This window comes from Calypte anna, chromosome 1 (assembly GCF_003957555.1).
Source record: "Calypte anna isolate BGI_N300 chromosome 1, bCalAnn1_v1.p, whole genome shotgun sequence".
Taxonomy (NCBI): Eukaryota; Metazoa; Chordata; class Aves; order Apodiformes; family Trochilidae; genus Calypte; species Calypte anna.
The window spans coordinates 177,267,937-177,339,834 of record NC_044244.1 but is presented as its reverse complement, the minus strand read 5'-3'; the positions used below and the strand labels follow the sequence as shown (position 1 = coordinate 177,339,834).

Here is a 71,898-nt window from a genome sequence, read left to right as displayed (position 1 = left end):
GTCACTTTGGTCACCATTCTTTGTCATTGTCTTTACAACTTCCTTTTATTTCAGAGAACAGAGACTTAATGATATTTCCTCATCATGGCCATCAGGACCTTTAAGTGTTTCCCCATAAGTTAATCCTCACCTGCATCTTTCTAGTTTATCTTTTTTGGTTTTTTGGTTTGTTTTTTTTTTTTTTTCTGGGTTTTTTTTTTTGGCATCTTTCACTTCTATTGTACTGAGAAATCTGACAATGCCTGCTACACTCTTTCATTTTCAGTTGGCACTCTTTAGGAGTGTTCTGCCTAGAGTTTCTCTATGTTAGGTTTTTTACTGTTTCCAAGGACTCTTCTTGTTTGGTTTGAATTTGCAAGTCTGAGGACTGATGACCTGAAAGACCATGTCACTTTTCCCTCCTTCACAAATAACCACAGCTGCTTTGGTTAAATTTTCCACTTAGTTCTTCTTCTCTCTTCTTGTCAGTGCTTGTTTTTTTTATTTAATAAAGACTTTCATCTGCTTCTTTATCTAGAAGGGATATTTCTTTCTTTATTTTGTTCTCCTTCTTTTGCACTGTTGTTGTATATCCAGACTTCAATTATACTTGCCAGGAAATCAAGAATTATTACTGAAGGTTTAAAGTGATTAGTGTCAGCTGAGAGGGACCTGACATCTTCCCATCTGTTTTTGAAGGAAATATAAACCCAAGAATATTCAATTACTTATCCATACAATAAAAAAAAAAAGTCTGTCGTAGAACAGAAAATAGAGCCCATGTCATACAGATATAATATCAGAACCACACATTTAGCTTTTCTTCCATTTCTTTCTCTAGTTGCTGCAATTACAGAAGAAAAATATCCAGGTCATAAATCATTTCACCCTTTAAAATGTTAATTGTTTAAATATTTAAGCCTTTAAAAAGTTTTTAATAGCTTTACAGAGTAGTTCCTCGAAGCTATTCCACATTCCAGAAAATAGCAATACATCATTCTATCCTTTTCTAATAGGTGTTTCCAGCTACTAATTAAAAAAGAGAACATAAATTATGTTGACAGATGGCAATGGCCATGGGTACAGTAGTAAAATGATTGCTATACAAATTGAAGTAGTTATTAACAAATCACAGGAAGGAAGGAAGGAAGGAAGGAAGGAAGGAAGGAAGGAAGGAAGGAAGGAAGGAAGGAAGGAAGGAAGGAAGGAAGGAAGGAAGGAAGGAAGGAAGGAAGGAAGGAAGGAAGGAAGGAAGGAAGGAAGGAAGGAAGGAAGGAAGGAAGGAAGGAAGGAAGGAAGGAAGGAAGGAAGGAAGGAAGGAAGGAAGGAAGGAAGGAAGGAAGGAAGGAAGGAAGGAAGGAAGGGAAAGGGAGAAAAGAAAAAAAGAAAAAGAAAGAGAAAAAGAAAAAAAAAAGAAAAAGAAAGAAAAAGAAAAGGAAAAAGAGAGAGAAAGAAAGATCTGACAGTTGGTAAATGCAGTAGTTACTTCATCTCTTCTTGAGGAGCAGTGGCAGGGAAGTTAAAGATGACAGTAATGTCAGGAGATAAGACTGCAATAGTAGGGGAAGATTGCAAACCACAGAGACACTGGTGGCAGGAGGGAAACTTAAGCTAATGAGGAAGAAACTTGAGATGTGTAAAAACTCCTCCAGCTCAGCCTAAGCTGCAACTGTAGAATTGCTCTTCCCATTCCTTCTATTAAAGGCAGTAATTTTTTCATCTTTAACAAAATAAGTCAAAATAATATAAACGTGAAAATGGAGTGTACAAGTTTATCAAGGGACCTTAGGGGGTTTTTCTTCCCCAGCTGGTTACACTGTACAAAGCCCCATCACACCCAAGGGCTGACCCTGCAGTCCCCAACCCTGTCTGGTGTCATTATGGGACACACTCTGGCCCACTCAGTGCAGAAGCTTCTCGGGTCGAGCTTCATCTGCAGCTGTCCCTAAAGACAGATAAGATCTTTTCTCCTGTAACATGAATGCAAAAGTACCACGTTTCTCTAACCTTCCTAAAAACCTTTTATTCATTTTGGGGTTTTGTTGTTTTGTTTTGTTTCTTTGCTTTTTGTTTTTTCTTCTCCTACACTGTTAATCTAAAGGGAGAAGAGAAGCATTTCCATTAGATGCAAAAAGTATGTTTGTGAGAGGAAGCTGGGAAAAACATTCTTCAAGGCTGCAGTATCTCATGCTGACCATTGCTGGCAGATTGACTCTAATATTTACTATTCTGTATGATGTCCCTACTCCCCTTCACTGGATAATGTAACTTACTGTTCAAGTCCTACCTGCCTATGACAATTTTGCCTTTCTGTATGCTCTGTAATGGATGTAAATTTATGTGGTATCCCTGTGAATACTTTAGAAACATTTTGCAAGTCCCTCTCTGCATTCCTTTTCCCATTTTTCCTTCCAGAGGAGCAATGTAATAGGTAGGTAGCAATATGCCATTATTTGGAATACAAGGTTATGGCTGATAGTTTTATTCTCTGAGCAAAAAAGCAAAGACATAATCTACTTTTGTGGCCTGATATGAGTGATTAATACTCTGCTTGTGCATACTGCAGGTCTTGTATCAAAGGCTTAGAAGAGTGACATAGGTTAAAAAGTTTGCACTGAGCTTCTTGTCTTAGCGTGGAAACACCTTTCCTTAACACTGGGGATGCTAAGAATTGACATTGTTAAAAGAAGTTAATGGAAGGTACAAATGTTCTGCCTTCTTTGGAACAACAGGACACAGTTACCTCTAGGTTGTCTGGTTTTAGATATCTATAGCTGAAGCAATTTTAAACACTATATCTTGCAGGGTCAGAATGCAAAGAAGGTAAGCCAAAAGGAAGTGGTGGCTGAAGTAAGAGGTAGGATATAGCCTCAGAATAAAAGGGATCAGCACAGCATATTTTTAGATGCTTGGGAATGGGGCCCAAAAAGAATAAAACTGTGCAATCAAGGACACTGCTTCCCCTTTCAATCACACACACTCTCTATATTGTATCTAATCGCCCAGTTATGGAGTCATTTCCTTAGGAGTTCTAAGGGAATCATGCTTGGATTCCAAAATGTGTAAGCACTGCATTAATTTGATACTATAGAAACTTCATCGGAAGTCCTTGACCAAAATATTTAGCACAAGTGTGGCATCATTCCTCCAGTCCCTTCACAGTTTTCCACCTGGCATGGTTTTCAATGATGTATATTAGCTTACAAAATAAAGAGAACAGACATTAAATTGCCCCTAAACTGAGAATGAAACCTTGCATGACTTCATTGTCACATTAAGGAATATGTTTCAAGACAAATAAAAGGAATCTTGACTAATTTTATTGTTTCTGGGAAGAGGTCTGTAGAAGAAAGGGTGGGTGGCTGAATAAGATGCCACAAAACATTCAGCATTTATGACAGCAAGGCAAGTGTGTTGACAAGTGAAGTGAAAACTCAGCGTGTTATCACTGAGTCACACACTGAGAAGCACATCTGTTGATGCAGAACATTACAAATATATATATATTAAAAAATAGTATAAAGCCAGCCCTTATAGAAGCAGCAGAATGTAAAATGCTTTTAAAAGCCATTACACATAAAGAATAAAATCAGGTAACACCCAGACGAGCTGGCACTCATTCTGTCATTAGGACAGATAGAAAAAAAAAACAAACAAAAATTCATTTAAAAGAAACCACTTGTGGGACAGTGCACAACAACCAGATAGCTGTTTATTTTCTATTAGTATTAATATCTGAAACTCTATCATGTTTGAAAAATCAGTGTAGTTTTGAATGGCTACCCTCTAGATGACTGACAATGTCAGATAGACATGTTACAACAATACAAGCACTGCAGTAATATATATAAATAATATAAAGAGATGTGATGACTGTTACATCACTTTAAAAAGTCACTATACCCTAGGGCACAATTAACAGGCAATAAATTCCTACGTGCTACTGAAGTTTAGAGATTAGTGTTTGCCAGTCAAAGCATGGAAACACATTTACACCTAATAAAATAAGGCTAATTAACTGTTTAAATAATAGGAAATGTCAGTCAGGGGTCCCAAGAGGTTGTCAACAATAACTAAACCCACCACCAAAAAATTAACATGTGCATTAAAAAAATATTAATCAGATACTAAGCACCTAAAAAGGCCTTAAATATTTGGCAAGCTATCCAAAAGAGAAGAAAATGTACTGAAGTGATGAAAAGAATAATTAATAGTAAAAATTACTGTAGTACAGTAGGGCATGTGTCACTGCACTTCTTTGCAGGTTGATTTAGGATATTCTTGTACGTACTCCACAGGAATACAGTGACATTTTGGAGCACATTACAGCTTATTAGGACATGTTTTGTCCTTGTCCATTTGTAGGATTGCAGGTGATATCAAAGGGTACGCCTGACCCCCAGGGCAGATGCTCTCCGTGGTGTGTCCCTCACTTCCCATCTCCCAGCTGTCCCACAGATGTTGGAAGATGCACAACTCCTCCCCTCCCATAGCCCTGCCTGTCCTTCCTAGGAACTGAGGGCACAGCAGGAGCTGTGGTTAGGTGGTTAGGACATTGTGCTCTAACATGCAGTCAGGTTGCAGCTATACATACTTCCAGATCCAAAAATTAGAAAAGCCCAAACCTGTCGCTGAAATATACTGATAAAAAAAAATGCTTTGGATTCAGTATGATATATGGTCTCTTAAAAGTCAGGCAACAGGAGGAAGGAGGAGGTGGACAATAGCAGAGGTGTGATGTACCACTGGGATGGACAAGTGACTTCCCTGTACTTGTGACTTGAGCCATTGCTTCTTTGTGTCGTTGCACAATTGTATCATTTTGGTGTCATTGGAGGTGACACCAAGCTAGGTGGGTGTGTCAATCTGCTGAGGGGTAGGGGCCTTTCAGCAGGACCCAGAGAGGTGAAACCAATGGGCCAAGGTTAATTGTGTGAGGTTTAACAAGGCCAAATGCCAGGTGTTAGCCCTGGGTCATAACAACCCCATGGTAAGCTACAGATCTGGGGTTGTGTGGTTAGAGAGCTATAAGCTGGAAAGAGACCTGGCGGCATTGGTTGATTGTTGACTTAATAAGAATCAGAGGTGGCCGAGAAGGCCAATGGCATCCTGGCTTGTATTAGGAACTCTGTGTCCAGCAGGAATAGGGAGGTGATCATGCCTCTGTACTCAGCTCTGGTGAGGCTGCATCTTGAATATGAAGGACATAGAAGTGCTGGAGCATGTCCAGGAAAGGGCAATGAGGCTCATGAAGGGCCTGGAGTACAAGTCCTGTGAGGAGAAGCAGAGGAAGCTGGGGTTGTTCAGTCTGGAGAAGAGGAGGCTGAGAGGAGACCTCATCACTCTTCTTCAACCACCTTAAGGGAGGTTGGAGTGAGAAGGGAGAGAGCCTCCTCCCCTTGATGATGTGTGACAGGACCAGAGGAAATGGATGTGAGCTATGACAGGGGAGGTTTAGGCTGGATATTAGGAAACATTTTTTCTCTGAAAGGGTTGTCAGACATTGCAATAGTATGCCAAGGCAGTGATGGAGTCACCACTGGTCCTTAGGGACATGGTTTAGTGGTGAACTTACAGTGTTGGTCAAAGCTTGAACTGGGTGATCTTGAAGTCTCTTTCAACAAAAGACATTCTGTGATTCTGTGTTTCTTCTGGAAAAGACCAGGATGGGGGCAAAGACAGGTCTTCCATACATTGATACATGACAGGAAGCTCAATTTCATAGTGGTCAAGGATCAAAAACTGGATCCTAGCTACTGCTAATGTTGGACTTTGTCCATCCTGATAGCTGATTAGTTTTTTAAAATACTAAAAAGGCTTTCCTGCTAGCTTTAACACCTTCCAAGTTCTCCTCCAGTCTTCTCTCTTTTAGCAGTCATTACCTATATAAAGATACTAATAGACTGTTTCTCATTGATTTAATGGTTAGGTCTTCTACTCAGCACTTACATGCTGACAACTTTAAGCTTCATCACTCAAAATTGAAACTACATTATGAAGACATGCTTTTTTGGTGAAGTGAACCCTCAGAGGAAAATTAGGTAGAAGAAACTGATTACTGCCTGGGATACTCGAGTTTGCAAAAATTCGACCGAGCACAACCCTTACCCAGAGCATTCTGAGACACTTGGAAAACATATATTAAATTAATACTTTGCATATAAGCAGTGACAAACTAAAGAATAAATCATCAAACACATTTTTGAAACCAGAAAAGCTTTGGACCCAAAATTCCAAGGCAAGTAGCATTCACTGAATTCAGGGATTTTTTTCCATTCCGGATTCTTCTTCCCCCTAGCAGGAGTCAGCCCAGAGGCAAATAACGGAAGTGATCTCTCATGGTTATGAATGAAAGCAGGACCTGCACATCCCTTGTGGTACATGTCTGCTGTTCTATCTTGTCTGCTCTGCATCTGTTCCTAGGCAGCGCTGAAGGCCCACCACATGCTGCATTAGGAAAAGCAGACTGGGGAAAGTGGTTTCCCTCCTCTGCTCAGCATTTATGAGATAAATCTGAACTATTGTGTCAAGTTTGGGGATCCTCAGTAGAAAGAGACAGACAAACCAGAGCAAAACCTGGAGAAAACCTACAAAAATGTTGAAGGGGATGGAGTACATGACATAGGAAGAGAAGGAGAGGGAACTGGGTTTATTCAGCTTGGACAACAAAACCCTAAGGGAGGATTTTTTGCTGTCTACAACTACTAAATGGGTGGTTACAGAACACAGATCCTTCTCAGAGAGGCAAGTTGCAGCTGGGGAGCTCCTATTAGATGTAAGGAAAAAAAAGCTTCCCAGTTGTCAGGTGGGAGAAGGGGTGGCTGCAGAACACTCATCCTCAGAGACAATCGGGTCCTTAAGCAACGTGGTGTAATTTCAGAACTGACCCCATTTTGAGTGGGAGAGAGGGTTTAGACCAGATGAGGTCCTAAGATCCCCTTCAAGCTAAACTGTTATATGATTTACAAGGTCATGACAGGAATACAATACAAGGAAACACCTAAACCACATGATGAAATCCAGTTTAGTTTCAGTGACATTTAAACATGTTTAAATTATTTCTGAAACTGAATCAAGTAAATATAGATGCATGAAGTAGACAGATTAAGTGCCCATACATAGCCTCAAAATTTCTTGAAGAGGGGAAGGATGTTCTGTCTAGCCTGCCAGATTGGAACCAAGGGGGCTGCTTGTCATTACCAATGCTTTTTTATAGACTGTTTTTGTGATTTTGGGCCAATAACTTAATTTCACTATAAAGCAGCTGCTGACTTATTAAGTAACAGGATAAATCTATTAATACTTAGATATTTGTGAGCCTTTCAAATAACACTAAAATAAAGTTCACAAGTGGATTCCAACAGGGCAAAGAAAAGGATACACATCCTTAAGTTCTGAGTCACACACCTCACTGTAGAACAAACTGTGCCATGAGGGTGTCAATGACAGCAGAGCTAAGGAGGCTTAGCCCTGGGATAGACATCTATCATGTAGACATCTGCATTTGGTTAGAAGAATCTCACTCAGGAAGATATGATGCAAAACTGCTTCCTCATGCCATAAGTCTTCAGATGTCACATTAATCAGAACTGAATAAGAAGTAGGACAGATGTTTCTTTTCTTCAGTCTCTCAATAGTTGCTCTTGGTGAGGGTCTTTTTTTCCCTTTGTGTTGCAAATAATACATTGATAAAACCACATTGTAATCTCTGTATTAAAAAAAAAAATTAGAATCTTATAATCATAAAGCTGCCCCAGTGACTTCCAAGAAATAAACTTCTGGATGAAAACCAAGTTGTTCAAATTAAACCTGAGTTAAGTATGAATGATGGTGGGGAAGAACATCTTTAGAACTGTTCTAAGACAAATACATTGACTGCTTACATCTTTGCTAGATCTTTAAACAGCACAAATCTATTCTACTCTTCAATTTGCACTGTGCTCTTTAAATGCCGAGATCACCACAAAAAGGACACGTGGCTTCTTCCATATGATGTTTAGCAGATGCTGTGTCCTTTGCTTACAACTGGTTGTCTATCTGCCTGTGCTTCCCACACATCCCAATTTGATTATTACTTCTCCTGGTGTGAGGCAGTAAGCGAAGCAATATATAAGTGAAGCAAATGTGAATGCCTACTACAAGCCTGACTTCAGTGAAAGAAAAAAAACCATCTTAGAGCAAAACTCTTCTCCAGCTGCTTTATCACAGATATAATGTTGTTGATCTGTCCCAAAACCAATGAATTTTCCAGCTATCATCTGCTGCTCTGTCATTTTTCCTAAACATGCTTCTCGAAAATCCCATTCCAGCTCCTTCTTCTGATGTCTTCTACTTTGACATTCTTCCTGGAACTGCAGCTTGCCTGACCTAATTTAATTAGAGTAAAGATGATGTACATATGTTCTTCAGCAGTATTACTTTCAGTTTCATAAGTGTGTCTCTTTATCCCCAAGGGCATCTTAGTCTATGGCCACTTATCTCACTCAGCTATGAGAGAAAAAGATTAAAGGCTGTAGGGCTGGCCTAAAACACTTCAAGTCTTGAGATTCTTTTTTATGCTTAGATTGTAAACATTTTTCAGTGGAAATTTTATTTTCATTATCTCTATGAACAGCACTTAGCAGAACATGATCCTTGTCCAGTGCAGGGATGCCTGCATATTTTACTCTTATGTGCATGTAATAGAGAAAACCTGCATCAGAAGGAATGACTTTTAGTTTAAGAAACCAGGAAAATCGAGGCATTTGAGAATAAGTAGAATCCAGGAGACAACATGACCAAACTCCATTGTTACTCCTGGCAGATCTTAATGACACGATGTAATTTAAAATGCTTAACCCCCATACTGATTGGGTCTAGGGAAAATAACAAGTTAGATTCAAGTAAGTAAGAACAGCAAACACATCACTCAACTTTTCATCACAATCTGGGCTCCTACAAGGTCTTGGGCAATCCCACTGCACCAGTGTGTGTGTGAATCATGTGGGCTTCCTCACACTGCTGCCTCTTTTCCTTCTCCTTGAGAACAATGCCATGAATGGGACTGGGAGGGCAGGGGAGCATCCAGCCCTGGAGCAGAGCTTTTCAGCCCACTCCAGCCAGAAGCCTGTCAGCATTTCCACTCTTTCACACGCGTTCCAGTTTCAGACAGGGATTACATCATTTAAACCACTTTTCTCACATTTAAAAAAGTCAAAATTAGTCAAAACAAAAACAGCAACCATGTGTGCTCAGGGATGTGAGCGGAGAAATAAGGATAAACAAATCTGCTGTCTTGCATATCCTACCAGCAGTTAGTCTCAGCATGATCCTTAAAAACAGTAGGGTGCCCATCCTCAGCTTTTATCAAATAACATTTATAGGACACCCCACATTCCCTACCAGTGGACCACAAAGAATCAACAGGGAGCTAATAGGCTGTCCTTTATTTTTGAAATGTTAGGGTCCAGCTTACTCAAAAAATACTATGATGTATTTTGTTTCCCTTTGATTTGTTTTATAGCATGGGAAAGAATGAATGAGAAGTGACCCATACTTATGAAAAATTACAGTTCATATCACAGGCACATTTGTGAAAACAACTGTGTGTAAGGACAAACACCCTTCAAAATCACAGTTCTGCATCTGCAAGGGCTCATGAAGTTTGCTGTAAAGTGTGTTTTAAGAGAATGTCAGTTTTTCAGTATAGGAAGAGGGAAGGCAGGCTCTAGTATGTCTAGACAGATGTGTTCAGGGGTGTTGTCCCTAGACAGCAGAGGATATACGGCCTTTAAAGAGGACAAAGATTGGCTTTGCTATAAAAGAACAAGCCACTTCCTGGAGAGGAAGATGTACTGATTTTTTAGGAAAATGCAGACACATTGTGAGCTCCAAGAAACAGAGATCTAGAGAGGAAGGAAGAGGTTGAGATGTGAGGACTAAACATTACCTACCTATAAACTTTGTAATTAAGGCTCACAGCCTGTTATAAATGAGTGTTCGTACAATCTTCACCTAGATGACAAGAAGCAAATCCTTTATTTTATGTCTTTATTGTTTTCCTCTTCTTCTTCTCTACTGCTTGAAGATAAAAAACCCCCAACTTGTAAAATACACCTGTAATATGGATTTCACTGCTAGTAAGGGGGGAAACCAAGGCAGAATAAATATTTGAACAGAAGCAAAAGGCACTTTGCTCAAGAAAAGACAAAGTACGAAACTATAGATATAACCTGACAATGAAAGGGGATTTCCCAATGAGGGCCCATGACTATGCTTAGATACTGACTCAAAGGTTCAAGGAAAAATTGGAGCTGTTATGTTCACATATTTCATATAGAAAATAAGAAATATTTAAAAAAAAATTTATAACATATTTTGCAAAGTCATCAAGATACATTTTGCTACAGAACTCTCAGAAAAGCAAGAAAAGCACATGAGGTAGACAACAGAAACCTGTTTTGTAGCCTTCATATTCCAGTAAGTACATAACATTCTCCCTTCAGCTATAGGACAGGTATATTCTCTAATAGTTCATTGTGAATAAGCACAGATATAGGTTCAAGGAGTTCTCTTCCATGATTCTCATTCTTGCTTTTAATTCATTAACAAATTTAATGAGTTGTTTCTTCCTCCATCATTTTCCAAACAATGGAATTATTTTAGCAATATTATGAAGACTAAGATACTATTACTCAGTAGCTCCTGGCTGTAAAATGCTAGTAAAGGAAGTGAAGGGTAGAACAGATGTAAAAGCCTTTGAACAGAGAAATAATCCTGAAATCTACGCTTCTTTTTCTTATCACTTAACATTCACCTCTTATTATGTTCAAATATGCCAGACAGTGGTTAATAATAGATAAGTGTATGTAGAATGAAAGCCAAACAGATCATTTCATGCTCCTTATCTCTGTAATCTTCATTCAGAGGAATTCTCTTCTTCTTCTGGGATCTGGGGCAACTTTTCTGGAAACTGCAGTGATAGCAAACTCAGTAAGTTATCAGTCTCCACAACATGTGTAAGTCCTGGCTGGAAACAGAGCAGTTGAAGATAACAACTATCAGCAGTTTTTTTTTTCCATAATATCTGTCATAAGGCTAAAGAAAACATGAGCTCATGGCACATTGGGTACAAAGTGAAAGATGAAAAACTTCACAAGGCTTTGAGGAATGCTGCCAGAAAGAAGTGTTGGGAAATGTAGCACTGAGGCAGAACAGTAGATTAATGCATCTGCCTCTCATTGCCAGACTATAAAGAAGCTTGCTGAGGTTATTAATGAATTAATTGCTGGTCTCCATTTAGTACACATTTGAGTATATATCTCATGTTTTAGGCTGGATCTGAGGACTGGGACAAGGAATAAATAAAACATTTGTCAGGTGGAGCTAAATACAGGTAATGTAAAAATGCTAAAGTACACCTGATATCTATACTATTTTCCTTCATTAAAAGAGTGGTAAAATGATGATCTGTAGAGCTTTGGAAACACACTGAATATTCTTTGTTTCAAGAATTTTGTGACTAACACAAACACAAGGTAATTGTTGCCTTTGCATGGTAGCTGTATGCAAGGCTCACTGATTTAGTCTTCCTTCATAAAACCAGGTATGAAATAACCAAGAATATAAGCATGTTCAAAGTTATCTCCTGCACTAAGGGAGAGAATGGTTGTAACATCTCACCACAGAATCACAGTGCTACTTCTCAGCATATAATGAAGATGAAGTTGTTTTTCTTGGACACAAGGCAGATCCACATGTCACCTTACCCCTGTGAAAAGAAAATTCTGACCCCCCTTAGTCAAACATTGTGCACTGAGAAGCTACAGGACAGTGCACCCTTTAGGGTATAATCCTTATTTACACTCCTTAGACAGAAATATCCCAGTGGAGAAGTTTCCAGACACTCTTCCTTCCTCTGTTTTTCAAAGGATTTTTTTCATCTCTTCAGGACAGTTAGCATACTACTCTGAAATATAAGCCAAAAGCTATAGCTTTTACTACAACCAGATATAGTAGGAATCTAAAGGTAAAATCAGATTTGGAAAAAAAATATTTTAAATATAAATATAGTAGTGAATGAAATCTAGTGTGGATCCAATCTCTATTAAGACCAAAGCCCCCCCAAATGAGTATTCTGCTTCAGTTTTCAGTCAAACTGAGAAGGTACAACATGGTAGCAGGGTTGAATGGTAATTCTGAAGACATCTGTGGAGCTGAAAAAATCTATTTCAGAGGTGGCAAAAACTGAATGATTAAATTTAATCATCCAGATAAACTTCACCAACCAGTATTTGCAGAACCAGCATAGCATTCCCAGGTCTTACAATAAATCTTACAACTTTTTATTGGTTCTCTCTATTGGCCAGTGTTACACCTAGGAGCTATATTTAAGAAAGAGAGGAGAAGGATTTTCTAGATAATAATAAAGTCATCTATCTGAAAGTAACAATATGCATAATTTTAGAATAAACTTTGAATGAGAAAATAATTATGAACTCAGTAACTGGAAAATAACAGAAAAATGGATTTTCTAAGATGAGGCTGTGTCAGAGCAATGGAATATTCCTTTATTATGTAAAGAAGGTTTTGAAAACAGTGAAGTAGACTTCTCATCTAGCATGATTTTAGTTTAGTATTTGGTACAAAGCCACAAGAAAAAAATATTAAGACAGAGAAGAACAGTGTTAATGGAGGAATTGAAGTTTGAAAAAAATATTACTCAGAGAGAACATTGCAGTGAAGTGTCTTGAAGTGGGACGATTCAGGATTTCCTTGGGGACTGCTTTTAGGATTAGTCCCATTTAATATTTCCATAACTCTTGGTCCCACAAGAAGCAGGAATATGCTAATTAAAGTTAATGGTAGCCCAGAAATCCAGGAGGTCTCAAACCAGAGGAATATCAGACTAACCACATACAGACTACTTTAGCATAATAAAACCATAGAAGAATAAGACAGATCAATTGAGTAGAGAAGAGATAAGAACAAAACTTTCTGCAGCAACGTAGAAGCTTGTCAGTTAAATCTATCTGGTGGAGAGAAAGTTTGAGAATAGCCTATGAAGCACCCGTGTGATGCAACTATGAAAAAAAAATGAAATGTGGACCCATATGAGAAGACCTCTGTTACTGTAGCTGTGTAGGCACCGACATGACCTTATCTGAAGCATCCTACCAAAATCTGAATTACTCGTGTTCAAGAAATGTAAAATTGAATCCTGTTCTGGGAGTGGTTATTACTGGGATTTTCACAGACTGGAGGCTTCATGTCTTCTTCATGGGGTAGGAGCCGTGTGAGATAAAAGCCAACAGTACAGACAGGCAGAAACTGTCTGTAAATGCTGTCTGCCCAGACATGCAGTCGTACCATGACCAGAGCGAAGAGATTCCAGCACAAACACCCAGCATAAGAACTGTCAAGGAAGAAGAAAGAGGAATGGGATCAAGTTATCTTGATGCAAGATTTTAAGAAGTTATGAAAATAATTATATAGCATGGTTCTTTGTAAGAGCAATGTACAGGGCTCAGTGAGCCAAGAGGAGCCCTTGAATCCAAATGTCGACCTCCCTTCCCCCTCCTTGTCTCCCTTGAGCCCGTATATTACTTTGATCTGCCCACTCTAATCTTTGCCACAAAGGTATTCACACAAATTTACTCTCAGAGGAGGATGTGACAGTCTCCCTTGAAATGTCCACTGTATATACTTCCCAAACCCTTTAAGGACTGTTTGCTCCTCTGAATAAATGGCTTGGGGTTTGTTTTTCCGGTAATATTTTACAACTTTAAAAAGTCCTTCTGAGGAAGAAACAGCACAAGTTTTTACAGTTCATTTGCATCTTCTTTGTTCCAGCCTAAATCTAATTATTTAGAATATATATATATATATATTATTTTTTTTTAACCTGGAAGCTCTCTATGAATCTAATTCACAATCTCCCTTTACAAAAATCAAGCAAATCAAGTCCACAGTTTCTTTTGAAACTAAAAATAGGGAATTTGATGGATGTTCTGAACTTAATTTGTTTCCTCTCTCCTTAGTTTTAGTTCAGTATGTTAAATAACCTCTATAACACTGTAATGGCATGTGCTTCAACAGCTTTGATCAAATAAACTTGTACAAGTTATCTGCTGCAACATTCTTAATTATTAAGTGCTGCCAGTGTTTGAACTCATAGACAGTTTCTGTCACCAGCATTTCCCAATGATGCTATATAAACTGAATAGGAAATCTTAGTGTAATACAGAGTTCCAGCAGCACCCTTTCAGCATTTTTCAGCAATAAACCTGAGGATAGGAACATGATTTAAACTTTAGTAAACATGATTTAAAATTTAGTAAAAGATATAACACAAAAAATAAATAATTCAAAAGCCATGAAATAGCTGTAGAGACTCAGAATTAGCAGGTGCAATACAAAGAGCAAACAAAGTTAAGCCCATTGTGTGAAAAACCTACAGTAAGGAAGTATGACCAAAAAAATCCTCCCAGGGAAATGTACAATCATAGCTTCCAGAAAAATGAACAAGAATAAAATTTGCAATACATTATTTTCTCCATAGAAACAATTAATTGGCTGCCAACACCCTTGACAATATAATAGTGTTGAATTTCATAGAAGCTTTTCCTGAAGAAACACTGTAATAGTTCTCCTGTACAAAAACAATGTTGCTGTTTTATTCCTGCCTTGAGTCGGTGAAATGTGCCAGGTGGGATCTGGTACCAGCATGAAACTGGAATTCAAGCAAGCTCTCTGCAGGTGTCAGGGGCTGTACACCAGCTGCTTCCAGTACAACCTCTCTTTACCTACATGCCAGCAAAGGAGAGTTTTTCTATTAGAAATGACTCATCAGATTGAAACGCAAACCCAAGCTTGGCCAAAATTCAGGATGCTCTAGACCCATTTCTGAGTTTGTTGGCTAAACCTCAGCACACTGGCTCACATGCTGAGGAGCTCACCCCATAATTGTCTTAGAAGCTTTGAGCCTTAACTCTTCCTAAGCCAGTCATCCCCAAGCCATCCATGTGGCTACTGGTTAGGTCAGAAACTTTCTCAGGCTGTTGTTTTTAAAATGACAGAAAAAGTACATGGAGAAAGTTTTCTCCTGGCAGTTTATATAAAATAAACATTATTTTTAGCAATACACAACTTTTTGCTGAAAATGTCAGTTTTCAATGCAAAATGCCAGCTTTTCAGTTTGGTGATTACTGACTCATTTATTGTCCTCAGCTGTAAGAGGAAATTAAGGTGAATTCTGATTTTTTGCTGCTTAAGGGAGATAGTTATGAGTCAGAGCAGTCTCAGGCTCTCCTCTAGCTGCTAGGCATTTTGGCAAACTCTTGGGTATTTTTTTTTTCCCTGCACAGTAGCAGGAATGGGAAGTAATGTTCCATTCAATTCTTTCAGCTGTGACTACTATTAATTATTTTCAAGGTTTCCCTAAGGAAGACACTCTCACAGGAAACGTGCTCTTAGTCTCACCTATATGTGCTTCTGGGAGGTGAATCACTCCAAGTTAAAGGGGAAGATAAAAATGGTTTTGCTGTGAATTCTCATGAGAGTCTTGGTTTCAGTGCCAGAAAACAAAAGAGCTTCTGGAGCAGTGAGATCCTGCCTGTATGAACACCAGATAGATTAAGCTTTGGATTCAGGGGGAAGGATTGGTTTAAGAATTTAATGGTCCCAAGGAGGTAATATAGTTATTTAGCTGTGAGTAGGGAAGTACTCCTAACCCATTCCCCCAGGTACAGCCCATGTAGCTTGAGCTGTTGCATGCACATTGCTTCTTATCTTTCGGCTCTGTTTTTTCATAATTCTCATAGTGTTGCGAGTGAAGTGAAAAAGTCCCCGAAATCAGCCACTAATATCTAACTCCCAGCTAGACTGAGGCAGCCGGCAAGCGAGGAGGAGGAGGAAGGCAGGTTCAGGGTGTTTGGCTACTGAGCAGCCCCTAGTGCCTCGCTCGCCGAGTTGCAGGCTCCGGTTTTTCTGGCTCCGCAGGAGACGGACGGAGAAGAGAAGCCCAAGTTTCTCGGAATCCGAACAACGGGTTACTACAAAGAAAGAGAGAGTACAGGTGCCAGTCTGAGACTAAAACAAGCACTGGCACGCTACAAGATAGGCCATCACTTCAAGACAACATGGACTTTTTTTAAATCCAAGGACATAACCTGGATTAAAAAAAAAAAAAAAACACAACAAACTTGTTTGATCTGCTGAAACAGGACGTGAAGACACTTCTAGAGATACACTATCTCCTCACTTAAAATTAACTGATGATGTACAACTCAAATAATGAAAGAAGGGATTGTTAGTGTTATTTCTGCACTGGATGCCACAGCACATTAATGACATTAACGTTTCATAGAGAGATAGCAATGCCCATTTTTTGGTCATTTGTCAGACTGGTTGCTGCAGTTGGATGATGAGGATGGGCAAGCTTTGACTCAAGCAAATCCTTCATGCTGTAGAGTTTGCTAGTAAACAAACAGGAAAAAGTAATCTGCTTTGGAAGTATGTGGGATTCTTTTTTATTATTATTATTTTCTCCCTGCAACACTAACTTTTTTTCTAAATACTTTCACCAGCTTCAGGAAAGGGTGGGTTAGAGTCAGGGGTTTCCTGAGCCTTTTCAGAACATGGTTTTAACGTAGCTGTGTGTTCAGAAGAGCCCCTAGAGAGTCTTGTTTTGGAACACTCTGACGCCTACACGTTATTATCTTTGCTACGTTTTGCAGTTTTATGTGAAATTTATTTTTAATCTTTAACAAAACATGCCCCTGTTTATCTTAAATTCAGAAAAGGTTTAATAATTTAAAACAAAATAACTTTTTAAATAATTAGATTTACAATGAATGCCAAAACATAAAAGCATAAAGCAAGTTAACAAGAAAGGACTTCTTAACGATCAAAGAAAATGTGTTTATTTGATTTTATTAAAAATAAATAAAAAGTACTTTCACTTTAACAGGTTGTAAGTAGCTGTTGACAGAAACCAGTGCAAGAGTTTCCCTGTCCCACAGGATAAAAGTTTTCTTCTGATAGAGCTTCACGTACTCAGAACAGATTGCCCAAGGATACGTCAAAGGAATCGTATATTGACAAGAGACAAAGATTCATCAGTATTAAAAAGCATGGATAAAGAGGCAGGTTTCCTTGGACAACATTCTTCTTTTGCTATTATTAAGTAGGACTGATGGTGTAAATCAATGGGCATTTCTGTATCTCCTGTCACTCTATGCTCTGGGAATGGAAAAGGTAAGAAGTACCATTTAATTTAGCGAAGAGACAGGATACATTGGCTCCAAAACAAAGCAGCAGAGTTCCCAGAAGGATGGTGGTCTCCATAGATCTCCTCTTCTAAGGGCAGAGGAGGGTGGGATGTGGCAGCTTTGCCCCAGGCAGCCATGACAAGTTTCCACTTCACTGAGGAAGCCTCTCCCTGAGGCCTCCCTGGGACACACACAGACCTCTCATGACACGATGCTGTGCTGGGATCCAGGAAAGAAAAAGCTAAATACTGGGAAAAGGAATTTGAGTCAGGGTGTCTAAAACTTTGTTTAATGAGGTTTTATGTTTGTTAACACCAATTTAACCGTAAAAAGAGCATTTCAAACATTGTGGTTTTTAAAAAACAAAACAAACTTTCCTCAGTTCTAGAACATAAAAGAACCCATGATCTAAAGATCACTTGAAACCTCAGAGAAGTCCTCCAGCTAAACCAAGGAGACCAGATTTGACATTCCACAAATGCTGAGGTAAAAAACATCCAGAAAATACCGAAAACATTCATGCATTTTGACCTTCTCTACACAAAATGATGAAAAAAATAATTCTTAAAAAAAAACCACCAACCTCCAGGTCATCTTTAAAAGCCATGTGTGAAAATCCCAAATTTACAGAGGTAATCACTTTAAAGGAGCAGTAGTTATTTTAACACTAATTTTAGAGTGTCCACACACTCTTTTAAGAATGTCCACATAGAAGAATGGTCTCTTTAGCAACCACAGTCACTGCATTCCACTTTCCACCCTGTTAGCGACTGCTTGGAACATGACTTCAGAGCCTCTTCAGACCCACATGCCAGCAGCACTCCCTGGCAGGGAGGCTCCAGCACACGGGGCCCTGTGTGTGGTGCAGGGGCTGCTGTGCCTGGGGCAGAGCCTGGGGGCTTCTGGGGGCAGCCTTGAAATCATCTGCACAGAGAGGTCAGCCAAACCTACTGCTTCTGAGCAGACCCCCAGCTCACCACACGCTCTCATTTCTGATCCAAGGCTTGATCAGGAGTTACAGCCGCTCGTGGGACTCCTACCAGCTTGCAGTGGGGCCACAGAGAGGAACGAGATGCTACTCCAATTGTCCACCCCATTGGGATGCTCACTGTAAGATCATTCAAACAAAGCTGGTTGTGAAAGAAATTGAGCCTTGCTCCAACTTAAACTACTTGGTAATTTGATGAGAAAACGTGTGTGTGGTGTGTGTTTATGTCTGGAAGTTTTCCCTAGCATGAAAGCCTGTCTTTAAAGGAAAAGCAGATCTTTCTTGCAATGTATGTTCTTTTATGTTATGCAGCCTGGACTGCGGGTTGCAGTGATGTCAAAAATGTACATGCAGTGATTGCATCCTGTCTGTGTCCTGCAAGAATGACTTTGAAAATTAGATGTTTCATCTCTACAGTCATATCCTGGTCAACAAAGTCAGTCAATAAATAAATACATTTAGTGACAAACCTAGCTTTTTCTGTAAGCTGCAGTCAAACAGGAACTCGATTTGTTTTTTGTATTCACATCTATTCTATAATAATGAATCCAGCTCCACAATATCCGAGTACCCATTATAAGATCAGAGAGACCTTTGTGGTACCCGTTTTCCTAAAAATTATTTGAAAACCCCAGTCCTCCATTCTCATTCTTTTGAAGTCTTTGCTTTAAGCCAAAGATCCGAATACAAAGGGCCAGAACTTCGGCTGAGAATGTTTTTTCTAGGTGGTGAATTGATTTTGCCCAAGAAAGAGGAAGACCAAATATAACGTATGAATTTTTCAGTGATTTTTTCCAAAGCTGAGGTTGCCATTAAAACGTAGAGAAAACTGACTTCTAAATACTGCTTTTTGTGCAATAATTGGTGTTTAGTTTTTATATATGGAGTTTGCAGCACCAGGGTAATTTGGGGAAAATTCTTAAAGGGTTGAATGAGGTCTCAGAAGAAATAAGTAAAATAGATAGACCAGGTGCTGACCTGGAGCTACGCATCAGAATTATGGAAAACTTCCTCGTGATTGTCAGAAAGTTATTCAAAGTTCTTTAAGTTCATGCTAGTACTAATTCTCTTACTATACTGTTATTGTGGTTATTAATACCTGTCTACTAACACATCATTCTCAAAACTCATTTCCATAGATTAACAGACCCACCCCTGGGGATCTCTGACAGAAGACCAAGTCCCTGAGGGCTGCTCACTGTCCCTGGTGGGGCTGTGTATGCTGACACCTCTCATTCCCACAGCACTGCCCAGGGAGGCTCCATGGCTGGCCCAGAGCCCAAGGATATATTTATCTCAGGATCACAGGACCATTCAAGTCAAGAAAGACCTGTGAGATCATCCAGTCCAAGCTTTAGTCTAACTCTGCTAACCTAGCTCTACCAGCCCACTGCTAAGCCATGTCCCTAAGCACCATACCTATGTGATAGGTATCCACATTCAGATATGGTGACTCAATCACTTCCCTGAGCAGACCATTCCAGTGCATGATAACCTTTTCTGTAAAGAAGTTTTTCCTGGCATCCAACCTAAACCTCCCCTAGGGCAACTTGAAACCTTTCCCCTCATCCTATTGCTAGTTACTCATGAGTAGAGGTTGGACCCTCCCTCGCTACAACCTCCTTTCAGGTAGCTGCAGAGTGTGACGAGGTCTGCCCTCAGACTCCTCCACTTCAGACTGAAATTATGGCTCCCTGTCACGGTTTCTCTGCCTCAGGTTGTCACTGCTGTGAAGCTGTTGGTGTCACCCAAGCCCTCTGCTGCCGGTGGCCTGTTGGGAAAGGGTCTGTTTGAGCAGGAGCAGCACCCTACACCCAACACCACAACATGACCACCCCAGACTATCAACTCCTGGGGACCAGGGTCATGTCAGAGCACCCAGGGTTTGATGACATGGGGGGACAACACGGTTCAGTCTACCAGCAGCAGAGCAGCCCTGTGGGCAGTGGAGCTGAGGCCATGGAAGGCAGAGGATCATGATCCTGTACTCAGCACTGGTGAGGCTGTACCTCGAGTTCTGTGTTCAGTTCTGGGACCCTCAGGACAAGATGGACACTGAGGTGCTGCTATGAGTTCAGAGAAGCTGGTGAAGGGCATGGAGAACAAGTCCCAAGAGGGAACTGGGAATGTTTAGTCTGGATATGAGGAGGCTGAGGGGAGATATTATTGCTCTCTACAACTGCTGTAGGAAGGCGAGTGCTGACCTCCCAAGATGAGGCTAGAGGAAATGGCCTGAAGCTGCTCAAGGGGAGGTCTAGGCTAGATTTGAGGAAGAATTGCTTTCCTGAGAGAGTAGTCAGGTCTGGAGCAGGCTGCCTAGGGAAGTGGTGGAGTCACCATCCCTGGGAGCATTTAAAACCCGTGCAGATGAGGTACTGCAGGACACGCTCTAGAGGGCACGGTGATACAGCTGTAGATAAATACATTTTATTTATTTGATTGGGGGGGGGGGGGGAATGTTGACAGTTAGACGCGGTGATCCTCTCGGTCTCCTCCAACCACGTCCGTTCCGTGACTGAGACTGCACCGGCACCACTTCCCCTCAGACCCCTCACGCCCCGCACGCCCCCCACAGCGGCCACGGCCCCGCCCACCCGCGCGAGGCTGCCTCGAGGCGTGGCGCGACTCCTTCCCTGCGTGTGACGCGGCGGGGCGGGGCGGAAGTGAGGAGGCGGAGGAGGCGGAAGTGGCTGCGGGAGTGAGGCAAGATGGTGAGTGCGGTGGTGGTGCGGGGAGAGAGAGGGGAAGGGAAGGAAAGGAAGCGGGGCCATCTCTCTGTGGGGGAGGTGCGGGGTGTGTGCGCCTGTCAGCCCCGCTACCCCCCGGGGCCTTTGGGATCCCCGGGGGGCGGCGGCGGCCGTTGGGCGGTGGGGCCGTGCTGAGTCATGGGGGTCCGGCGCGGCCATGGCGGGCACTGGTGCTGTCGGGCCGGGGGCGGCCCTCGACCCCAGCCCGGCCGCTCTCCGATAGGCCTTGTCACTGGCGCTCGGAGCCGGGAAGGCGCGGGTGCGGCTGAAGCCGTTCTGGAAAGGAGGGGGCACGGGGAGGCCAAGTGCCCCGGGGAGCCCCGGCTCCCCGCGCCTTCCTGCGCCGCAGCTGTGGCGGAGGGAGGCCGTGTCTCGGTCCTCTGTGGTGAGAAGCTGTGGGGTCACCACCCGAGGCGGACAGGGCATCGGCGTGACTGGAGGGCGTTACTTTTTGGGAGTTTTTAATGGTTTTCTCCTCGCGTCGTCTTTTACTCTGATTTTCCGTTTTATCAGATCTTCCCGGTATCTCTACTATTTCTTTCACTTGCAGCAGTCTCAGAAAGGTCTGTTCAGTGTTGAGTACATCAGTTGGGAGAGGCTTTATATGAATGCATTAACAGGTGTTTTAGGGTTTTCTAATAGTTGTTAGGTCATTGGTAATTATTAACACCTTAGCACAAAAGACCTTCACTGCCACTGAATTTTCTGTTGGGTCCAACAGTGCTGTTGGAGAAAACTCCTCCACTGAACGGCTTGTCACTGTCACCTTCCACAGATTATTGCTGTTACTTTCCAGAATTTATTATTATTGGTTGAGCAATTTGTGTGAACTACCCTAAAATCACTTCAGTAAAATCAGGCAGGTTATGGAGATGAAATTAATGGTCTGGGTAAAGATGCCTTTAGTTAGTAAGTCTGTGGAGCTGTGGTTTTCTGGGCTTCTGCTATAAGCAGAAGTTTTTCCTTTGCTCTTTCAGTTAACTGGAAAACTAGACAGCATGAATACACCTTGTCCTCTTTATGGCAGCCTTAAGCCATGGTTAAAATCAATCTGGGCTTATTTGGTTGTGTCTGGATCACAGGATGGTTTAGGTTGGAAAAGACCTTCAAGATCATCCAGTCCAACCTTTGACCAACACCATAATCTAACTACTAAATCATGTCCCTGAGGAGCAGGTCCAAATGCCTTTTAAATACCTCCAGGAGTGGTGACTCCACCACTGTTCTGGGCAGGCCATTCCAATGCCTCACAACCCTCTCAGTGAAAAAATGTTTTCTAACATCCAGCCTAAACTTCCCTTGGCACAGCTTACAGCCATTTCCTCTGGTCCGATCTATCACAGTCCACTAAGGAGAAGAGGCTGTTTCCCTCTTTGCTCCAGGACTTGCCTTTTGTAAACCCATGCTGGCTGGGCCTGATCACCTGGTTGTCTTGTATGTACCTTGTGATGGTACTCAAGATGCCCTGCTCCATAATCTTCCCTGACACCAAGGTCAAACTGACAGGTCTGTAGTTCCCCAGATCATCATTTTGGCCCTTCCTGTAGATGGGTGTTATATTTGCCAGTTTCCAGTCAACTGGAATATCCCCAGTTTGCCAGGACTGTTGATAAGTAATGGAGAGTGGCTTGGTGAGCACTTCTGCCAGCTCCTTCAGTACCCTCAGGTGGATCCCATCCAGTCCCATAGACTTGTGCACATCCCTGCAGCACAACAGGGCACTGATCGTTTCCTCCTGGACTATGGGGGCTTCATTCTGCTCCCCATCTTGGTCTCCCAGTTCAGGGCGCTGTACTCTCAGGGAGCAATTGGTGCTGACAAAGACTGAGGCAAAATGAGCACTCAGCACTTTGGCCTTTTCCTTGTCACAAGTTTCCCCTCACATGCCAAGTAGATGGGGAAGCTTTTCCCTAGCTCTTCTTTTGCTATTTACATATTTAGAGAAACTCTATTATCTTTACTGACACTGGCTGGATTTAATTCAAGCTGAGCTTTGGCCTCTCTAGTTTTCTCCCTACATATCTTCACAGCAACTTTGTAATCTTCCTGATTTGCCTGCCCGTCTTTCCACAGCCAATAGACTTTCATTGTATTGGAGTAAATGAAGGAATGCTCAGACATGTTCTGTCCTGTCAGCAGAGCATGACCTGCCTTTTTCCTTTCCATCCCTGCAGACCAGGGTGGGGATCAACAAGGGGTGATTGCAAGTTTCACTGTTTCAGCCAGACAAAAAAAATGTATTTTAAGTGCCTTTAGCTGTTAGTAGGCTCCCTGAAAGAATTCACTTACTGTGGTGTTTGTGTTTTCTGTGGTTTGGGTTTTTTGCTTCTTTTTCTTGGTCGCATTTTGGTTTGGGGTTTTTGTTTGGTTGGTTGGTTTTGGGGTTTTTTTGGTTTTTTTAACAGACTTTGAAGTCTAGGGATTGTACATGAGTAGCTTAAGGAGTTTTTGAGCCCTTTGTTTCATTTGCCTGGCTTCATGGCCCATGTAAACGGGATCTGATTCTGCTAAAGTAATCCTTGCTTTTTTTGTTGCAGAACTCCAGAGGTGCTGCTGCTTTTTTGAAGGATAGTATCCCACTTACAGATTTGTCAGCTTCAGGACCATTTGAAGGTTATGATCTCCTGCGTAGAGGGTGAGCTTTACTTTTCCTTGTTGAATTGTGTCACTCCCAATTCTGAACTTCAGATACAGAAAGAAAGTATTTGTTGGATGTGGACTTCTGAAAGAAGGTTCTTGGAAAGTGTATCACAAAATCTGTGCCCTAAAGTGCAAGTATTTAATCAGCTTGTCTTTCAAGTGTGAACTTTCTGTGAAATATCACTTCAAGAAGTAGGTAACATTAACAGGATTTTAGCTGTGTGGTACTGCTCTTTAGAGAAGAGATGACAAAGTATCAATAATTATGAAATGCACACTAGTTTTAATGTATGTGAGTGTGCCACAGCACCATAGGATATGATTAATTTCAGCATTGGTATAAAAATTAATATAATAAAAATAGTGATTTGGGGTTTTGCTATTTTATGTGAGTGCAAACCTATGTACATGTTGTGGATAATGAATACAAAATAAGTCACTGGAGTTGAAAATATGGGTAATACAACTGGAAGTTGGGAGGCAAAGTGTGTACAGTGTTCAGCTGCAAAAGCTTGGAACATATAAAATCAGATGTTATGTAGCTTGGGCATAATTATATTTATGATGTTTTCATTTATTAATAAATTTTTCTCTATTTGTGAAGGGTGTCAGGGACAGAAAACTGTCTTTCTGTTTTAACAAACATAAAGAAAAAGGGATGGTCTTTGCTGCTTCATTGTTAAGCTTTTTTTTCTTCTTTGGTAATTCAGTCTGTGCTAATTGTGTGTCTCTGTGGATCAATGTTTGTATCTGAGATCAGTTTTGGAATGAACTTTTAAACAATATTCCAGTTAATTTGAAGTTCAATTTTCTTACTTGTGTTTTTAGCTTTACAAGTGTGAAAAGTGAATTGATGCCCAGACACCCACTGGAGCTGTCAGAAAAAAATGTAAGTATAACATCAAATGTAGCCATCTTCTCTCTAATTGGTTAAGAAGTTTAAATTCACAATATGGTTACCTGGACCTCCTTGAGAAGTAACAAGGAATCAGTGGGATCTTGCCTTTAGCAGAATAGAGGTGCTCAACGATAGTAACATTTTATTTATACAAATAACATTGTTGTCAAATTTGTTTAACATTAAACTCCCACTTGTGACTCTCTCCACTTAAGATATGTAAGCAGGCTTCCAGTGGGGTAGGATTTACTTATTCAGGTTTAATCAAGTAAAAGTTAAGCTAGTTGTGTCAGCTGTCTCTCTAGTTGGGTGGGGGGCACAACCTTCACTTCTGGAAGGCTGATCCTCCCTTTTTGTCTATAAGTTTGCCATGTATCTTCATTTTCACCTGATCCTGCCTAGAAATTTTACACCTAATTTTGTCCTGAGTGTATACAGTCTCACCTGGCCCAGTCATTGCACTTGGACCACTTAAGAGTGTGGCCTCTGGACCATAGGTTGAAGTAAAAGGGAAACCAGATGGAGAACCTGGGCTGAGTAGCTGGTTGAACTGAATCTTGTCTCTGGTGCCTGCTTCATCGGCACAGAAAATTTAATTTAATGAGATGCTCTCAAGCAAAGGCAGTATTTGAATAGACTGTTCCAAATTTTTAAGCTAATCAGCATGACAAGATCTGAATATAATGTCCAATATTTTCTAATCCAAACCAGTTTTTTATAGCTGACTTCTGTAACTTGGTTTTTAACTTTCTTGCTGTATAAAACCTGTGCATCGTGAAAAGATTATGCTAGAGAGAAAGAAATGCACCAAAATAATTAAAATAGGCAACGTGATACCCTAAGAAGTACGTGAAACTTCTAAATTGTTTTTTCTACATATTATTTGGTTAGTTTTTCTGTAAGTTCATGGCTGACTTATCCAAGATTTATTTTCATGTACATTGAACAGGTAAAGACTTAACTTAGCCAGAGAGTTACTGTTATTTTTACTGCCATAAATGGTAGGTTATTCAGATACTATTAAGAGACAACAAACATTTCTATTACCCATATAAGGACCCCTACCTTTTAAAAATAAAATACAATAAATGAAAAATAATGTGATTGGGACTGTAAGTTTGGGATAAGGCATGTAAATTGTATTTTCTGCTAACTTTTGTAGAGCATTCAGTATAGGTTGTTTAAAACAAAATGCATGTTATGCCTTTGGCTTCTATTTTCCTGTTAGTGTTTGAGATCCATTTGCATGGATGGGATGATGTTCTTGTAAGCTTTTGTCATGTTGATTGAGTACAGGTTTTAAAATATAAAAAAAAGTATTTTTTGTTTTACTTTAGACTGTTGTATTGTGTGAACATTACAGGTATGTAGTCACCACTCTAAAAGCCAAATCTGAGACTGGATTACTCAAGCTTAAATTGAACATTAAGCATAAGTTACTTTTGTGGTTTCAGTGTCCATGAGCCAGCTCTTTTCCATTAAAATCATCCTGTACTAAATAGATTTTCTTTGTTTTACTGAAGAGTATTAGAGCAGTTGGTAAAATTATGAGCTTTCTTTTTATTTTGAGAGTCATATGGCCTATATATGGTGTTCTGTCTTCCTAACTGATCAGATAAGAAGTACTGTAAGTGTTTTCAAGTAGAGTCTTTGATGATTAACAGCAACATCAATTGTGGCTTTCAAGTTTGTGTTCTGCCTTTAAACCAGACTTAGGTTCCAATTCATGCTGACAAGATATAAAGTAGTGCAGAACTACACCACTTGGTGGTGTTACATGTCCTGACTGTCAAAAAAAGCAAAATAAAATTGCAATTGATTTGTAATAAAATCCAACAAGAAGCAGTATCAGTTTCATAACACAAATATTGCTGAATCACTACATTTTGTATTTTTACATATAAGTTTAACAAGCATGTTTAAATTAATTAGGATATCACAGATCTTTTCTGTGACTGTATTTGAAAATAACTTCTGTTAAAAAGTAAAATCAATGTTGTTTGTGGCAGTTCCAGTTAAATCAAGACAAAACAAACTTCGACACACTGAGAAATATTCAAGGACTCCACGCAACTTTAAAGCTGCAGATGGAATTCAGAGCAGTGAAACAGGTGAGCATTTTTATCGCATTGGTATAACTTTAATAACTTTAAAAATTTTATTAATATCAGAATGTCTTTTCATGGACTAGCTTCCTGTAATCCTTCATAGAAAAGCAGGAGGAATTGAGTATTAATTCTTGGGAAGGAATCTCTGCATTTGTAGGGCACAGAGACATTGGGATCTGAAGCCAGTGGTGATTTGGGAGTGGATATGGAGATAACATGAAACCTGGAGCAGGTAATTTGCTATGCTCATTGCTGTTCCATAGCATTCCTTGTAAGATCAGAGGAGGTCTGTAGGGAGTTCAGCTCAAAGGTTCTAACTCTTAGTTGAGAAGCTGAGTCTGTCTTGTTTTCCTTTTTGTCTCCTGGGATGGAGAATAACTGGAAGGAGGTTGGCTTTGTCTCACAGGAAACACAGAAAGCTCAATGGCCCTAGTAAACTTGCTTTGGCTTGCTGAAGGTTGTCAAGCTATTAAGAGTTTTTTTCTAAGTGAGTTCAAGCAATTTTAGACTCCCTTCCAGTGGATGAGGTGCTACTGGACCACAGTGAGCTGCATGAAACTTGACAGAAATGACTGATCCTGAAAATGTGGAAGCCAGACAGAGGATCTATGAAGATATCTTTTGATGTCAGCTTGCTATCTTGGGAGGAAAATCTTTTCTTTAACTGGTGTTAGCACATGGCAGAAAATGAGGCTGGTGAGGATAATCCCACTAATGTGTCTCCACAGGTATTCCTGGGGGATGGGTGAGGGAAATATGGTGATTTTTGACTCACAGCTTCATCTTAGATACACAGGTTCTCTTGTGGTTTAATCTCACATTTTAAAAATATTTATTGGAATAGTGCATGTGAACATCTGGTAATTGTACCAATAATGATTATGGAAATCTTGGACATAGTTTTTGTATGTAAAGGGATCTCTGCATGATAATTTTATGGTTGTAAAATACGTTCATGACATAACTATCACTCCTAATAGTGAATGCACTTCCAAGTACAGATCTGCCATTCTCAGAGTATTTAGCATCTGAATGCTGTGTGTACAACTTGAATTTTTTTTATAATACTGTGGATGAAGTGTACAGAAGAGAGCGTTGAAAGTAACTAGGTCTGTACTTGATGCTTCAGAATTGGTCTGAATGAAAGAAATAATTATTATTTAGATTAATTACAAGGAGGGCTATGTTTAGATGTGAAAATCAATATAGCCCTTTCACTTACTTTCTTGACTTGTGTCAAGAAACGCAGAAAACTTAAAGTGTGATTTCCAGTCAACATAAGTCAGTCATCCAAAACTGAGTTCCTGGTGTTGGTGTGTTTGTTGCAGTGAGCCTCCCCAGCTTTATGTGATAAGAAAGGAGAAAAAACCCACCCTGCTTTCTTTTTTTTTTTTTTTTTTTTAACTACTCTATTTGCTGCAGTAGCTAAAAATCTAGTGAGAGGCTGCTCTTTTCAAACCAGAGATAAACGATAGAAGATGATAGTGGGAGGCAGGTTTTGCTATCTATGTGTGCCAGTAGTTCTCTTCTTTCATTGTTGTTTGGAAACAAGAAGTGACTTGCCTGTCACTTTCTTCAGTCACTTTAGGCTGAGAAATCCAAATATAAATCCCCTCGATTTCAGACTTGCAGAAACTTGAATTAGTGTTGACTTTTTTACAGGTTCAGCGTCTCCCATTCCTTCACAGCTCAAATGTAGCACTGGATACTCTGAGGGGAAATGATGAATACATCGGGTTTGAGGATATCCTTAATGGTAAATACATTTTGGTTTGAATGTTATGGAAACATTTAAAGGTGAAAGTTTGGAACTATGAAGTTTCTTTGCCTCTAAGGAATAAGAGAATTAAATGCACAAAATACAAAGAAAAGCTAAATCCTTAATGGCAAAGGCACACTGGGGGAATAAAAAATAGATGTGGTTCAGCTGCTAGCTGTGTGGAAATTGCTCTGAAATACTGAGTAAGCCAGTATTTGCTTGTAGGCTGGGTTTCTAAAGAAGATGATTATGCATTTATGTTGTATGGCTGTTTCACCAGAAACCTTCTATGCTAGTGCAGATTTTGACAGGTAGAGGTTACAAAAATACAAAAGTTTTTGTAAGTTTTATAACTAAAAAGACAGGCTAGTGGAGAGATACTAAACTAATGAACCAGAGATGTGGCAGATGGAAGGCTACCTCATTTTAACTCAACAGTCTGCAGTTGTGGTGGACTACAGACTGACACCACGTGTGGTGTGGAAAGAATATACCTGGCAGAATAGATTTAAAAAAAAAATCTTTTAGCTGCTAGTTAAGGAGATGGAGGGTATTTTGGGATGAGATTGAAGGATGGAAAGAGACAGGGAGATAGGAAACTGAAAATAATGTAGGGGTAAATGAGAATCTAGAGATGAGGTAAATCTGGGATTATTTTCTGGGACAGATTTATAGGTAGCAAGGGAAGAAATCTTAAACCTTAGTCTGTTGTGGTTTAGGGGACAGAGGAAGGTCAAACAGAATTTACATTATTTTTATTTACCATTGTCCAAAACAATCAATTAAACATTTATAGAGTGCTGAGGAGTGAGCGGGCTGTAAGTGTTTTTGCTAAGACTCTTATCAGCTGGGGCTGGGTTACTTAATTTTGGTCTCTGGAGGAATCAAAGGCATTAGTACATCTTATTTATAAAAGGAAAACACTGATACACTCATGAAAAAAAGATGTATCCCTTCCAAAGTGCAATCACCACCTTTTTTGATAACATATATGTACAGTGGCTAATGTCAACTGTACTTTACAGAATGAAGGGTATCTTGGAGATACTTAGGGGCATAGAATTTCTGCAAAACTAGGCAGTTAGGTGGAGAAGAGAAACCACTGCTATGTCCCAATTAACAGAAGGGCTGGAGCACGGTCTGTTGTGCAGAGAAGTTGCACTGGAAAGAGATGTGGCACACCTATGAAGAAAAGCCTCAGTCAGACTGCTTGAGCTTTGTTAAGTACAAAATTCATCAGCCTTGAGACTCAGGCTACAGGAGACTGATCTTTGTAGAACTCTGTGGTTTTATTTGAAGTGTGTGTGTGCCATTATGAAGCACTGTTCCACTATAGATGTGTTATCTGATCACTGCTTGGGCTAGAGACTGAGTTACAGACTTGCATTGTGCAACACTGTCAAAAAAACAGCTCAGTAACTGTTGCTCTCAGCATTAGAACTGAAAAAAAAGGTCATGTTCATAGATACTGTGGGTCTTTGTAGCTTGGTAAAAGCCTCATACTGTCAACCTTTTTTTTTTTTTTTTTTCCCAGATCCTTCACAGAGTGAGGTTATGGGAGAACCCCACATTATGACGGAATACAAGCTTGGTTTATTGTAACAAAATGTACTCCACAAGAACTTCTGTGCTTATACTCCAGATCTAAATACATGATACTAAATTGACACTCGGTGTTAAACAGTCCTACAGTCATCATTTGCCTTCCGTGATGAAAAGGCACATTAAATGTTTAAAGTCTATGAATTGTTCTGTGCTTGTTGTCAATTATATAAATGTCCTGTAATTAGGTAGTTTAAATGATGTCTCCACATACACTGCTCAGGACAATAGCTTCTTAACTATGGAAATGCTATATATGTATACAAGAAATCCAAAAATACACATGCATTTTAAAACTGCTTACTGTGGGTAAATACATTTAATGGATGTTCTTTCAGAAGAACTTTTTAAGGGGGTAAAGAAGGTATTTTCCATTGAGTAACTCTGTTCATAAAAATTTCCATACACTTTTTAAACTATTGAATAAAAGTTTGCTATAAATGCTGTTGCGTTCCATAATATATTTGATCATAAATCAGGAATCTCTTATCTACAACACAGTGTTGTTCCTTTTTCCTGCAATATCTTTAAAGATCTTCAAACTAACTGTGACAGTACCTAATAAAACTGCTGCAGTGAGAACATGGAGAGACAGTGGTACTGGGTGACAAATAGAGAGATAATTTTAGGTGGGTTTACTGAAATTGTCTTTATTGAGGGGGAATGAGAAGCCCGTACTTAAATATACCTTTTAAAGGAACAGGCCACTGAAAAGATTTGTGTTTATGTGTTTGCAGGTGTTCAGGGTTGTAGCAACTGTTTCCTGATGTTGTACATGTGCATGTCACATATAAATCCTGCAAGGCAGCTAATATGATGTGGCATATTACAAGGCAAAAAGCAGTCTGTCGTTCAAAACATGGCTCCAGGCTCAGGCCAGAAACGCTGAGGGCTTACCTCACCAGGTCTGGGACAAATAAAGTTACAGGCATAGATTTTTAGGATTTTCAGGTCTGCCATCCTCGCAGTGCTGTTCCAGAACACAAGGAGCTGTGCCATAGTTGTATGCAGTTACTGGTACATCACAGCTCCCAGCTGCAGGGCACCTACCTAGTTGGCCTTCCCTGGTGTTGGCTGAAGGATGGATGCTATTGTATCTTAGCAAAACATGTTAAAACAAGTCATTTAGTAGAGATTTTCATTAGTGCAGCAAAGAGCAGACACAGATTAGGAGGCTACATGTAATTTCTAGGTAGTTGTGATCAGTGAGTAGTATACCTGAGTGTCATCTTGGGTAAGGTAAAGCTATATAGAGAGCAAGGAAGTTGCTCATTATTTCTGTAAGGAAGCTAACTTTAGGGGTTAGCCAAACTGGAAAGAAATGGTGCATGTAAGAAGACTGTGCAAGAATTTATGCTGTTAATAAAGCAATGGGAGTCAAACGAGACTGAGGCAAAGAGCTTTCTGAGTTAAGAAGATATGCTTGGTAGTGTTGCAGTGTATTCAGCCAGGGCCGGGGCCTGGGCCTGGGCTTCCTTTTCCCTGCTTGTACAACCTCATTCGGCAAGGCAGGCAGCAGCCTGCAGGGGCACTACATGCGAGGTGTACCGGCAAGGGGAGCTGGAATAGACCTGGCCTTGGAGGAAGGCACCTGCAGATCCACAGATCTGAGAGGTTCCACACACACACACACACCCCCTCCATGGTAACACACCCCCCAGCACTGCCCTTGCTCTGCAGTTCCCTGCCTCTTCTTGGTGCTGGTGTTCTGGGCAGCATCTCCTCACCATGCAAAATAAGGAGGCAAAAATGTTTGGAAACTACTCTTATGACTAGAAAAAAACCAGATACCATAGTGCTGCTGCTTCTGTTTATAGAAGTGTTTCTTCACCATTCATCCCGTTGACCATTTGTCAAAAAACAAAGCAAGAACTTCAAATACAACATAAGAGTTTAAAACAATAAACTTCATTATTAATTTATGTCAAAACAGTTTGCATTCATATACAAATAGAACATTTTTCATTGTGCAAGATTTAGATTTAATAATCTGAAGTGCATTAGTACCTGTTTTCCTCAGCCTGCACCATGCTAGGCACTTAAAAACACAGTTCATACCCTTCATGTGATTTGACTTAAATTTCCAGTCAGTTCTAAATGCTGCACCTACCAGAAATACTTCACAAACAGCACGTGGTTTGTACAGCAAAATCAAAGCACAACAAATCTAAAGTGTAAGTGCTTGTTATCATCTGGAGTGATCCAACGCCCTGTGGAACAGGATTGTTCTGTTGCTACCTCTGAGTGCAAGCAGATGTGGGCATTGGAGAGGAAATGAAGGCACACACCCCTTCTTAGTTTCCTTAATTTTTTACAGGCAGTTTTGTGTGAAACAATTTCATAAAACCTTACATAACTGCATAATGAAGATGCAAAGAAGACAATGTAATCCTTGTGCTGAAATCCTTTACATCATTGTTTTCTTAATCTATTTAAAAGTACTCATTATTAATATTTTGGACCCGCTGGCTGCTGTAAAACTCAGCTTGCTTCTCCAACAAGTTGGCAGCAACTTGGGCACCTCAAAGAAGGAGAGTTAAGTAGTTTTATTAACTGGCCTCTAAACTAGCTAAGAAAAGCTAATCATCTTTAATTGCCAACATCAGCTTTGGTAGTTCAGGACAGAAGTGTAAGAATGGCTAGAGTTATTCACTTGTGCAAATATTCATTCCCCTGTCCTGGATCAAATGCACTCTTTTCACCAGTGATGGTCTCCTGGGTAAACTCCCCTTTACCCTGTTTTAATCCTATTCCAAACTTCTCAGTGATCCTGATAACATAGCTTGGAAACAATGCTGTTTTTCAAACAGAAAGAATCCACAATAGTACCATGATATGATACTAATTTTTTCAGCAGAGAACTACTGAGAAACTGAGGAGTTCTCTGTTCACATGATGGATATTAATGACTGTAAGCAGATCACGGATTCCACAGCACATGCTGTGTAATTCTTATCCCATGCTGTGTGCATGTGAAGTCAGTTTCCACACCAGTTTTCTGACAGTGGATGTCAACCACTTAATGTGATTTTGATTTCTGTACCTAATCTGTTGTGGGGGAAGACAGTCACATGCAACCTACTGGCACTTTCAGGGATGAGAATTAGTTATCCAACTCTGAAAAAAAAAAGATGGGAGTGATCCTTAACATGGTGTTATATTTACACTTCTGCACATTCCAGAAGCTAATACTCTGGATAATTTCTACTTAAAGATCTCAAGCAAGAAAGTGAAGAGTCAGTGCAGAAACTGATTTCTAGGTTTGGTAGTCTCACCAGTTTGCACTGTGGCCCTGGGCAAGTCACTTGTCCTCTTGATTTTCTCTCTGTCTGCAGTGGGGAGGATAAAATCTTTTATGGAAGGAGGTTCTTAATAGCATGTGTAAAGTGCTTTGAAGCTGAGAAATGCTGTTCAAGTTATCACAGGGTGTTTTCGCTGCAAGATGAGTAAGTACATGATCCAGATTTGGCCACCTCATTTCAGGGTTGTTAAAAAAATAGTCAGAAACTACTGAAAAGAAATGCTATAACAGCATTTTACTAGAAGAAACATTTAACCTAAGTTCAGCCAAATTGACTGGAAAACAAGCAATAACTATAGGACAAAAATAGAGGTGTCTGTATGCAGTCCTAATACATGGAAAATGATAAATATCCAATAAGGCCTCTGCAAAATGTAGGCATAGGCCTAACATCACAGTCTGCAAGCTGGAAATTTTCCAAGTATGATGGTTCTGTGGGAAAATCCATTTTAAGAACCAAGTCACAGGCAAGGTTCACACATCATAAATTATACTTGCACAAACACTCTGCTTATACAAGAACAGTAAATCTGCTTACATCAGGTGCAAGTACTGCCTCCTGTTTGGTTGCCTTCTGAAAAAAGTACTTTTTAATTTAGTGATTTAGGCAGGTTTGAGGTCTTCATCATTAGGACAGGCCATTAAGATGTACACAGCAGACTGCATCCTCAGCTGGCATGAGCTCCACTGGCTCCAGCAGAATTGCCAGCACCCTCTGAGTTGATAAGCTTATCTCTGTCACCCCACTGAGAATGATACAAGATCTACCACATGCACAAGATGTATCACAATCCACAGCTGACGTTCTCAGGCTTAAGAAAGGGTAAGTGGAAAGAATATCATCCTACCTTATTTTTTTTCTTCATGCTGAAAGCAGCACTAAAATCTCCACTGCCAGCCTATTTGCATAGTTAAGTGTACAAGTTAGCATTATTCAAGTGCTAAAAAGAGACTGGATAAAGACTGCTACCAAATTAGTGCTTATTGCTGTAGGGCCACTTTGAGATGCCATCTGCAAATGTTGTGTTATTTCTATGGTTTCTGCATGACAGAATGGTCTCTGCCACTGCATGTCAGATTAGAAAACACAGGTAGATGAATCCTTTGTTCAACTATCAATACTCTCTATGCTGGATACTTCTTCAGGTACAAGCAGAGCCAAGTCCTCCCCATTCCAGCTTGTGCACAGAAGCCAGCTGCAAGACACAGATAAGAGAGATAACTTTAGCTGAGACAATTAAGTACGGCATGCTGATTCAGCATCAACAAACACCCTCAGTAGTTCTGAGTGAACAAAAGCAATGATGGTACTTGCAGTTATTGCACAAGTTAAACATCTGCTGCCTTTGATAAGGCCACAAAGATGATCTGGAGCACTTCTCCTATGAACACAGACTGAGAAAGTCAGAGTTGTTTAGCCTGGAGAAAAGAAGGCTACAAGGAGAACTTAAAACAGCCTTCCAGTACCTGAAGGGTTCCAAAGAAAAGCTGGAGAGGGACTTTTTCAAGGGCATGGAGTGATACGATGAGGGGAGTGGGTTTAAACTGAAAGAGGGGAATTTTTAGATTGGATATTTGGAAGACATTCTTTCCTGTGAGAGTGGTGAGATTGGCACAGGTTACCAGAGAGCCTGTGGATGCCCCATCCCTGGAAGTGTTCAGGCTGGATGGGGCTTGGAGCAACCTGATCTAATAGGAGGTGTCCTTGCCCATGGCCTTCCAACCGAGGCCATTTGATGCTTCTATGATTATGATTCTATGATAAGCACTAAGCTCCTATTCCTGATTCATTATGGACTGCAACAACTATCCATTCTGCTCTCAAATAGTAACACTGCATGACACTTTCAAAGGAATGGTTTTAAGAGAAAGGTTATTCAAAGGGTGGCATATCTGAGACACTAAAGACAAGGAAAAGAAAAACAACTTTCAAAAATTTATGGTTATGGTGGACAACAGTTCATATTGCAGGATGGACTTAATGATGGTAAGCATCTGTTGTCTTTTGCACAGGATAGAATTTTTTTTAACAGAAACTTTACCATACAGCACTGAACTGAATTAAAACTAGTATTTAATAAACCAGAAGTATTTACTGTGCCTTTGTTAAGGTAACTAAATTCCTCACTTTTAAATTACTTTACTGAAAAGCATTCTCCACACTCAGCACAGAACCCTTTGCTTCAATTCCTTCCCATCAGTACCTTTGTCTTCAGTTACCACTAGGGTAGCTTCTCAGAACAAGACTGCATAGAATTCTGTAGTCAGGCAGGCACAGATTTGAAGGGATGTGAAATGTTATAAAACTACAGTATTAAAACACCCTATTTAAAACTTAGAATGTAGCAAATGTAGAGATAAAAGGTGACTGAGGTAAGTCAAACCAAGTCAAGGTATGCACATGTAGTCAAGGGTATGGAGCATCCCACTAGTGGTACACTCGGGGTGGATTTCAGTTTCATGGAATTAGGTGACAAGTTCACGGCACGGAGCTGAAAGGAGATGGCTGGATCAGGGCTGAGTATGGTGAAACTCTAACAAGGTGTAGGGGAGTATGTGTTCAGAGAAAAAACAGGAAAAGACAGCTACTGGCAGCTGCAGAGCCCTCAGAGGCTGCTCACAAGCCTCTGAGAGAAAGCAGCCCCTTATAAGCCTGGGGTCCCTCTCTCCTGACCGATCACCCTGGGGAAGACACTGCCATGTCCACTTGTTTCAGCTCTGCTCCACTACTAGAAACCCCCCACACTTACTCTAAGCTTGCTATACATCAGTACCTGAATTGGGTGGAAGGCTACACACAAAGAAATCCCACCACACTTGAAAGTACTGAAGTTTGAGAGCTACCACACTAAATGATTCTGCTTCAACTCTTGTCAGAAAAGAAATTCCCAGCCAAAACAGTTAGAAGCACCCTTTTTATCTGTACTTACCACAGGACAGACAGTGGAACTAGACAAAGGCCTGCTGACAAGAGGAAGCTAAAGCCTGAAAACCATGCAACGGTGGCTGCATAGAGGATGTTAAAAACCGAAAGTGCAACAGTGCCGGTCACAACTTCTAAACAGGCAATACAAGCAAACACAGCACCTGCCAGAAACAAAGAGATGGATTACAAAAAAAAAAAAAAAAAAAAAATTCAAAATAAAACCAAAACCATCTCAAAGTATTAAAGTTTTAAAACTTGTTTTGAAAGACCTAACTATAATATTTTAGCATATGCAAGTAATAAGCACCTGAGTATCATATCTCTACTACCAAAGCATCTTCCATGGGAACTCCTACAAAATAATTGTTTTTTTAGATGAAATAGCCCACAAAACTTTGTTCATGGGGACCATTTTTCTGTGCTACTATTCTGTCACCCTACCTACTTGCTTGAATCTGCATCTTACATGAAAGTCAAATAGTTCATCCTCACTAACCAAGTTCTGCACATCTGCATCCTTTACCCCTTCGAATAATCCTCTCAATTGTCACTCTTCCTTTACATTTTTCTCTCATTTCACCCTTCTATGCAGAAAAGGAAGGCCCTGATCCCACACAAACTGCTTGTTCAGCACATAGCCATCTCATTTTTGAAAGGAAAGTAGCAACTTTTTTTTGGACTGAACTACCCTTTGGAGTGGCTGTCCATCCCATAGTGTCACAGCATGATTTTTCAAGCTGAACTCCCACTCATGAGACTACAAACAAAACCACAATGGGCAAGCATAAAAGCATGACAAGAGGCAATCTGATTCCTGCATCAAACTACTCAAATACCCAAAGCCCTGAAGAATGCCAAGAAACTACAAAAACAAGAGGTGTTTGTTAGCATAGTTCAGTATAAAGAGATCTTTGTTTTAGTGTATAATGATACATTTTTTAAAAAATTAAACCAAACAGCTAAATGCTTCTAGAAAGAATATACTCCCCAAAATCTGGTTACAGCAAAATATGGGATACTACAGACATATTTTGAGGCCTGACATGGTTTTTTTCTGTGTTCCATATGGAAAGTACATTGGGAAGTAGCATGTTCCATTCTGGGGGGATGGATTTCACTTGCCACAGGCACCCATGAAGCTGGGCACATAGCTCAGGATCCAACTCTAATTGTTTTCAAGTGCTTTGAAGGTTGACCACCTACTGCTTACTTTCTAAATTACCAAGTATGACACTGACTAAGTAACAGATATACATCTTTCTCTGTATGTCAAAACCCTCTGAATGTAGAAGCACTTGTGAAATCACATCTGTGTAAATCTTGAGCATTCCTCTGCTTCAAGTTTACCATAGTAATTCTTTTTAAAGCAGTAGCTACTTTCAAGGTTGAAATTTGTGGTAGTTTCTAAACACAATGTTGTTTATATTAGATTTAGAATCAAGAGGCATTAATGTAAGAAAATAGGGTCTTATTACTTTAAAGAAGTCTAAAGAAAAGTAGTTCTAAAATGCCAATACAATCTGATTGTTTAAAGGTAATCTTAGTGCATCTCTGTTCTGAAATATCATATTATTGTATTGTTTAAAAATAATTACTACTCACCCTGTTCACCAGGGAGAACCACTTTTGACAGCATGGATCGGAGAACAGGAACAGGCATAAAGCAGAACAAAGATGGCACTCTCACTGGAATGCAACAAATCAGTCATGAGGCACTGAAGCAATAATCTTACCAGGATTTTACAAATACACTGCAAATTAATTAAACATGTACTTTGGAATGATCAATTCCCCAAGTAGTAAAAAGGCAAAGTCAAACTAGAAGTACACTGAGACACAATTATCCAAGCGGAGGAATTAATAAATACAATATATCTTTATGGCATTAAATCAAATAATAAGCAAGTAATTCTGTTCTCTCACCACAGACTTTTAATTAAATCTTTTAATTAATAAATTTTAATTAATCTTTTAATTAAATCCTAAATCAGTCTGACCCATCATTGTATTTTTCCGCTCTATGACCCATGGTACGTTCAATATCTGCCAACCATACCCACTACAGGTATCACAGCAGAGTTTTTATATATACTGTTGACCATGGAACAACTGAACCAAACTCACCTAGAAACATGAGCAGAGTAGTTTTGGCAAAGGCAGCCATGACCATCCCTCCAATGTAAGAAAATATCCCAATGAAGACAATATAAATATCTTTGAGACATTTAGAAAATAAGTAAACTCCTAAAAAACTGGTCAGAGAGACAGAAGTAAAAGCAGCTGCTCCATATCCAATGTATACCTCATTCCAGCAGAGTGGCTCATCCAGTTCATACAGAGTAAAAAGTGAACTCCCACCAATTACAGTAAAAAAATAAGTCATAAATGCAAAAAGTAACACAAAGATTAAAATTCTCTTTTTATAAGGGGCGGTTTTAAAAAGCATGTAAACTCCAGAAAATGTCTCTCTCAGAAGTTCTTTACAAGATAGTGGTTCCTGGTGCTGAGATTCAGAAACGCCGACTGTCTCTTGCAGAAGAAGTGTAATATAGATAATATTAATGACATGAAGCACTGATGCTGTCACAAATGTCCACATAAAACCTATTCCTCTTAGAAAGTAGCCAGACGACAGTCCTGCCAATCCAGACACAACTCCAAAAATCAGATCCACCACAGCTATTCGTGTTGTCTTCTGCTTCTCATCCTGACACACGTCTGCTATGAAAGCAAAGCCTCCTCCAAGGAAAGTTGCCATACTCCCAAACAGCCCAGTAATAAATGCAACCCCAAACAGGACGGAGAGTGACAAGGAAAAAAATGATATTACAGTGAGGCAAACATTAGCAATCAAAGCTCCCATTGATGGTAGAACTAAAGACCTTTTGCGACCCTGGTGATCTCCATTAGCTACAATCACAAAGGCAACTATAAGGCTAGGAATGGCAGCAGTTAGGTCAAGCTGCATAGTAAAAATAGAGGTTTTTTCTTGAACTTCCTGCAAAGAGAAAACAAAAATAATTGTAAATACTTAATACATTGTAAAAAGAACTATCTATAATAATATTACACTTACATAGTGATTCGGATGAAATATTATTCATAGCACAGTACATGCTTATAAGTTAGATATTGTATTATTATAAACATAATATATACAATATAATTTTATAAGATCATAGAACACTATATTATGTTATAATAAAATACAGTACATTACTGTGGGTTTATAAGAATTCATATTACAGTAATTGCTAATACAAAGGAATTGCATATTGAAAGACTCCCACTTTTGTGATTTTACCTCCAATATTCCTCAAATACGTTCCTCTAATATTCCTCAAATGTTATATGTTCAGCCAGGGCTTAATTTGTGTATTACAGTCTTATTAGTACTCTTGACAAAGAGGTTTCAATGGGGATGAGAGAACAATTCTTTTGAACATACACTTCCATGAGCTGGTGCTCATACTGTAAGAACCTCCTTCAGTACAGGGTAGGGCAAAAGTCCACTGGGCCTATTTTAATCTCTCATAAACCCGTAGTAAAATAGCCTTTGATTGAGGAACACCCTCCATGCTCCCTACTCACAGCAGATCACTTTTCTTTCCTAATAGTCACACCAAGAAGGTTACAAAGAAACAATTCACAGACCAGCGGATTGTGGGAGTAAACAGACCAGGATTTGCTCTGACATCCCAGTGTACAACGGTAGCAACAATAACAAAAAACACCGCCACAAATGCAAAACACAGCATTAAACTGACCCACAAATACGTGAATTAACTGATTTTTAAAATTCTGAAACTTTCCAAATCAGGGTTCTCTCTATAGATAAACTACAGCAGGTCTGCACAAAAGGAACAGAAGGAACACTATGACAAGAAACTGTAAACACCCATTATGAGGAAAAAAAATTCTGAGTTCTTTTTAACAGAACTACAAAAATCAAATGCAGCTGAAAATCAAACAGGTAAAACATGAATGGCTATAGAAAAAAGAAGTGCAGAAAAGTCAATTTAAAAAAAAAACAACAGCTATCTTGTTAGGAAAGCAGCTGCTAAATGTTGCTCAGCAAACTAATTCAGATCTTGCTTTTAATATATGCTGACAGACAGCAGCCACAACAACCCTTTCAAAGACAACCACCTGGTCAGACAGAAGAGCAGTGCAGGAAAAGGAATTAACTTCATTTGCACAAACCCTTTACATTCTGTAAGATAAACTTCCAGGTGCAGAGAGTAGTCAGCCTGGAAGTTTTCTACATGTGTTCTGAAGTATCACACTGCCTGGGGTTACACTCTTCCATCAGCAGCAGGTACAGCCATGCAAGTCTTTCTGAGCCATTCCCAGCCTCTGTTTGAGCCATCTGTATTCCACGTTTCAGATGTAAGGATCCAAAAGATGAACCTCTCCTAGAATTCCCAGTAATGTACTTGGGGCAATTTTAAAAGCTACTGAATGCTTTAGAAATGCAAGTTTATATTTACAGGCAAAGACTCTAAGTTTTTAGTTCAATGACTTTGTTTACAAGATACCAGATTTTATTGCAAAAGAAAAATTCAGCTGACACTGAGGCCCTCAAGAAAAGCCCTCGAGATCCCCAGCACTGTGGAGTCTTTTACTCTCTTCTTACAGTGTCTGACTACCTTAGGATTCATGATGTCCTGTCCACTGGACAGCACTGTAGTCATCCTGGAAGGGTCAAAACCATGAAGGCTGAGCAAACTGAGAAGCAAAATGATATTCTGATCATCCAGTTCAAAGACAACTTACTTGTCTATTCATGCGAAGACTAAAAGACAAAGTACAGAAAAACTCAAAGTGTAAAGTGCTCAACTGCCTACTTCATGGTTTTATAAGTCAATGGAAAGAAATATAGAAAAGGCCAGGTCAAACCCACATCTGCTTTAAAATCATGTAACTCTTTAACAGTAAATGGAACTTCATATCTTTGAAGAGAAAGGTCGACTTTTTCAAATTTGTAAATTCACTCTACTCTGAAAAGAAGCTAATGGTGGACAGAAATACCTCTTAAAATAATGGATTTCAAAATTAAAAGAATGAAAAAGAAGAAGCAATTAACTCATATAGAGATTAAATTAATAGAGAAGTATAGGACATGTACAGGACATGATAAACAGACAGGCTCATAAAGTTAAAAAAAAATTGCTGAGTAGCAAAGGACAGTGCATGGATTGTATAATAAATTGAATGACAATGTTTAATGATTAATAGTATAGCTTGTTCTGAGCTAAAAAAAAATATTATCCAAGCCAGTGACTGGAATGCTTCAGCTTGTATTCAAAGTACCTTTGAACTAATTTCTAATTTTATTATAAAATTATTAATTTCCTTCAAATTTTAAGAAATAAACTAATTGCTGCAGATTAACCATTTTGAACTCTATTCTACTTTTTTACAGACTCAGTCACAGAAGTGATTTTTGTCTTCAGTTTCCTTTGAGTTTGCTTTGAAACAGTTGAGATTAGTAAAAAGCCCCTTGATTCTCAGAAGGACTTGGACCAAATTAACTGTTTAAGGGAGGTTTTCTTCAAAGTTAATGCCAAACAGGGCCTGCTGGAAACACTCCCAACAGCAAAATTTACAGCATCTGTAAATCCAGAATGTGATCTCAACAAAGGTTTTGGAACTGCATTATTGGACCTACTCTTTTTCCCATACACAAGATTATTGCTCAGTACAGAGACAGAGTTCCACCAAAATTAATCCTTTTTGAACATTTTACATTCTTATACTATGGCAACAAATGTGGTATCAGAAATGTAGGCAAGACATCCAGAACACAGTGTAACTGTTCAAAAACTCATTCCCTGATGGCAATCATTGAAATAGAGGGAATGGAAATTTCACAGGAAAGGGAAACAAGTTATATTCAGCTACAGTCTTGAAGGCTTCAAATATCAAATTACTTATACTTTGTATTCTTCATGACAAAACCCCTGCAATATGTAGATTTACCACCACATGAATCAGAAATGCTGCCTAAACTTCAGCTGAAATTAAGCATTCTTCTTCAGTATTTTGCAAAAAGAAATATGTAGTCTTATATTGTGGACCACTGGTGATCACAATTTGAAAATCAGGTTGAATGTGGGGGATTTCTAGCAAATGCAAAGTGCAGAAATGCTTGTGAAATGCAGGTTTCTTGATGGACTCTGCAACTAGAACTGTATGCACCACATCCATTTTTCCTACAGTTTTCCCTTCTGTTGAAACAACAGTGTATCACAAAATGCCCACACACAGCACCAGACAAGGAACCAATACTAAGGAAAACACTTCGGGGGAGTAACATACAAACACTACTCAGACACTACTTATTATCACCTAATTAATTCCAATGGGTGTCAGACACTACCTCCTTCAGCTGATGGGTGAACCTAGAAGGAATGCTGGACTACAATTCTATTGGCCTTTTTACTTTCACATTCTTTCTACTAAGACTGGCTTCTGTCAGCTGAGGAAGAACCTTCACCAAGATAAAAATCCTGAATTATTTATTTGATCATCTTCAATAGAAACATGTACCATTAAAAAAAAAAATTATGACAAATAAAGTAGACAAACTCAGGTGTTCAGTCTTGTGCATATGCAGTGATTAAAACAGAATCTCTGATGTACATCAGATATTGATGTACAGCAATACGTGCCCTGGCACATAAGCAAAAATTTTCAAGTGCCCTTTTCAGCAGCATTGGGGAATGGCAACTGATTGTTTCTGTAACTCCATCTTCTGTGAAATTTACAGTCTGAGTCATCTACTTTTCTGACTCTACAGTGGTTTCATGTTCCACCTAACCCAACCTAACTGCCAGTTGTTGTTGCCAAGGATGGCTCTGTTGCACCTCTTCTGGAAATGTGTTTCCTTTGCCATCCCCATGAGAGATGCAACAATCATGTGGCCACAGAGTGTGTCAGAGCAATGCACTGCTTCAGAAAAAAAACAACACTCAAAAAGCAACAAACTGAAAAAAAAAAAAAAAAGATATGAGCTTTCTGTTAAATCAGTGTCCTGATAAAATCTAAACCATGGCCTTAACTGTAGACTGGCAAGATAAACACACAGTGGGCAGCAGCTGGGGGAGGAAAAGGAAAACAGTATCATCACCTCTTCTCCTGAGAGCCCAAAGTTATCTCTGCATAAGTGTAACATTAAAACTGCACTGGAAGTTCATGGGAAGAGATTCCAATCAGTAACTAGCTATACAGTATGGTAACAATGAAAAAGTGCTAAAAATGTAACTGGCTGACACTGGAAGTCACAGGGCCAGCTGATGGCTCATGAACACATGCATAACCACGGTTACTGGCAGGAGAAGCCTCCGGTGGCATGGTGGCAATGCCAGCCAAATGCCAATTTGGGCCCAATTGTTTCAGATTATTTTCAGCTCCCGTGAAAACATTAATTTCTCCCAGCATCTTCCTGGTTTTAACTGCTTATAACCAAACTTTAATAGTTTAAAAACAGTGCTAAGTTTTTAAAGCACCACAGCTACCTACAGTAGCAACACAGTGAGTCAGTAAAGTGAGTGCAGCTTACTTCTTTTCTTTGTATAAATTATTAAATCAGGTTATATACAAGGAGGTGACCTACACACCAGCTAATGGACTTACAGTTTATTTACAACTGTATTTTTTCTCTCCCCCCTCTTACCTTCTGCTTGATATAAGATGGGCTACTTTTATTCAGCTCACAGTGAGAGGCATTGCTGTCGCTTACGAAGGTGGAGTTGTACTCCTGCTCCCACAGCCGTCTGTAGATGAACTGCTGGGCCAGCGGGCCGGTCAAGGAGGTCGCGAAGGTGTAGATGAAAATAACGGGCTCCACGCACAAAACCTTCTTCATTTCTGGGCTTGGGGCTCAGTCCTGCACCTAAAAAACAACACGCACTTACTCACGACGTGAAACGCAAGCACCGGACCCGCTGCCACGCTCCGCCCCAGTTGCTGACAGCCCCGACCGGTCGAGGAGACCCCAGCATCGAGGACCCCCCCGGGCACACCCGCCCCGCTGGCACTGCCGCCGGCCTCAGCCCCGCGGAGAGTTCCCCCCGCCCGCCACCCGCTCCCCTCCGTCCGCACCGGCTCCCAGCGGAGGTCACACAGAGCCGGCGCTGCGTGACACCGAGAGGCGGGACGAGTCGGACAGCCGCGTCCCTCAGCGGAGGAGTGTCCCCCGCCCGCCCCCGCCGGCCCGGCACCGCCCCCCGAGCCCGGGCCGCAGGGAGGTCGGAGTTGGGCGGCTCCATCTCCCCCCGGTGCCGGCGGCTCCGGGTCCCTCCGCCCCGCGGGGCCTCCGGGCGGTGTTCTGCGGGCTGCGGGCTGCGCGCTGCGGCCTGGCACTGCGGGCCCAGCATGGGCGGCCCCCTCCGGGGCGAAGGGGGAGGGGCTCGGCGGTACAGGGCCGTACGTGGGGCTCGGGCTCCAGCCGCTGCTCCTACTGATGGCCGGGGGCGCGGTGGGATGCTGCTGGAAGTAACAATCCAGCAGTTTGGTGATTTCAGCAGCAGCAGCGTGTCAGACGTCGCTGTCACTCAGTGTTTACTGGGCTGGAGAGTTTCTTTTGGCGAGTACGCAATGAGGATGTCCCCTGCCCGCGGTGCCTCCGGCCTGGTGTGGCACCATAGCAGGGAACCCGGTGGCCAACTCGGCCCCGTGGGGTCGGTCAGCCATCCCCCGGCCCAGGAGGACACTGCGGGTTGTTTCTGCTCCCGTGCTTTCCACTCTCAACTGACACAATTAATTGTAGATATACAGAGGGGTTTTATTACAGCAGCTCCCCTTCCACACGCTCTCTTGGCTTGTCAGGGTGTGTAAAAGTGACCTTTGTTACCCACCAGCTGGTCTCCGGGTCATACATGGCATCCCCCACCACTGGTGCCCTGTGTCAGGGGAAGGTGTGGGAGGTCACTGCTGGCACAGCTGCTGGGGCTTGACAAGAAGGGCCATGCTGGTGCAGATCCACGGTTCTGCTTGGGTGGGACCTCTACGTGCCTTGATGTGTACAACAGATGGAGCACGCCCTGGCATCAGAGCTGAAAAACTTGAGGATGCCATTTTGTACAAAACACAGAAGCTGTGTCACCTCACTGATAGTGGCTGTTGCGTGACAGATGCTGGTTTCTCTCTGCTTTGAGGTGGGGTGGTCTGGGACAGACACCACAGTATAAATGCTGTCTTCTTTCTCTTTGGTCCACTTTCAGTTTAGGACACCAGGTAAGGATTCTGGTCTCCATGCAGGCATGTCACAAGGAGAGGTGACACAGTTGGGGCATTCCAAAGGCCTTCCTTTCAGTCTTAAGTACTGCTTTTCAACTACAAATATTGCACAAAAGACATGTTTGCTAAAAACACAGAAAAACTTAAAAGGTTCCCTGATGTATTTTTTTTTCTTTTAAAACAAGAAGTGCAGTTTAATAACTTAACATTCAGTTCCTTCATAAACTGACTTGAAACCAGTTTAACTGTAGCAGGAGTCGCATGATCTCAAAAAAAGCTTCAATTTGTTTCACTGGCATGTGACATGTCATTCAGTCCCAAATTTAGGGACAACACTGACCTGTCATGTGTCTCTTAGCATAAGTTTAACCCAATATACAAGCTCAGTGATCTTCAGGTGGCAATCTTATTTGGTCTGGCATATAGACCTGCTCATAATGACACAGAGATATTTAAAAAAATAAGTAATTAAAAATGTGTGACTCTGGCCTGAGACCAACTGTAGAAATTATTTTCCTTCTTTATCTTGGTCCAAAGTCTGATTCATCCCGTGGCAGTATTTTGTTTGTCACAGGGTAAAGCAAAAAAAGTCATGTGAGGGCTACATCCACATGGGCTGCTAGATGAAAGGGGCTGTTTAGGTCACTCAGCTGTTGACATTTTTGTGGATGTGGTGAAGAAGGGATTTTAAACCTGTGGAAACTTTCATTTGTTCCACAGAGGGTTTTTTTATCCAGAGTCCCAGTAAGTTTCTTGCTAGGTCCAGCTGTGCTAAAGAGCATCACGCTTATGAACCCAAGCATCTGAGTATAGCTCAGGTTGAGGGGCAAAACTTGTTTTAGCCAGCAGTACCTTCAGGACAGCCTTCCCCATGCCAAAGAGCAGAGCTCTAGCTCTGTGCTTTAGAGAAATGTTCTGTTTCTGTCTTTCCTACTTCCAGTAACTTGTGTTTAAGCCTGGGCTTGGGTTTGCAGAGCTCACTGTCACTAGCAAAGCTGTGGCCTCACCAATGGCTGAAGGGCAAGGCTGCAACTTGAGCTCTATAGCTTGAAGCACCTCATTATCTCTGCCCAACAGCTTGCTTGTGAGTATTGTGAGTACATGACACAAAATTGGGAGGAGCAATTGACTCCTTCCAGGACAGGCAGGCCCTGCAGAGACCTCAGCAGAATAGGGAGATGGGCAGTCACCAACTGCATGAAGTTTAACAAAGGCAAGTGCTGAATTTTGCACATGGGACAGGGCAACCCTGGTGACAAGTGCTGACTGGGGGATGAGTGGCTGGAGAGCAGTCCAGCAGAGAGGGACCTGGGGGCTGTGGTTGATGGCAAACAGAACATGAGCCAGAAGTGTGCCCTGGCAGCCAGGACAGCCAAGTGTGTCCTGGGGTGCATCAAGCACAGTGTCACCAGCCAGTCAAGGGAGGGGATTGTCCCACTCTGCTCTGCACTGGCATGGCCTCACCTCGAGTACTGTGTGCAGTTTGGGGCACCCCAATATAGGAAAGATGCCAAGTTATTGGAGAGCATCCAGAGAAGAGCAACAAGGATGGTGAATGGTCTGGAAGGGATGACTTCTGAGGAGCAATTGAGCTCACTTGGATTGTTCAGTTTGGAGAAAAGGAGGCTGAGTGGTGACCTCACTGTGGTTTGGGGCTTCCTCATGATGGGAAGAGATGGTGCTGGCAGTAATTTCTTCATTCCTGTGACCAAAGACAGGACTTGGGGAAATGGTAGGAAGCTGAATCAGGGGAGGTTTAGGTTAGATATTAGGAAAAGGTTTTTCACCCAGAGGGCAGTTGATGAGTGGAGTGGGTTCCCCAGGGAAGTGGTCACAGCACCAAGACTGCCTGAGTTCAAGAAGAGTTTGGATTACACTCTCAGGCACATGGTGTGATCCTGGGACACGGACAGGAGTTGGACCTGGTGGTCCTGATGGGTCCCTTCCAGCTCAGCATATTCTATGATTTTATGATCTTCTAGTTAGGTTACATGTAGCCTGCACACAGGTTCATTGGAACAGACCTGGCCGTCCCTTGTTCCTTGTCTCCCCTCCTGCAAGAAGAACTAAAAGCAATAGATGTGACTGAACTTTGAAGATCAGACTTAGCCAGGTGATGCTTATCCCTTCAAAGCCAAGCATTTCCAAGAAACAGAATACATAGCAAACTAGCTTCCTCTCTTCTTTACCACCCATATTTGCACTGGCCCAGTGGGTGACAAGCCAGTGAACAGAGGTTGCAGGCATGTAGTGACTGCAGCTTTGTAGCTTGCACTGACATCCTCAGTGTGTGAAGAACTGAAGGAGCACAAGTATTCATTGTGGAGGTCAGTCTTTCACAAAGCATTTGCTGTGATTCTGATCAAAATTTCTTAAAAACCAAACAGATTTCTGATCTTTGAAGGTGGTATGTTGCTTGTGTGTAAGGACATGGAAAGAAAGAGACATGAAAGTTCAGACTTCTGATAAATCCCACCAGCACCAGTCAAAGGGCAAAGACATTATGTTACCTTCAGGAACAGAAATCTTCAAAGCCTCCTGCACATCAGTCAAGGAACTATGCATGACTTATGTGATGAGATCTCTGCATTCAGCCATTGCTGTGACAATGCAGCAACTTTAAGCAACTTCGTTGCTTAAAACCAAACCAACCAAACAAAAAGCAATCAGTGCTCTACAAATCATTTGTAGATTATATAGTGACAGTAAGAACCACTGTGTCTACTTATATTGGACTAATGTTTTCAAGTTTATCTTGATAACAATGGTTAACAAGTTGGGAAAAGAAAGCTTAAGAGGGAAGAGAGAAGCATGATTTCTGCAGAGAGCTGATTTTACACAAAATGCAGAAATACAGAAGCCTTGTTGCCCATGAGCACAACAAACATATATGAAGGAAGTTCTCCAAGTAGTACTGCTGGGGGAGCAGAAGAGAATAAGCTGTGTAATTCTGCAGAGGCATGCCTGGGTTCAAATGGAACTGCTTGTTGTGTTTTCATTATAACTGACTTGATTGCTGAAGCTTGAATGCAAGCCCTGGTAACAGAGAGTAGTAATGAAGATTTAAATATGAGACTGAAAGAAAACATGCTAAGGAAAACTTCTGCAACAAATCCATCCACATTTTGAAGAGGCAAGACAGACTGTTACCATCATCTGTCTCAGAGAAAGCCCGTGCAGGTTTCACATCACTAGTTTTCATTGAGTGCAGATCATCACTGATTCTCAGGGCCTAAAATAGCACCTTGGGCCTTTAACTATTTACACCTGACCCAGCAGGTGGTCTCTGCAACCCAAGTAGTGCAGAGAGGCTCACACCTCCAACACTCTTCTTCTTCAAGCTCCCTGATGTGGGCATTCATCCATCCGTCCGTCCATCCATCCATCCATCCATCCATTCAACCAACCTCTCATCTAGATCAGGTTGCTCAAAGCCTTATCCAACCTTGCCTTGAACACCTCCAGGGAGGGGACATCCACAGCTTCTCTTGGTAATCTATTCTAGAGTCTCATCACCCTCATGCTGAAGAACTTCTTCCTAATACCCAGTCTAAACCTATTTTCTTTCAGTTTAAAACCATTTTCCCTTGTTCTAGCACTGGACACTCTCACAAAAAGTCCCTTCTTGGCCTTCTTGTAGGTTCCCTTCAGGTATTCAAAGGCAGCATAAGCCCTACCACTGACTGTTCTATGTACACACATACCATGTGGTACTTGCTGCTGTTCTTAAGTGCTGTGATGAAAAACTGTGCCTGTTTGGATCCTCAGACACATCTAGGGCATCAGGGTATATTTATATCTTGAATTAGATAATCTTAAGAGAACTGACATTCTTTCGGTCCTCTTATCACAAGCACTAAGTACCAGCAGCCATTTCCCAAATGGTGTGGTTTATTTGGCATTTTTGCTTTCCAGTTATTTCCCTCTCACACTCATGTATTTGTGATTCCTCAGTGCTTATTTCTGATTATTTGATATCTCAGATTTAGATATTACTATTTGAAGCCCTTCATGGTGGTAGCTTTTATGTTTGGATGACTTGATGGAGGAGAATTCTGCATCTCCCTTCAGGTTGGGTTCTGGTGCACTGTGTGTGGACAGATTCTTACAGCTTTTGTCCTTTGTGCAAAGCAAAGCTACAAGGAGCTATTAAGCCTGCCATGCCTGTTTTTCTGGTTTCTTGAGGATTTGAAATTTATTTTATGCATCTGCTTTGTTCTGTTTGTAGGGAGTTTTGTGTTTGTGGTTTTGTTTGTTTTGTTCCATTTTTTCCTTTCTGTTTTGCTTTAGACATATGGTAGCTCTTCTCTACAGGTAGGTAATATATGTTGTGTAATTCTTATAGCATTGCTTAACACAGAATTTCTCCTGAGCTGTTTTACAGCTCCAATTTAGCATCTTAGATATACTTCACAGAATCACTTTGAAAAATAACTCAGAGTAATGCTGTCCTGCCTGCAACCCTCTGTTCCCTCCTCTCAAAGTTGTTTTCTGGGTGGGGATCATCGTCAGCAGGCTGGAGATACTCCTGGTTACTCTGACTCAGCAAGATGCTTCTCCCTTTGGCCTGTATTCCATTTTACCCGTTTGTGGAAGTGGACAAAACCATCCTTCTGCATAGGAGAATCTTCTGGTCTGAAACAGTGGGTTTCGTTGGTTTTTGTGTGTGTGTAAACAACTCCTTAAAATGAAGAACTGAAAGTAGGCAGCTGAGACAGGGCTGGAGTGGCTGTGTCTGAGTCACATGCTGTTCTGTTGCAGGAGGATCTTAAATTTTATCTGGCCTTAACATTTTGCTAAAGCCAAGTGCTTCTCCAGTTTGCTAAAGAGAAATTCTTTTCATGCCTAGGAATGTTGGTGGAACTGGCCAGCTGCATTACCTTTTCAGAGATAAGGACTTACCACTTGCCATCACCCTCAAGTGAGGCAGCAGCATTTTGGGGAGCTTCACCCAGACCAGTAAGCAGAATGCAGTGTATTCAGGGGGCAGGTATTTGAGATTAATACCATCAGGTTGTGGTGACCATTTCTGGTGGTGACAGGTGATGAGTTGTTCTTTTCTTTCAAAACCAGTGGGAGGTTTGTTGCAGTTCTTCCAGGCCTGAAGCTGAGCAGCCTCGGAGACAATTGACAAAGGCTCCATCACCTGGAGGAGTTTGAATTAGGGTGAGTGAGACAGTGCCATTTGTAGGGCAAATGGCATGTGCTCTTCCCAGCTCTGGGTTATTAGGGGAAAAAACAACCAGTTTTTCAGAAGTAAAGGTTGTGAAAGGTTTCCCTGGAACCAGGACTTTACTGTGCTTTGTTTTCCTTTAGGTGCTAATGGCATTATTCCTCACCAACTGACCACCAAAGCTCTTCTTGACATTCAAAGGAGAAGGGATGCAATTTTCCATCCTTATTCCTGTCTATCAGAAAATATTGAAATACAACATTTCCCTCATTTTACAAACAACTATCTGGGTCTGTTCAGAAGGATCTGCAAAAGGGTGTTCGGTGTGCCCTGCTGCTTCACTGAAATACCTCCTTCCTCTGCATGGTTCTGCTGTAATTTTGTGCACAGAGTTATCACTGGATATTTATCCCTGTTGTATTAATGTTGTTTTAAAATAGTTGTGGGGACAGTAAAGTCTCCTAGGTATCATTGAACAGCGTCACAAAATTCCCTGGGATTATTCCAATGATCACAGTGACTGTAAGAGATTTATTCTGCACTGTTTTCAGACAGGTTCTTTGCAAATTTTTTTCTACAGGAAGATGAGTTAATATTGCTAGAAGTAATATGGCACTTAGATCCAGCTTTAGGCATCATAATAACTGAACTTCTTTTAGAATAGTGCTGAATGCTATTTATGGCTCCCACAGGGAAAGTAAATAAAAGGGCAGATCCATTCCTTTGGAAACTGAGGCATTTATAAATAGGAGGTACTCCCCATTCATTCAGTTTAATAATGTGTGAAGCTTCAGTTTAAGCAGCTAGCAAGCAGATTCTTTGGGGACCTATTAAGCCTGACAACCTAACCATGACAGATGCAATTCCTGGTTCAAAAAGTTCCTGAACTTCTGATTCCCAGAAGCAGGTGAGGTATACTAAGAACAGTCAGTACATTTGCTTTTTTTTTTTTTTTTTGTCCCTTTCCCTAAGTATTGTTGTTTGCCAGTGTCAGAGAGAGGAATTTGAAGTAGGTGGGCTTTTATCTACTCAGTATGGCCATACTTATTTTAGCAGGACTTTGGTGCTGATTCAAAGAAAAGAGGTAGAACATTGAGAAGATTTCACAAAAACTGGGAGCATAACGTGCATGGTCACTTACAAACAGTGTTGCCCTTAATTGTTCAGCTGTATAAATGTCTGTCAGGCTGCTGTAGTGTATGGCCAGTCCCAGTCTGGCTGGACAACTTGCTCTTACACAGCCCAAAATTTGTGTCAGAATTTCTTTCTCAGTGAAAGGAGTGTGCCTGTCCTTTCTGACATGGGAAAGGGTGACCAAGTAAGTAAAAATATTGAAAAACACAGCTAAGGTGGGAAATTTTCCCTTTAAGGTGCAGCACACCATGTCCTGCTCAGTAAACCTGCTCTTGTTATTACATAACCTTTCTGTTTATTTCATGCTAGGGAATTTATTTTTTTTTTTAAAAAAAACTAGAGACATGTTGTAATCCATCTCCACGGGTTGAAAAGTGTCAATCTTCTACTACTTTTTTTAGGAAGTCTATCAGGGGTGCCAGTTGTCTCTGGAAAGAGCCAGAAGGGCTGTGCTTGGCTTGTGGTTTGGCTGTAAGCTTGCTAGGATAAGCTGCCATAAAGGGCCACCAAGCCTACTGTCCTTGATAGGGGCCAACAAGAGATGTAGGGAAGAATGGAAACATGGAGTAAGAATAACTGGTAACTTCAGCCTTCAGCAGTCTGAGGGGTTTTGTGAAAGGGATGTGAGTTGAGATATAGCTGAAGGTGGTTATAACATACAAATTTTCAAGCATCACACAGGATGTGACTTTCAAGCTTAGGTACAATATGAGTGAGAAATCTTCCATTGTAGGTTTTACTGTACTATATATCTTCCATACTTGGTTTTACATATATATTTGGCACTGTTAAAATTGTCTGGGGGATTTGTAGCAATAGAAGTCAGTGAGTATGGAGCTGTATTCTTTTCTTTTTCTTTTTTTTTTTTTTTTCCCATATAGCTGGCAAGAAGTTAAATGACATTGCAGAAAACCTTGGAAAAAAACTTTTAGTTTCCCACATGGGCCTCCCTGTGTTGGATTTTTGTATGAGAAGGGATCAAGTATTTTCCAGATTACTTTGCAAGTGACGTTCTGAATCTGATCAGAACTTGCTGAGCATTAAACTTGCCTTGCTGTGGGCAGCAAGTTTTGCCTCCTATCTGTTATTAAATTCGGGAATGTAGTAGGGAAACTGAACAGCAGTTATCAAATGTTTTTGCAAAACAGAGCTGATGGTGACAGTGTGCTTACACTGAATCTCCTGTTCATAACAATGTTTTCTACTCCCCATTACTGTGTTTGCCCAGCATGCCCATGGCTGCTAAATGTGCTTAATGTGACAAAGAATTGCTAGTAAATCACTCAGGGGCTTGACTGAAAAATTAATTTGGCAAACAGGCAAAAAGTATTGCCTGATTTGTTAAAGTCTTTGTTCCTTTTCTTTCCTTCTCAACTGGCAGTTTTCTGCAGTTTAGTTTCTCATTCTTGTTGACTGTGTTATGATTTTTTTTTCTTCCTTTTTCTTCCACTCCATGCTCCCTGCTACCTCATGCTCTCCTTTGGTGCATCTTCTGCCCAGCTTCACATATCCCTTTTATTCTGACCACTTCTCTTTGGCTGAGGCCTTGTGGTAGCTTCAGAACCTTCTGTCCCCCTGTCATGCCTGCGGCCAGGGAAAACCTTCTGGTTTTTCTGTTTTATTCCCCAGCACTGACACCTCACAGAAGCATCTGGGGTCCCTTCTGTAATTGCCTTCAGCTGTTTGCAGGTGTGTAAGGCAAATGAAGCCTGGAAGTACAAAAGGGAGCTTGAACCAAGAAAGCTGAGCTATGACGAGCAGCTCTGGATCCTCTCCATGAAACCAGCCCCTGTCCTTAGTGTCACTTTTTTCCCCCCAGTAGTTTCACTTTCTACCTGTCCTGCTCCATCCACTGAAGTGGTTATTCCTTCCCATACCTTTTCTTTTTAAACTTGAATAAAGCCTATTTATTCTATGTTGAGGAAAACTCCTTTATAAGAATGATATTTTGAGCCTGAAATCTATGCATTGTCCAAGAAAAGGGAGGAAGAGTTCCTCTTTTAAAACTGAACATTTCTGATATTTTTAAAACAGAAAGACATTAGTCAAGACATTATTAAATATCTTCAATAATTCAGAGAATAATGAAATGCACTTGCCATCTAACATACTGTATTCAAGTTTAAATAACATTCACCTCAGAAAAAAAGAGCCATGTGAGGCAGTGAGTACTTGAAATATTCTCTTTCCCTCCCTCTTCTCTTGTTTAAGGCTTTTTGAGAGCTGGACTGTCACATCGCTGGATACAGTACTATTGTTTTATTAATGCAGTCTGGAAATGCTTTAAGAGATAAATGGAGACACATTCATTAAAAAATATTACTGCTTGAAGTTTGTCCTTTTTACTGCTTATACCAGTGTTATAAAATGACTCTAAAACTTTGTGTCCCTCCTGATTTATTTTTTTTTTTTTACATTAAAGATTCGCTCCATGGAAATACACTGGCTGTGAATGACCTCATTTACCTAAATATTATGTGAAGATTTATTTCAGAAAAAAAGTGCTGTAAAACATGTTTTCTCTGATATTTGAGTACCACTTCAGACTTGTAACTCGGATCTGAAAGCACACACATGCCACTTACTAATAGCTCAGAACGGGCAAGAGGGACATCGAGAGTCACTTGCTGTGGAAGTCAAATTTTTCTCTCCCTCATTCAAGCAAGTAGAAGAATAAGCAAAGAAAACTGTGTTGAAATCAAAGCATTTTACATTATGTCCCTCACTTTCCTCATTAAAGCAGGCAAAGGGTATCAGGTAGTGAGCCTGGATTGCCACTCTTGCCTCTGCAGCAGCTACACCCCAGAAACAACGAAAAAAACCCTATCACCAACCCTTTACTGGATGCTGAAATATCACAAGACTATTGAATAACACTATTATTTTTTAGCAGCATAAGGGAAAATCTAGTTAAAATGCAATGAAAATTCTGAAGATGCATTTACAATAGAAAAAAATGTAAGCAGGGTGGGATTTGCAGTCCTATTGGTCTTATGCCAAAAAATGAGACTGTGATCATTCATGGCTGTTAGCAGTAATACCTGTGTAACAACCATATCATAACTGCACAAAATGGAAGGAGTTCAATGGATACAGATTAGGACACGAGTGTAGCTATTATAATACATTAATGTGTTTTATAGTGATAAGGGAATTTAGGAAGACAAAGTGAGTGGCTGTTTGCTTGTTGATGGTACATTATGTATTCTATTTCAGTAATGGTGTGGTGTAGGAATATCTCAGCAGAATGATGAGGCTGCAGGTAGAGAGCAATTCCAGTTACTTCAGAAAGCTGAAAAGTAAGAGATGCTTAAGCAGCACTCAGGAACACATCTGATGGATGCAGCTGCTGCGTTGTCCTATTAATGACTTCAGTTTCCTCATTTCTAACTCTTGAGATAACACCAGCTAGACAGTCCTCTTTATTTTAAGAATCCATGAGAAAATAAGCTGTCATCCTCAGAGTGTTGTGACACTGCTGGTATTACCAGAGCAATCCTGTCTCAGTTGCTGAGTCCCTCCAGCTAGAAAACGAAACTGAAATTAAGACTATAATTAGTTCCCAAAGCCTTTTTTTTCTGAACACAAACAATTCATTCAGCTAGCAAAACCTGACAATCTTTATTTTCTAATTGTACCATGAATTCCTCATTTTCCAAAAGATCGACTATAGATTTTTTCCTCTGCTGGTGAAAATGTGTACAGTGTTGAATGTGATCAAATTTGCTCCAACAATTTGCATAGAAGCAGTAACAACACATAGCTTTCAGCTGTCCATATGTTGTATGTTTCTGCACAACAAATCTTCCTCCCTCCCAGCCTATTTTTCGTGCTGATAAAACTCCCTGAATGCCATGCAACATCACACAATCTGTAAAATTACTATTAGGGAGTGCTGATTATCATTTCTGCCATGCCCTGTGTAAGACTGGGGTGGTGGTAGCTGGCAATATATGATTTGGCAGCTCTCGTAATACCCTGTCTTGTCTGTCCCCTTGAGGCTGTTATTATTGTCAGGAGTCATCTGCAGGCAGCCTGATACTGGTTGCAAGTAGACAGCTCTAAGATTTTTTTTGCCTTTTCATGCTTTGAAGTTTTAGTTGCGAAAGCTCTGCCTTTATCCATTTTTTCCTTAAAGCTGTTGTCAGCTGTCATTTGCAGTTCTTTGGTTTAATGGGAGGGTGCAAAGGAATGCTCCAGCCTTATGTCCCCATGACTTGGGCTCCAGTCCTAATAATTTGGAGGTGATATATTCCCATTAGCATCTCATTGTATCCTCTTCCTTCTGGCTTTCTGATGCTTAGCCACCAAGGCAGCAATATTGTGCAGGATTTCTCATTAGACTCCTCTGCCTCTCTGCCCTCCCTGCCCTTCAGAAATTCTCTGTCATCTGAGATCTGATGTTGCCTTTGCCAAAAATTTGCTGAGAAACATTCTAGTGGGGAAACATGTGGGTTAATGCTTTATATTTGAATGTTAATATTAAATTATATTTGTATCTGCCATTTTCAGTTGTGAATGTCTGAACTTGGGTACATCTAAAAGTGACTGGTATGTATAGATCCCTTTGATTTGAGTGTTGCTGTTCATCAGTACTGGGAATCATAGAATCATCATGGCTGGAAAGGACCTTCAAGATCATTGAGCCCAACCATCAGTCCTACACCATCTTAAACATGACTAAATCATCCCCTGAAGCACCATGTCCCATTTTTAAAATATCCTCAGGGATGGCATCTCTACCTCCCTGGGCAACCTGGTACCACTCTTCACCACTCTTTTGGTGAAGAAATTTTTCCTAATATCTAATTTGAACTTCTCCTGGCACAACTTGAACCCAATACCTCTTGTCCTATTGCTAGTCACAAGAGAGAAGGGGCCAACACCTGCCTCACTACAACCTCCCAGGTATCTTGTAGAGAGCAATGAGGTCTCCCCTCAGCCTCCTCTTCTCCAGGCTGAACAGCCCCAGCTCCTTCAGCCTCTCCCCATAAGACCTGCTTTCCAGACCCCTAATCAGCCTCGTTGCCCTTCTCTGCACCCTCTCCAGCACCTCAATGTCCTTCCTATGCTGTGGTGCTCAAAACTGCACACACTATTGAGGTGCAGTCTCACCAAGCCTGAGTATGAGGGTAAGATCACCTCCCTGTCCCTGCTGGTGACACTGTTCCTGATTATAGGCTGGGATGCCATTGGCCTTCTTGGCCACCTGGGCACACTGCTGGCTCATGTTCATCTGGCTGTCAGTCAGCATCCCCAGGTCCCTCTCTGCTGGGCAGCTCTCCAGCCACTCCTCTCCATGCCTGTGGTGCTGCTGGGGGTTGTTGTAGCCACAGTGCCATACCCAAAACTTGGCCTTGTTGAAACTCGTATTACTGGCCTTGGCCCATCGATCAGGCCTGTACAGATCCCTCTGCAGAGCCTCCCTACCCTCAGGCAGCTCGACACTTCCATCCAGTTTAGTGTCATCTGCAAACTTTCTGAGGGTGCACTATATCCCTTCATCCAAATAATCAATGAAGATATTAAACTGGAGCAGCCCCAGCGCTGAGCACTGGGGGACACCATTCCTGACTGGCTGCCAGCTGGGTTTAACCACACTTATCTCTTTGGACCCAGCCATCCAGTTTTTTATCCATCAAAGAGTGTGCACATCCAAGCCATGAGCAGCCAGCTTCTCCAGGAGAATGCTGTGGGAAACTCTGTCAAAGGCCTTACTGAAGTCAAGGTAGACAATATCCACAGCCCTTCCCTCATCCAATAAGCAGGTTGCCCTGTCATAGAAGATCAGGTTAGTCCAACAGAACCTACCCTTCATGAACCCATGCTGACTGGGCATGATAACCTGGTTGTTCTGCATGGACCCCATAATGGTATTCAGGATGATCTGCTCCATTAGCTTCTCAGTACTGAAATCAAACTAACAGACCTGTAATTTTCCAGATCATCCTTCTTGTCCCTCCTTATATATAGGGGTTATGGTGGCTGATTTCCAATCTGCCAGTACCTCTCCAGTCATCCAGGACTGCTGTTAAATGATGGCAAGTGGCTTGGTGAGCACCCCTACCAGTTCTTTCAGCAGCCTTGGGTGCATCCCATCCTGCCCCATAGATTTGTGGATGTCTATATGGTGTAGTAGGCACCTCCTCCTAGATTGTGGACAGGTCATTCTGCTCCTGGTCTCTGCCTCTTAGCTTAGGGAATTGGATTTCTTTCTTTTTATTCTTTCTTTTCTGAGGCAAGGAATTCATTAAGCTAATCTGGAGGGTCTCACAATTTTTAGCATATATGTCAGATGTTGCTTTAGATCACATGCTTTCTCTTTCAGGATTTCCCTGTGAATAATATGAAAAGCATTATATTTTCCAGGTACAAGGGATATAATGCAAGTTAAATGGGTCAAATGCTGTTCTCAGCCAAGAACATAAAACTGCCACCAAACCCAATGGATAATCATACAAGAGGAGAGTCACCTTTAATTCTTGTCACTTGATGGGAGTTTATTAGCTGAGTTTAGAACAAAGTATAGTCTCATTTCCTTTATATTTTATAGAGAATAATTTTCCCTGCTTTATAATATCTTTTTTATGAGCGATTGTTTTATTTCTGCCTACCAAGTCACTTATTGTGGGTTTTATCTTATTGTATGGTGTGAATTGCAGCCACAGACTGAAAGTTTCCTTTTAAAGGAAGCTATAATGTCCCAATCTGCCTTTTTTGGCTTTATATCATTTATAGACAAAATGAACAGGATCAAACTACAGCTTGAAGAATCATGGCATTTTTAGCTAAGGAAATGTTCTTGATGAAAACCCAGATTTTATTAGTGATACTACAATTAAATAAGCCATTATCAACTTCCTACAGATCTTCTAAGAGCAGCTCTCTTTCATTCTGGAGCCCAAATTACGGAAGCAATCTTCATAAAGGCCACTTCCCCAGCTATAGAGCCTGCTGTGATATGATTCATGCCTTTTGTCTTCTGCTAGGAATTTGGGGATGTTTATGAAGGACTGTTATAAATACGGCCTCTAATTCCTCTTTTCACAAGATGTTTTATTCACAAGTAAAAAAAAAAAAAAAAAAAAAGAAAAAAGAAAAGAAATTGCATCATGTATGTTCGTCATGTAATTTCCATTCCTGTTGCCATCTGGTACTATTCTTGTTGCCTCCTTCATATACATACTGGAAGGATGTGAGAGCAGTGTCAGGCAGACACTCTGATGCACACATTCCAGTACTGGAGCTGGCAATGTAGTGGTGCACAGGCACGAATCTGTGTAAATGTGTGTCTGAGGGCTGGAGGTGGAGAAACAGATGCTCAGGAGCAGATGAAGTAATGTATAAGAATCTCACTTTTCACGCTGTGCATTACTAATGATCTTACACAAAAGGTATGAAAGTGAACAATATGAATATCTCAGATCTGTTTGTGGTGTTCAGAGTTTAATTTTCAATAAGAAACAGCAGTGTCATCTGTACTTGGAAAGTACCTGGCTGTTGATATAGCCTGTTATCTGAAAACACAGATCAGGTCTTTTTTGGCATGGTAACTTCTTTGGGCCAGTAAATACTATGGTAGGTCAACACACTGCTAGTTACAGCAGGATCCTTTCTCAAAGAAAAGAGTTTGCAAAAGCTGAGAAAAAATTATAAATGATCACTGCAGATCCACTGTGTTCATTGCAGCTACTTAAGATGAAGGGTGATGACAGTGGTTTCATTCATATTCAAGCAGTCTATTTATGTGAATCATTATGCTAATAGGTGACAGAATTCTTGGTTATGAAATTCAGATGGGCTTTCAGGTTACAAAAGCAATTGTGGTCATGTGAAAGTGGAAAAGGATGAATTTAGAAGTCTGGGATTTCACATCTCTGCAAAATACTACTTTGAATCAGTGGCCAGATCACTTTACAGCTTTTCAAACATGTGGCTGATCCTTTGCTGTGGCACACCAGTGTCACAGGTTACACTGCTGCCATCTCTGCTCTCTGTCCATCCTCAGCTCAATGCTACCCTGACTTCTAGCAGCAGTGACAGAGCTGGACATGCAGAAATAGTTGTCAGCAGACACATCCAGTGGTTCATGGTCAGTGTTTTGCTGCCTTTGCTTCCTCCTCCCTGACTGTCCTGGGGCTTCACAGCATTGACTTAGGAAAGCAATTCAGCTGTGCCAGGCAGCTGTGGCCCAACAGCACTGAGGAGTGCACGTGGGTGGCCAGAGCCTGGGAGGAGGTGTTTCAGAGATCCAGTAAGTGTCTCAGCATCACTGAGCTCAGAAGCCAAGGAATGGAGCTTGTTTAAGTAAGAAAGATGAAATGGTAGCTCCAGAGCCTTCAGGTAAAGAGGCCCCAGCAAATGACACTACAGATGGAGCATAAACCAAAAGCATTGTTTGGGTTTTTCTGTTTTGCTGTGATTTTTTTATCCTCCAGCTGAATAAAGGATTAGGTGGATTATTACACATCCTATTTTGTGGGCTGTTGTTTAGTCATTTAAGTGATTTATCTTTGTAAAGAGAGATTTTTAATCAGAGGAGTGCAAATAAACCAAACTGCAAAAACTAAAACAACTTTTGAATAATTCATATTTAATTAGCTAAAGGCTGGATTCTTATCTTAGGAGCTCCATTCTTTGCCCTGAAACCCTGAAGAGGAACACGAAGCATAACCACACCCATCTGACCTCTCAGTCCTGATACACAGAACAGATACTGGAGGAGAAACGAAGGCTGAATAAATCTACGGAAACAAAAGATAGCGAATGTGTCACGGTGAGCTGCATGACTCTTCTGTCCTTAAAGCAACTTTTAGGGTTATCAACTATAAATGAAAAATTACTGGAATTGGTTGAACTTCAGGAAGTGTATCTAGAGAGTTTGCTGAGCTCAGGTCCTTTGGCTGAAGGCTCTTGAGGTGAATAACACCAGGTTAATAACTGCACTGACAGTGGCTGTGTAGGCATCTCAGGACAAGATCTCCTGTGGTGAATGAAGCTCTGTCTGACAGTCTCTGGTATTGGCCACTGATAATCAAGGGAGTGCTGGCAACTGATTTACAGTGGAGTCCCCTTTCTAGAGGGCTGGAGTTAGATTAATTAATTTCCCATCTCTAAGACAAACTTTCCATTCATCAGCACCAGTGTGATTAGGAGCAGAAGCAGTAAGATCTGTTTAATCCAGATCAAAGATATTTCCATCCCTGAAGCTGCCTGGCAGTAGCAGTTCCCCAGGAACTGGATAACATAATCTATATCCATAAAAACAATTCCCAACCTGTCTTTATTCTGCTTATGTTACAAAGCTTGATACACACATTCTTCTTTTTAAAATTACTTTAAAACATTAAACAGACACATCATTTTGAATAGGGCAAGAAAATGGGAAGCTGTCACTGGTAAAGACTGTTGAATTTACTCTCTTGCTCTAAATTGCTTTCCCTTGATTTATGAAGAGAAACAGAGTGATTTTCAATGCCAGTGATGCCTCACTGCCTCTCACTGATGCATTCCACTTTTCTGGAGCCTCAGCCAGTAGTTCTTTGGTGGGAACAGGGCACAATGGGTGGATCATGGGACACTCCTGATTTTTTTCTCCACATTGTTGGTCTGATATATTCATGCAGATACTTCTATGTCCTTCTCCTGGACAATAGTCTGAAAGCTACTGGCAATCAACAGATCATGCACATAAAATGCCACCATTTCCCCTTATGGAGAGAGGATTTCAGGGAGGGAAAGCATCCAAATTAAAACTCTCCCAGAGATAGTACAGGATGGCATTTCTTAATTTTGTCTAAACAAAGGGCCATTCCGTCTCCTGGGAGAGCACATGCAGGGACCAGCCTCCACACTGCTGACAACAGTTTTCATGTACAAACAAAATATTATTACATCACATGTTGGATATTTATATTTTGTATAATTCCATGCACAAGAATGCATAAATTCTATGTGTATCTCTGACATCATTTCAGTGACCAAAGCCTGAGGCTGGGAGGACACTGGAGGCTGAGAGGAAGGACCCTCCTGTACTGGCAGTTTGCAGGAAGGGTGTTCCATGCCCTGGAGCAGCTCAGTGGTTTGCTACAAGAGTCACTTTGTTTTCCCATTTGAGGTTTCCTAGCTCTGTGGCAGGCCAGCTCCCCATTGTGGCTACAGATGGTTAACCAGTTGCCATCCTATTCCATGACAGCCTCTCCCTCCTCTCCCTCCAGATTTTCTCAGTGATGAGAAGACACTGAGTGTACTTTTTACTCCAGCATTGGCCAGAGTCCATCTGAACAGGGATTTCTATTCTCCAGTATGGATCTTATGGAACAGATTAGGAGATAGCCCACTGATATTTCACATCTGTCTTCTAACCTACCTAGACTACAACAAGCAAATCCCAAAATGTTCTGCTAAATTTCTTAAACTCTCACAGTTTTTGTTATCTAAGGATATCTTGGGTTTAAGATTGCTGATTCAAGAGTATTAATGTCAGATTACCTTTCAGTGACCACACTGCACCGTAGTGGTCTCTGGGTTCTGCTGTAGCAGAGGACATGGTTCTGCTCTGCTGTCCCAAACCACCCAGCCTCTGGGCAGCAATGGAACGGGCCTTGCAAAAACCTGGCCCTGGATTCCTTACTTGTTAATAACTTAAACAGGCTTAACTTGTTTTGTAAGATACAGATTATTTAATTCATTTAAAAAGAAGCACTTAGAGTTACTTTAACTGTTTCCTACCTCTCCTGTGACAAAAATCAGGGTTCTCTAGTCAAGTGGCTGAGTATCAGCTGGCAGCCTTTTCTAGCTAAAATTTGCAGTACTTTTATATGGTTTGGGTGGGAGTCTGGTATTTCAGTCCTGGAAGACAGTCAGATTTGAGCATATGCCCCCTGACAGACTCCAGTTTTCATTTCATAGGTAGGTTTCCAGTGACACACAGGATTTAATCCCCTATGTCTGGTCTTTCTTTGATGAAGATGCCTGTTCCTTTGATCCATTGAGGTGCTGCGTTTTTCCAGGCAGTCAACCATAAAGCACATGAAGTGGTTTTGAAACTGCCTGGTGTCATCTCAGAGAGTGGCTTCACTAACCAAACAGTTGTAAATTTGTGACTTCCATTATTTTTGCCAGCCTCTTCATAACACATATATACAAACTCCGCCTTTTCCTGCCTTCAGTTCCCCCACTGGAAAGGGTAGCAGAATGACACATGCAGCTGATTTCTATTTTTTACAGAGCTTGGAAGTGCACAGCTCGAAGTCAGCGATTTCTTTTGAGGTTGAGGCAGGTCGCATCTCGGAAGCCGAGAAGGTCCTTGGCATCTTGCAGCCAGAGGCTCGTGATTCACCCTTGGGCTGCGTGCAAGAGCTGTGGGGAAGCAAGGAGAGGAAATCCTTCCTCCGGTCTTCTCGGACGTGTGGAGCAGCTCCCAGCTGGGGTCCACGCCGTCGTGCCGGGAGCACCGTGGCCGCCGTGCCTGCCCGCAGCTGCAGGGAGGGGTTGCGCGCATCCCCGCTGCGCCGCAGCTCCTCCCCACGCCTCTCCTTATCTGCTAAAAGATTAAGCACCTTCCGTATGTAGGGGAGAGGCTTTCATTTCCACCAGGCACCCAGGAGCTGAATCCACGCGTCCGTGTTTCACAGCAGAACACTTGGCTCTGGCCAACCGTGAGCCCTCGCGTGGCTCTGCGTGCTGCGTGGATCAGCCATGCATTGATGCACTGGGAGATGTTGTTCCTGAGTGCCAAATAATGTTGGCTGGTAATACTGATCTAAGAAAACAACCCGTGGAATATCTATCCACCTGCAACAAAGTGCACCTCTCCTACTCTGGTGCAAAAAGTTGGCACCATTTTCCAGCGGACTGCCCTACTCTGGGATGCAGGGGGATGTGCAGGGGAGTGCAGGGGGATGCAGCAAACCCAAAGGCTGCCACAGCATTTGCACGAATGCTTGCAGTCAGAGTGAGCAGATGGGTAAAAACCAAAGCTACAGATTTTGCATTTGTGCTTTTTCCCATTACAAAAATGGAGCAGTCTTTTCAATGGGCCCTAGTGGTTGGTTGTGGTTCATAAAGAGAAGAAGAAAAAAAAAAAAAGTGAGTGATTGTTTGGTCAGAACCCATATAGAAAATGCAAATTGGATTGTAAAGACCCGAAGGGGGAACAGCAGCTAACTCTGCTGTGCCACATGCTGGAGGTATTTCCAGGCCATGGCCATGGAGCATCATGCTGCTAAATTAGAAAGCCCAGCATCTCTTAACAGCAAAAGGCAGATTCAATTCCATAGCAACTGCAATAAGTCTGGTATGCTGGAACAGCAGAACTCATTACAAGAGAAGATAAGATGAGCATGGCTTGGAAATCTGAAACTGCAGCTCCAGCTATGGGAATTAGATCAGAACAGACAGCATTAGATTAAAATGCAGGATTCTGTGTCACAGGATTTGGAAGGAGATGAGGTTTTGTTTTGTGAGGTTTTTCCTCCCTAGGGTGGGGAATAAAGAGGCAGGAATGATTTTTGTTGATTTTTATTAGTTACATTTGACTTCTGATAGTCATTAGTTTAAATTACAGGTGTATAATAACTATTGTACATCTCTGTTGCATTGAGGTAGGACAGATAGGCAGTTGCAAAAGTGTTGTAACTCAGTAATATTAAATCCTAGTTTTTATTTTTGTACGGTTCACTGCAATACTGAAGTGGAAAGTATGAGAGTAGGACAACAAAAGGTTCAATTCAGAGCAGGATGCAAAAGTGGTCAAATGAATGAAATTATTTCTCTACAAGAAATAAAAAGTACAGTGCTCCTAGCTGGAATGAGATGACAGGAGTGAGACGAAGGCAGCCTAGAGAACAGGGAATAGTTTTCACCATCTTTTACAGTGCAAACATGTGAAGGAGAGCAGTGGGTAGGAGGTTTCAGGGCAAAACCCAAGGTGGATCTTCAGACACCATGTGCAAACTCTATGGAACTCCTTGCCACAGGAGGTGGAAGGTGATAAAGGCCTCTGAGAGTTTTAAGAGTCACCAGAGAAATGGGTGGAGGGCTGGTGAACACAAACACAGCCAGTGTGGTCCAGGCAGTCCCTGCCCTGCAGGTTTGTAATGGCTGGCAGGATGTACTGGGCAGTATCTCTACAGACATTTCCTTGCCTTAAACATTTATAGAGGTATCTACTTCTGGTCATTGTCAGAAGATTATAAATGGCATTTGATCCAAGCTGATATGGTTCTCGTACTCACAGAGACTTGGCATACAAGGGGTTACTATTTTTTAAAGAAAGGACAGAAATCTCAGTGGATTCCTCTGTCTTGCCATGTTTCCTATCTAGTGTTACCTCCTGGGTTGTGGCTCTGTTGAGCATCCTCATAGAGTATGTGTCTGCTCTCCCCTGAGCCCCAGTCCAACCTGGATTCCACCATCAGTGGGGGAAAACTCAGGTGGAAGTAAGCCTCTCCTTACCACTTGCCCCTTGGCTGCCAGGGTATAAGGCATGTTGTGGTGAAATATGCACCCTCGGGATCTGGACAGTGCCATAACCATCAAGGGAAGAATGCTTTCTCACAACTTTATTTTGAAGGCCACACCAGATTTTCCATTTGTTTGGTTCACCAGCTTAAAGTCTGTTCCCTTTTCCTATAGCAAACTCATGTTTAGAATGCATGTAGCCAGCATAGTCAGTTGCTACATGGTTCTTACACACAGAAATTCTGTATTATTCTACTGGGACCCTGAGAACTGTGTTTGATTTATTTATTTTTTATTCGCTTATCTTTTGTGTTTGGACAACAGAGGCTTTTCAGATTGTTTCTTCCTTGGCTGCAGTGTGTTGCAGCCTGATCCTGCTCACGTTAGCAGGAGGTGAGGGTTTGGGTCACACCCTTTCGACGAGCCTGTGAAGTTTTTCCGTGTTTTTGCGCTTGTGTTGCCCTCTGCTGACCGGTGACAGATTGGCACATCCCCAAGTTGAGCAGCTGCAGAGCAGCTCAGGTGCAACTCGCAGCTCGCACACTCTGGGTTCTGACCCGGGATCTCAGCCCTGCTCTTCTTCTCACTCTGGTTACCTGTATAGTCGTAGCTCTGTATTCCTCAATAGTTCAATAGATAGAAGAATATTCCCTTGCATTAACATTTGCAGTTTAGCTGGCGTTTAGTACTGTTTTTATTCTAATTAGCAAGGTAAATAAAAATCAGTGAGGCTTTAAAATAAGCTCCTTGTCACCTGTGAACATCTATCTAATGCCTGGCATCAGCTAGTTTAAGAAAAACACATTATGAAGGACAGTGTGAAGGGAGGATAGAATTTGACATAGGTTCATACAGGAGCTAATTTTCAAGCACGGGAAAAGGAAATTGCAATTACTTGAAAATAGATGCAACTCTGGCAAACAGAGCAAACCAGCAGGAAATGTGAAACCAGAGGTGATTATGTACTCAGGATGTGAAGAAGCCAGGCTCCAGGCTCATCTTCAGAACGGAAAGAAAACTACATCACTTGCTAAAAATGAGCTTTCTCCTGAGCTCCCTAAAGCAGTGGCCCTGGACCCTGATCATTTCCCAGGCGGTGACTGAGTATGACATTTATTAAAATGTTAATGGAGAGATTTGCAGAAAGAGAAACTTGCTCTTTGGTACAGCAGTGCTGTCTTAAACACAGTCTCTCACATAAAAATTGCTTTGAATAGCCTACCAACATTTCAGCAAACTCTGGTTAATAATGCTGACTCCTATTTCTGGTCAGCTTCCAGACCTGCATTGAAAAGGCACAGCTTAAGCTGGAGGCAGTATTTACTCCATCTACAAAGACTGAATGAAGGAAGAAAAGCAAGATTGAATGATGTTGGTAGACAAAGCAACAGCCAACAACAACACTGCAGGCATGGGTGACTCTGATCTGTCTTGCAGTTTCATCCTGGAATATAGTCCTTCCTAAATCACCCAGGCACAGGACAGGCTGAGCTGTGTATGCAGGATCAGTTTAGCCAGAGGGCTCACATCCCAGACACACTAGAAGAACCCAGATCCCTGCACAAACAGCTACTAGCTCAAATAGTGCTATTAACTCTTTTCATGTAATAGAGTCCTGGAGGAAAGTCCTACATTTACAGATTTAGGCAGTTGGGTTTCCACTTTCATTTGGTTAGGAGATAGTTTCTTGCTAATAAGCTAAAGTCATGTGCAGCTGCACAGTCATTTGATGCCAGAGTTGCTTCTTTTTATATAGGCTATAAAATTCTATCTTACCAGCAATATTGAATTTTTTAATATCATCTCACCTTTTCGTAATTCATTATCTGATTTTGAAGTGAAGAAACAAAGGTGAATGTAGATCTGTACTGATGCATGCAGTGATGAATGTTTTATCATATTCAGACAGGTAACAGCTGATCAATACAGGACAAGATTCATATCTCTCCCTACTTACATCAGGCTTAGCAGTAGTGCAGCTTTTTAAAGCATGAGTTCTTTCTCTGTGAGCATCTGAAACCCGTGGGCAAGCCTATATATAATGATACTTGCAAGCCTGCAAAAAAAAAAAAACAAACAAAAAACAAAACCTTGGTTCAATACCACAAGCTTTTAATAAAGAAAGGAGAGAACTTCAGAGGGCTGCTTTAACATGTGCTGATGGATGAAGAGATGCACTTCCAGAAATATAAACTAACTGCAGTGTCAGTTTAATTAAGGAAACTCATTTAAATATGACGCAAAGATTCTTACTCTTCAGATGAATATTTACTCTTCTGATAGATTTACTTCTTATTTGAAATGGGATTATTACTAATTGCCTGCTCAGATTGGAATGACTTCTGATTATGTTGATAATGTCAACAGTTTTTTTGGGAAGATAGATTATCAGTTGTTACTCATTAAGGACAAAGCAGATGTCACTGCAATTAGGAACTATACATATCACTCATTTTTAAGAACAGCAAGATGAGCATGCTCAGGTTGGTTTGTTTACCTCAAATCTGATTTCTAGCTTGGAGGCCACTTGAGGGATAAGAACCAATGCCAGGTGTCCACTCATCTGCCACTGAGATTTCTTTTTATAAACTGAAAGCTCTCATATGAAATGAACAGTATTTCTCCCAGCAAGCAGTTCCTTGGGAAACAATTTCTGAAAGATGCACACAGGTTTTATACCTGTGCACTGTGGTCTCCAACTGAATAATGCAAAAAGGTTGCAAGCAAATTTGCATCAGATTAAGACTGAATTTATTTTACCTTCTCCTAACCTTTCCTCATAGTTTCTGAATTTTCAATGACTTTGTTCTTCCCAGAGCTTCTAATTTTTTTTTTCTTTTTCCCCACCTTTCTTTCCCATACATAGTATATTCTCCCATGCTGCTCCTATGTCAGCACACTGTTCTAGTATGGTTCTTCATCTTTTTTCTCCCTCTGCCATGAGCTCCACCAGGTATCATCATCCTTTCCAGGTACCTGAGCATGGTCAGTGTGGAGTGGGCAGCAGTCTGCTATGAAGATGTAGTTAGTGATGAGAATGTATGTGAAGTGTTGTGATAAAACTTGTCCCCTCACTTTTAGATGTACATGAAGAGGCAGGATTCAGTGTGGCAAAAGATCAGGCTCACAGGGTGAGACGGAGTGAAGGAAATACAAGAAACTTGGGCTGAAGCTTGCTGATATTTTCATATGGAAACTAATAAAACATTATTTGCCTTTGGAATCTCTTGGATTCCTAGTTCCTTTTGGCCCATTTCAGCCAAATTTGAGAAGGAAATAGAAATCTCACATATCTCAAGCACCTACCCATGTTGTTGAGGCAGTAGCCAAGTACCCAGGGTGCTCGCAGGTGACTTGACTTCCTTATAGACATCAGAGAAGCCACAGGAGCTCAGAATAGTCTCAGCAGCCTGATTTGGCCCATTCAGCCCCCAGCATGGTCATTCTTAGAGCTGCCGTAGTTGCAGGAGAAGCTTTTGTCAAAAGCCTCACTCCATTAAACAGGTAATCGAAGCCCAAGCAGGAGGTGCCAAGCCTGGGGAAGACAGGATTCCCAGGCTCTGTGGCTGCAGGAGGCTTGCCCTGTTGTTTCACCCACAGGTGAACCTGTTAGTACAGCTTCTGCTGGGACAAGGGGGCATCTGAGCAAAGAGGACAATGCTTGGACTGGAGTGGTACAGATTCACTCCTATTTTCTCTCAGGTGTTTGATAGACATCCACATGTGCCTCAGCTTTTGCAGAGGTCAGGAGCTGGTAATTCCCTGCCTGCCACAGTAAATCCTTTTTCCTTAAGCACAAACCCAGGAAACTGTGAAGCTGACATTTCCTACAGCATTTTTACAAAATTCACAGAGAGATAGTAATCCCCTTATTCTGAGGGGCTTAGAGCTGAGTTTGGTTAAATACAATACCAAGGACCAAGGCCAAGTGCTCAAAATGAAGATGTGTTCATCTCTGATGTCCAGGTGATAACATTTTGTGAAATGCCCAATGCTTGCTGAATCATTCTCCTGCCTTGGAGCCTGTCAGAATCACTTTTAGAATTTGTCCTTCTTACACTTCATTTGCAACATCATTTTCTAGAAGAGGGTCCCTGCCATTCAGGGCTGCTGCTAAGCCCCACTGTCAATCATGTCTCCACAAACCTCATGATTCTGCATCCACACGAGTATCAGTTCCCTTTGCTTTCCTGGCTGTGACTGTGCAGCTGTTGTTTTCCTCCTGGACCTACTTTGTGCTATTTTTACCACCCTCACATACTTATATACAATGAGTTTTCCCTGAAAATTAATCACAGCAGCTGGATGCTACAGGTAACAGCAGCTCTACTGTAAAACATCTGCCCTTTTCTTTAGCACTGTTATCTAAATGTACTCTGAGGAAATCCAGCTTGTATCATGATAGAGCTTAGGTGGTCCTGTTCTCAATCTATTCTTGATTTTTACAGTTCCCAGATCTCCCAGGAGGAGCTGCAGAGATAGGCATTTGCATGCCTGTAGATCTACAATTGCTCCAGCAATGCTGGTTTGACTCAGCCGTGACTCAGCTGTGCTCTGTGTTCCATGGTCTCTCTTTATGGAATATCCTAGGGACTTAGAGAAAAAAGTGATACTAACTGAAAATAGCATTCTTCAAGAAACTACTATTCTCCTCCTCCTCTATGAAAACTACATTCTGATTTATCTCAAGTCCAAACAGTGATAGCTGGAAGGAGTTGGGTGTATTTCTTACTGCTGACTGGCAAAAAAAAACCTGATGAAAATCAGACAAGTGGGTTGCTGAGGAGACTTTGGGTATGATTTTAGAGCTGCCTACTCTGACCGTTGTATTGCTAGGAACCTGTATGATGGGAATATCCAGCAAATCTGGAAAGTTCAGAACCGTTTTACAAACGCCTCACTACAGTGCAGTCTCATAGCTGACCTGCCTAAGTCCCCAGAACCATTCTGTCTCCCCAACAGTATAAAAACCTTCAAAGCTCCAGTAGCAGATGCATTTGGCTTTAACACTCATCCTGCAGCATCATTCAGTGGCTCAGGAACCAAAATCATAGGCCTGGAAAATCTGTGAAGTTCCTTCTGACCTATACACTAGTTTGGGTAGTGTGTAGAAAACATTTGCTGCCATACTCCTCCTCCCCACCAAGAGCGTGTTCCTGAAAAGCATGAGTGTTAGTCATCCAATGGGTGGCAATCCATCTCAGCTAGCCTGCTCCTGCCTCTTCATCCTCTACATCATTTTACAATGTTCTTGTATATGCCAGCTGTATTTATTAAATTCCTGAGAGATCCTCCTCTGTTTTATTCATTCAAAGGGAAAAATTTCTTCACTATGCAGTGAACTCAGTTGCTTTACCAGGGAGGCTTAATGCTTGATATAAAATTTCTGAGAGCATTCTTGCTGCTGGTTTTTAATAGTCACATATTCCTTCTCCTCTCCTTCCTCCTCAGATGAATCAAAAGTCAATCAAGGTGAATGATGGAGAACACAGTAGTGAAGATGGTTGGTGGAGCAGGAGTTTGAACAAACAATGGTGGATTTCCAAAGTGATGGATAAGAACATGACACACAAAGGGATGCTGCTCAGTTGCTGGAGGAGAGCTGGGTGGGTGCATATCCTTAAATTTAATGTACTGTTTAGTCTAGGTCCAGGTCCTTCTTGGTACCCATGGTTTCTGAGCAGGGGTGTATTTGCTTTCTGCACAGGTTGTTCCCTTCCCCTTCCACTGGTCATACAGGACAACTCTGCTACACATCCTTTCTTTTTGCCACTTGTTTCTCTGGGTGGCTTTCAATGTGGCTGCTGTGCAATGTTCCCTTAAGCAAGTGCCATTGCACCCTCCATTCTGCAGCTCCTTTTGTTACTTCTGCTACTTCTGCTCTCTCATTTGTGGAGGTGAAACAGCTGGTTGTGTTGCACAGGGATTGTTTCTCTAGAACCCCTTTCTTGAAATTTTAACAACTGTCTTAGGTCAGCCTGCAGCATGGTCTGTGCATTTTAACACCCAGGCTGTTGTTTCACAACCAGTGTCAGCTGGAGGCAGGGGGTCCCACCATCCATCCTTCTCCTCACCTGCTCCTTCCCTCCCCATTCCTTTTTCAGCCTCCAGCCGTGTGTGCAGGGAGGAAAGGGAACAAGCCTGGCCATTGGGGAGGGAAGGTTTTCTGACCAGCTGCCTCTTAGTAATCAGAGCTGCATGATACAGCTGAGTCAATCTAAACATCTCTGACAAAAATGGAAGTTATTCTCTTTGCTCCATGTCTCTTCCTTCTTTCTCATTCCTTCTCTCATCACCCCACCCCATGTACCAATGCTGGTCCTCACAGAGCTCCTCCATGGGGCAGTTCAGTTTATTGACCTGTCAGAAAACGAACTCCCATAAAAAAAGACTTCCTGTTATGCCAAGGATCCCTTGGCTCACACAGCTGTTGGCTACAAGGTCTTTCCTCCTGACCCCATCCCCAGAGGTACACTGCAGCCTTGGTGCTGATGCAGCTCAACATATGAACTCAGGAGAGGCCAAATCACTTGGCTTTAGTTGTTGTGTTAATTTTTTGCAATGCTGGAGTGGCCCAGAGCAGCTCCATCAAGTGCTGGAACCATTAGGAGGAGGGCAGGACCATGGTCCTGCTTGTGGCTGGAGTGGTTTGAGCATGAATTGGCTCAGGCACAGGTCTGACAAACA

General features: G+C 41.3%; 2 protein-coding genes across 3 annotated transcripts; one reads left to right on the top strand and one right to left on the bottom strand.

Moving 5' to 3' along the window:
- The first annotated feature begins 15,872 nt into the window (after window positions 1-15,872).
- Window positions 15,873-30,415, top strand: POMP (proteasome maturation protein). Of its 2 annotated transcripts, XM_030447858.1 has the most exons (7): window positions 15,873-15,878; window positions 20,920-20,927; window positions 23,501-23,598; window positions 24,432-24,492; window positions 26,511-26,612; window positions 28,272-28,365; window positions 29,903-30,415. In XM_030447858.1, the coding sequence occupies exons 2-7, from the start codon at window positions 20,925-20,927 to the stop codon at window positions 29,968-29,970; spliced, it is 426 nt and encodes a 141-aa protein (XP_030303718.1). In that variant the 5' UTR covers window positions 15,873-15,878; window positions 20,920-20,924; the 3' UTR covers window positions 29,971-30,415. The 2 variants fall into 2 exon arrangements, with proteins under 2 accessions (XP_030303718.1, XP_030303708.1); XM_030447848.1 differs by lacking the exon at window positions 15,873-15,878 and having other exon boundaries at window positions 20,818-20,927.
- Window positions 30,416-31,817: 1,402 nt separating this feature from the next.
- On the bottom strand, window positions 31,818-44,384 carry SLC46A3 (solute carrier family 46 member 3). Its single transcript, XM_030447836.1, has 6 exons — window positions 44,304-44,384; window positions 43,876-44,094; window positions 38,322-39,195; window positions 37,800-37,883; window positions 36,202-36,358; window positions 31,818-34,467 (listed from the first exon to the last, which is right to left on the bottom strand). The coding sequence occupies exons 2-6, from the start codon at window positions 44,065-44,067 to the stop codon at window positions 34,380-34,382; spliced, it is 1,395 nt and encodes a 464-aa protein (XP_030303696.1). The 5' UTR covers window positions 44,068-44,094; window positions 44,304-44,384; the 3' UTR covers window positions 31,818-34,379.
- Between the last annotated feature and the right edge of the window lie 27,514 nt (window positions 44,385-71,898).

Excerpts from the sequence above, each read along its gene's own strand:
- POMP (XM_030447858.1), top strand. Across the intron at positions 24,493-26,510 it reads TGGAGCTGTCAGAAAAAAAT|TTCCAGTTAAATCAAGACAA; the intron begins GTAAGTATAACA and ends TGTTTGTGGCAG. Across the intron at positions 28,366-29,902 it reads GTTTGAGGATATCCTTAATG|ATCCTTCACAGAGTGAGGTT; the intron begins GTAAATACATTT and ends TTTTTTTCCCAG.
- SLC46A3 (XM_030447836.1), bottom strand. The coding sequence starts at position 44,067 with ATGAAGAAGGTTTTGTGCGTGGAGCCCGTTATTTTCATCTACACCTTC. Across the intron at positions 37,884-38,321 it reads TACTCTGCTCATGTTTCTAG|TGAGAGTGCCATCTTTGTTC; the intron begins GTGAGTTTGGTT and ends GTTGCATTCCAG. Across the intron at positions 36,359-37,799 it reads GGTTCTCCCTGGTGAACAGG|GTGCTGTGTTTGCTTGTATT; the intron begins GTGAGTAGTAAT and ends TGTTTCTGGCAG.